This window comes from Coregonus clupeaformis, unplaced genomic scaffold, assembly GCF_020615455.1.
Source record: "Coregonus clupeaformis isolate EN_2021a unplaced genomic scaffold, ASM2061545v1 scaf0245, whole genome shotgun sequence".
Taxonomy (NCBI): domain Eukaryota; kingdom Metazoa; phylum Chordata; class Actinopteri; order Salmoniformes; family Salmonidae; genus Coregonus; species Coregonus clupeaformis.
Genome location: NW_025533700.1, coordinates 333,469 through 405,557, shown reverse-complemented (window position 1 = coordinate 405,557; position 72,089 = coordinate 333,469). Strand labels below are relative to the sequence as shown.

The 72,089-nt window shown below is 46.1% G+C and overlaps 2 protein-coding genes, 2 long non-coding RNA genes and 9 other non-coding genes across 15 annotated transcripts in view; 10 read left to right on the top strand and 3 right to left on the bottom strand.

Moving 5' to 3' along the window:
* The window catches only part of LOC121531239 (extensin-like), a 12,022-nt gene extending 2,555 nt beyond the window's left edge, over positions 1-9,467 (top strand). The window contains exon 3 of the mRNA XM_041836484.2: positions 8,621-9,467. Coding sequence (XP_041692418.2) covers positions 8,621-9,048 — 428 coding nt within the window. The 3' untranslated portion in view covers positions 9,049-9,467. The remainder of the gene's footprint in view (positions 1-8,620) is intronic.
* A 19,244-nt stretch (positions 9,468-28,711) lies between these two features.
* Positions 28,712-61,377, bottom strand: LOC121531504 (ras-related protein Rab-11A). 2 transcript variants are annotated; one of them, XM_041836749.2, is made up of 5 exons: positions 61,188-61,377; positions 41,826-42,021; positions 39,381-39,574; positions 36,888-36,968; positions 28,712-30,009 (listed from the first exon to the last, which is right to left on the bottom strand). In XM_041836749.2, exons 1-5 carry the CDS (start codon positions 61,225-61,227, stop codon positions 29,873-29,875), a joined length of 648 nt encoding a protein of 215 aa, XP_041692683.2. In that variant the 5' UTR covers positions 61,228-61,377; the 3' UTR covers positions 28,712-29,872. The 2 variants fall into 2 exon arrangements, with proteins under 2 accessions (XP_041692683.2, XP_041692681.2); XM_041836747.2 differs by lacking the exon at positions 61,188-61,377 and adding an exon at positions 43,450-43,632.
* trnaq-cug lies at positions 45,918-45,989 on the top strand. Its single transcript has one exon. It is a non-coding gene; the product is annotated as a tRNA-Gln (tRNA).
* Positions 48,258-48,329, top strand: trnaq-cug. Its single transcript has one exon. It is a non-coding gene; the product is annotated as a tRNA-Gln (tRNA).
* On the top strand, positions 49,970-50,041 carry trnaq-cug. Its single transcript has one exon. It is a non-coding gene; the product is annotated as a tRNA-Gln (tRNA).
* Positions 50,651-56,947, bottom strand: LOC123484244. 2 transcript variants are annotated; one of them, XR_006658458.1, is made up of 3 exons: positions 56,881-56,947; positions 51,672-51,732; positions 50,651-50,691 (listed from the first exon to the last, which is right to left on the bottom strand). It is a non-coding gene; the product is annotated as an uncharacterized LOC123484244 (long non-coding RNA). The 2 variants fall into 2 exon arrangements; XR_006658459.1 differs by lacking the exon at positions 56,881-56,947 and adding an exon at positions 54,809-54,828.
* Positions 51,978-52,049, top strand: trnaq-cug. Its single transcript has one exon. It is a non-coding gene; the product is annotated as a tRNA-Gln (tRNA).
* Positions 54,043-54,114, top strand: trnaq-cug. Its single transcript has one exon. It is a non-coding gene; the product is annotated as a tRNA-Gln (tRNA).
* Positions 56,173-56,244, top strand: trnaq-cug. The gene has a single exon. It is a non-coding gene; the product is annotated as a tRNA-Gln (tRNA).
* LOC123484245 lies at positions 57,831-59,590 on the bottom strand. Its single transcript, XR_006658460.1, has 3 exons — positions 59,555-59,590; positions 58,204-58,324; positions 57,831-57,887 (listed from the first exon to the last, which is right to left on the bottom strand). It is a non-coding gene; the product is annotated as an uncharacterized LOC123484245 (long non-coding RNA).
* On the top strand, positions 58,562-58,633 carry trnaq-cug. Its single transcript has one exon. It is a non-coding gene; the product is annotated as a tRNA-Gln (tRNA).
* On the top strand, positions 59,974-60,045 carry trnaq-cug. The gene has a single exon. It is a non-coding gene; the product is annotated as a tRNA-Gln (tRNA).
* Positions 61,378-63,768: 2,391 nt separating the features above from the next.
* On the top strand, positions 63,769-63,840 carry trnaq-cug. Its single transcript has one exon. It is a non-coding gene; the product is annotated as a tRNA-Gln (tRNA).
* The last annotated feature ends 8,249 nt before the right edge of the window (positions 63,841-72,089 follow it).

Here is a 72,089-nt window from a genome sequence, read left to right as displayed (position 1 = left end):
GGCTCTCTGGGGGTGTTTAGGGGCTCTCTGGGGGTGTTTAGGAGCTCTCTGGGGGTGTTTAGGGGCTATCGGGTGGGTTCTCAAGAGGCTAAGGCAGGGCTAGATTCAGAGCTGAGATAAGGAAGCATGACTGACTTTTGTGTGACTCATTCATTGACGTCAATGGGAGACTGGTACGGAAATTAAAGTTGCCTGTATGTGCTTATCTCAACTCTGAATCAGGCCCTAAACTAAAAGAATGGCACCTTGAGAGGGCCTCTTCACTCTCTCCTCTTCTCTCTCTCCTCTTCACTACACTTAATATGTTGTGAAATCTGTTATGAATGTATTGTAATGTTTTTAAAATGTATAACTGCCTTAATTTTGCTGGACCCCAGGAAGAGTATTTGCTGCCTTGGCAGGAACTAATGGGGATCCATAATAAACCCCAGGAAGAGTAGCTGCTGCCTTGGCAGGAACTAATGGGGATCCATAATAAACCCCAGGAAGAGTAGCTGCTGCCTTGGCAGGAACTAATGGGGATCCATAATAAACCCCAGGAAGAGTAGCTGCTGCCTTGGCAGGAACTAATGGGGATCCATAATAAACCCCAGGAAGAGTAGCTGCTGCCTTGGCAGGAACTAATGGGGATCCATAATAAACCCCAGGAAGAGTAGCTGCTGCCTTGGCAGGAACTAATGAGGATCCATAATAAACCCCAGGAAGAGTAGCTGCTGCCTTGGTAGGAACTAATGGGGATCCATAATAAACCCCAGGAAGAGTAGCTGCTGCCTTGGCAGGAACTAATGGGGATCCATAATAAACCCCAGGAAGAGTAGCTGCTGCCTCGGCAGGAACTAATGGGGATCCATAATAAACCCCAGGAAGAGTAGCTGCTGCCTTGGCAGGAACTAATGGGGATCCATAATAAACCCCAGGAAGAGTAGCTGCTGCCTTGGCAGGAACTAATGGGGATCCATAATAAACCCCAGGAAGAGTAGCTGCTGCCTTGGCAGGAACTAATGGGGATCCATAATAAACCCCAGGAAGAGTAGCTGCTGCCTTGGCAGGAACTAATGGGGATCCATAATAAACCCCAGGAAGAGTAGCTGCTGCCTTGGCAGGAACTAATGGGGATCCATAATAAACCCCAGGAAGAGTAGCTGCTGCCTTGGTAGGAACTAATGGGGATCCATAATAAATACCAATACTCCCTCCTCTTCACTCCCTCTATCTGCCTATTTCTCTCTTTCTCTCAGGTTAGGAAGTGCAGCTCAGTTTCCACCTTGTTTTGTGGACAGTGTGCACATAGCCTGTCTTCTCTTGAGAGCCAGGTCTGCCAACGGCGGCCTTTCTCAATAGCAAGGCTATGCTCACTGAGTCTGTACATAGTCAAAACTTTCATTACGTTCGGGTCAGTCACAGTGGTCAGGTATTCTGCCACTGTGTACTCTCTGTTTAGGGCCAAATAGCATTCTAGTCTCTCTCTCTCTTCTCTCTCTCTCTCAAATTCAAGCTGCTTTATTGGAGTGGAAAACACTGCGTCAATATTGCCAAAGCAACAACGTATACAATAAACATTCTAATACAATAACAAAGAATAATAATATAAAATGGTAATAAATAATAACAACAGTCAACAGTAGAAATATAATAAATAGAAAAGGCTAAACATGGAAAATGAAACTCTAACTAACTAATAACTAACTGTCATCCTCACCATTACATCAGTACTACAACTACCATCATCATTAAACTGATATCATTACCATCACCCCTACTACCATCATCATTACTACTACTACCACCACCATCATTAAACTGCTATCATTACCATCACCCCTACTACCATCATCATTACTACTACTACTACTACCACCACCATCATTAAACTGCTATCATTACCATCACCCCTACTACCATCATCATTACTACTACTACTACTACCACCACCATCATTAAACTGCTATCATTACCATCACCCCCTACTACCATCATCATTACTACTACTACTACCACCACCATCATTAAACTGCTATCATTACCATCACCCCTACTACCATCATCATTACTACTACTACTACCACCATCATTAAACTGCTATCATTACCATCACCGCTACTACCATCATCATTACTACTACTATCACCACCACCATCATTAAACTGCTATCATTACCATCACCCCTACTACCATCATCATTACTACTACTACTACCACCACCATCATTAAACTGCTATCATTACCATCACCCCTACTACCATCATCATTACTACTACCACCACCATCATTAAACTGATATCATTACCATCACCGCTACTACCATCATCATTACTACTACTATCACCACCACCATCATTAAACTGCTATCATTACCATCACCCCTACTACCATCATCATTACTACTACTACTACCACCACCATCATTAAACTGCTATCATTACCATCACCCCTACTACCATCATCATTACTACTACCACCACCATCATTAAACTGCTATCATTACCATCACCCCTACTACCATCATCATTACCACTACTACTACCACCACCATCATTAAACTGATATCATTACCATCACCCCTACTACCATCATCATTACTACTACCACCACCATCATTAAACTGATATCATTACCATCACCCCTACTACCATCATCATTACTACTACTACTACTACCACCACCATCATTAAACTGATATCATTACCATCACCCCTACTACCATCATCATTACTACTACTACTACTACCACCCCCATCATCAAACTGCTATCATTACCATCACCCCTACTACCATCATCATTACTACTACTACTACCACCACCATCATTAAACTGCTATCATTACCATCACCCCTACTACCATCATCATTACTACTACCACCACCATCATTAAACTGCTATCATTACCATCACCCCTACTACCATCATCATTACTACTACTACTACCACCACCATCATTAAACTGCTATCATTACCATCACCCCTACTACCATCATCATTACTACTACCACCACCATCATTAAACTGATATCATTACCATCACCCCTACTACCATCATCATTACTACTACTACTACTACCACCATCATTAAACTGCTATCATTACCATCACCCCTACTACCATCATCATTACTACTACCACCACCATCATTAAACTGATATCATTACCATCACCCCTACTACCATCATCATTACTACTACTACTACTACCACCATCATTAAACTGCTATCATTACCATCACCCCTACTACCATCATCATTACTACTACCACCACCATCATTAAACTGATATCATTACCATCACCCCTACTACCATCATCATTACTACTACTACTACTACCACCATCATTAAACTGCTATCATTACCATCACCCCTACTACCATCATCATTACTACTACCACCACCATCATTAAACTGATATCATTACCATCACCGCTACTACCATCATCATTACTACTACTACCACCACCATCATTAAACTGATATCATTACCATCACCCCTACTACCATCATCATTACTACTACTACTACCACCACCATCATTAAACTGATATCATTACCATCACCGCTACTACCATCATCATTACTACTACTACTACTACCACCATCATTAAACTGCTATCATTACCATCACCCCTACTACCATCATCATTACTACTACCACCACCATCATTAAACTGCTATCATTACCATCACCCCTACTACCATCATCATTACCACTACTACTACCACCACCATCATTAAACTGATATCATTACCATCACCCCTACTACCATCATCATTACTACTACTACCACCACCATCATTAAACTGATATCATTACCATCACCCCTACTACCATCATCATTACTACTACTACTACTACCACCACCATCATTAAACTGCTATCATTACCATCACCCCTACTACCATCATCATTACTACTACTACTACCACCCCCATCATCAAACTGCTATCATTACCATCACCCCTACTACCATCATCATTACTACTACTACTACCACCACCATCATTAAACTGCTATCATTACCATCACCCCTACTACCATCATCATTACTACTACTACTACCACCACCATCATTAAACTGCTATCATTACCATCACCCCTACTACCATCATCATTACTACTACTACTACCACCACCATCATTAAACTGCTATCATTACCATCACCCCTACTACCATCATCATTACTACTACTACTACCACCACCATCATTAAACTGCTATCATTACCATCACCCCTACTACCATCATCATTACTACTACCACCACCATCATTAAACTGATATCATTACCATCACCCCTACTACCATCATCATTACTACTACTACTACTACCACCATCATTAAACTGCTATCATTACCATCACCCTACTACCATCATCATTACTACTACCGCCACCATCATTAAACTGATATCATTACCATCACCCCTACTACCATCATCATTACTACTACTACCACCACCATCATTAAACTGATATCATTACCATCACCCCTACTACCATCATCATTACTACTACTACACCACCACCATCATTAAACTGATATCATTACCATCACCCCTACTACCATCATCATTACTACTACTACTACTACCACCATCATTAAACTGCTATCATTACCATCACCCCTACTACCATCATCATTACTACTACCACCACCATCATTAAACTGCTATCATTACCATCACCCCTACTACCATCATCATTACTACTACTACTACCACCACCATCATTAAACTGCTATCATTACCATCACCCCTACTACCATCATCATTACTACTACTACTACCACCACCATCATTAAACTGCTATCATTACCATCACCCCCTACTACCATCATCATTACTACTACCACCACCATCATTAAACTGATATCATTACCATCACCCCTACTACCATCATCATTACTACTACTACTACTACCACCATCATTAAACTGCTATATTACCATCACCCCTACTACCATCATCATTACTACTACCACCACCATCATTAAACTGATATCATTACCATCACCCCTACTACCATCATCATTACTACTACTACTACCACCATCATTAAACTGATATCATTACCATCACCCCTACTACCATCATCATTACTACTACTACTACTACCACCATCATTAAACTGCTATCATTACCATCACCCCTACTACCATCATCATTACTACTACCACCACCATCATTAAACTGCTATCATTACCATCACCCCTACTACCATCATCATTACTACTACTACTACCACCACCATCATTAAACTGCTATCATTACCATCACCCCTACTACCATCATCATTACTACTACTACTACCACCACCATCATTAAACTGCTATCATTACCATCACCCCTACTACCATCATCATTACTACTACCACCACCATCATTAAACTGATATCATTACCATCACCCCTACTACCATCATCATTACTACTACTACTACTACCACCATCATTAAACTGCTATATTACCATCACCCCTACTACCATCATCATTACTACTACCACCACCATCATTAAACTGATATCATTACCATCACCCCTACTACCATCATCATTACTACTACTACTACCACCATCATTAAACTGATATCATTACCATCACCCCTACTACCATCATCATTACTACTACCACCATCATTAAACTGATATCATTACCATCACCCCTACTACCATCATCATTACTACTACTACTACTACTACCACCATCATTAAACTGCTATCATTACCATCACCCCTACTACCATCATCATTACTACTACCACCACCATCATTAAACTGATATCATTACCATCACCCCTACTACCATCATCATTACTACTACTACCACCACCATCATTAAACTGCTATCATTACCATCACCCCTACTACCATCATCATTACTACTACTACTACCACCACCATCATTAAACTGCTATCATTACCATCACCCCTACTACCATCATCATTACTACTACTACTACCACCACCATCATTAAACTGCTATCATTACCATCACCCCTACTACCATCATCATTACTACTACTACTACCACCACCATCATTAAACTGCTATCATTACCATCACCCCTACTACCATCATCATTACTACTACTACTACCACCACCACCATTAAACTGCTATCATTACCATCACCCCTACTACCATCATCATTACTACTACTACTACCACCACCATCATTACCATCACCCCTACTACCATCATCATTACTACTACTACTACCACCACCATCATTAAACTGCTATCATTACCATCACCCCTACTACCATCATCATTACTACTACTACTACTACCACCACCATCATTAAACTGCTATCATTACCATCACCCCTACTACTATCATCATTACTACTACCACCACCATCATTAAACTGCTATCATTACCATCACCCCTACTACCATCATCATTACTACTACTACTACCACCACCACCATTAAACTGCTATCATTACCATCACCTCTACTACCATCATCATTACTACTACTACTACCACCATCATTACCATCACCCCTACTACCATCATCATTACTACTACTACCACCACCATCATTAAACTGCTATCATTACCATCACCCCTACTACCATCATCATTACTACTACTACTACCACCACCATCATTAAACTGCTATCATTACCATCACCCCTACTACTATCATCATTACTACTACTACCACCACCACCACCATTAAACTGCTATAATTACCATCACCCCTACTACCATCATCATTACTACTACTACCACCACCACCATTAAACTGCTATCATTACCATCACCCCTACTACCATCATCATTACTACTACTACTACCACCACCATCATTAAACTGCTATCATTACCATCACCCCTACTACCATCATCATTACTACTACTACTACCACCACCACCATTAAACTGCTATCATTACCATCACCCCTACTACCATCATCATTACTACTACTACTACCACCACCATCATCAAACTGCTATCATTACCATCACCCCTACTACCATCATCATTACTACTACTACTACCACCACCATCATTAAACTGCTATTATTACCATCACCCCTACTACCATCATCATTACTACTACTACCACCACCACCACCATTAAACTGCTATATTACCATCACCCCTACTACCATCATCATTACTACTACTACTACCACCACCACCATTAAACTGCTATATTACCATCACCCCTACTACCATCATCATTACTACTACTACTACCACCACCACCATTAAACTGCTATTATTACCATCACCCCTACTACCATCATCATTACTACTACTACCACCACCACCATTAAACTGCTATTATTACCATCACCCCTACTACCATCATCATTACTACTACTACTACCACCACCATCATTAAACTGATATCATTACCATCACCCCTACTACCATCATCATTACTACTACTACTACCACCACCATCATTAAACTGATATCATTACCATCACCCCTACTACCATCATCATTACTACTACTACCACCACCACCACCATTAAACTGCTATCATTACCATCACCCCTACTACCAGTACCACTACTATTTAGAATCATTATCACAACAACAACAATAATATTAATAACAATAAAACCACTAATAATAATAATACTAATAATAATAAGTAAGTTACTATTTACTATGCAGATGTTATTATTCAGTGTCCCTCAGGCTATGGCAGGCAAATACATATTTGTCTGCAAGAGGAGCCATTGCTCCTTCGCCCATTACTATTTTTAGTTTTTCCTCTGGGTTTAATAAGTTCCAATTTGGAATAAATGTAGTAATTTCTGTGAATAATGAATGTCTTTGTGAGGAATATTGATCACAGTAAAGGAGAAAGTGCATCTCTGTTTCTACCCCCCCTGTCGTGCAGTGACCACATATACGCTCCTCTTTGGGTAGCCATGTCTTTTTATGTCTGCCGGTTTCTATTGCCAATTGGTGGTCACTCAGCCTGTACTTGGTATGGATCTGTCTCTGCTTCGTATCTCTGACAGAGTAGAGATAATCAGCCAATTCATATTCTCTGTTTTAGGGCCAGATAGCAATTTACTCTGCTTTGGGATTTTGTTTCGTTTTTCCAATGTTGTAAATATGAGTCCTTTGATTGGTTCATGGTTTTGTTTATTAGAATTCTTTCTTTTGAAGCAGTGCTGGTGTCAGCTTGGTTGGTTCGGTCCAACACCAGCTGACTGAGAGGGCTCGTTTCTGGGCTCAGCTCTTGGGTTTGAAGTGCTTTAAATTGGAGACTTGAATTTGGACTTGAATTTAGATGTAGCCAAAATTGTAATGATCCTTTCTGTATTTTCATTGCCACTAGAAAGCATACAATGCTCTGCTTTTTCTTTGAGTGCATTCACTGCCATATTAAAGTTTCCCGATGCAGATATGGTCAGACCAAGGTATGAGTCATTTTTAGTGTGTTCAATTCTCTCTCTCTCTCTCTCTCTCTCTCTCTCTCTCTCTCTCTCTCTCCCCGTCTCCCCCCCCCTCTCCCCTCTCTCTCTATCCTCCCTCTCTCTCTATCCCCTCTCTCTCTCTCTCTCTCTCTCTCTCTCTCTCTCTCTCTCTCTCTCTCTCTCTCTCTCTCTCTCCTCTTTCTGTGTCCCCCTCTCTCTCTCTCTCTCTCTCTCTCACAGAGCCAACAGTAAGTATTCTACAGGGGCCAAACAGCATGGCCACCGGTTTCTCCCAGAATCCCTACAACCTTCCCCGGAGCAGCCACCTACCCAGCGGCCTCATCCCCAGCCACTACGACATCCTGCCCATGCACCACAGCCCCACACACACCACCCCCCCCCTCCCCCAGAGAGCCCCTGGTCACAGCCCCAGACACACCTCCTCACCACCCCCTCCCCCTCCCCCAGAGAGCCCCTGGTCAAAGCCCCAGACACACCTCCACACCACCCCTTCCACCTCCCCCAGAGAGCCCCAGCTCCCTGCTCTAGAGGGGAGAAAGGTCCTGGGCTCGCCACCCTTCCACCGGGCCACCAAGCCCCGGGCCACCCTTCCACCGGGCCACCAAGCCCCGGGCGCTAGCCCTGACATTGTGACAATGTTCTTCTGACAATGTTCTGACAGCGTTGGGCTAATGTTAAGCCTTCCCCTTGTCTACATGCATGATGACTACGGTCTAATATTGAGGGAGGGAGGGCTGGGTTGGACCCCAACTTTGTTGTTGTCTTTCTGTGTTTAGTCTAAACCCCCTGAGGACTGAGGACAGAGCGGGATCAACTCCCCACATTACACCCTGAGAAGGATTCAGTCATGGAGAGAGAAAGAGAGCCTTCACCTTACAGCGAGGGAAAGAGAGGGAGAACCTCCTCTTCTGCCCTGGAGACACGCCCCCTGAGAGGGAGAGAGAGGGAGAACCTCTTCTAGAGAGACTCACACGCCAGACCCCCTGAGAGGGAGACGGACCAGACCCCCTGAAAGGGAGACGGACCGGACCCCCTGAGAGGGAGACGGACCGGACCCCCTGAGAGGGAGACGGACCGGACCCCCTGAGAGGGAGACGGACCGGACCCCCTGAGAGGGAGACGGACCGGACCCCCTGAGAGGGAGACGGACCGGACCCCCTGAGAGGGAGACGGACCGGACCCCCTGAGAGGGAGACGGACCAGACCCCCCGAGAGGGAGACGGACTCACCACCAGACTGACGGTTCATCTGTTGTTTCCTCCAAGACTGTCACGGTGGACCTCTGGAACGGATCATATTACTGATTTTAAACTGGGTTTTTTAATCTGTACTATAGATCGCATCAGATGGACTAAATGGTCCAGGAGAAACCAGAAGAGACAAACCTCTCTGACCATGTTAAGCCCTCGGTATCCAGGTGTTTTGGGAGCAGTCCAGTGTCCTAATATAGTCTAGCAGGTCTAGACACCTTGACTGAGTCCCACAGGAATCACAGCTCAGCCTTGACTGAGTCCCACAGGAATCACAGCTCAGCCTTGACTGAGTCCCACAGGAATCACAGCTCAGCCTTGACTGAGTCCCACAGGAATCACAGCTCAGCCTTGACTGAGTCCCACAGGAATCACAGCTCAGCCTTGACTGAGTCCCACAGGAATCCCAGCTCAGCCTTGACTGAGTCCCACAGGAATCCCAGCTCAGGGAGACATCTACCACTCATATGTCAGACCTGAGCTGTGGAGATGCCTGCTGTACATTTAGCAGACGCTCTTATCCAGAGCGACTTACAGTTAGTGAGTCATTTAGCAGACGCTCTTATCCAGAGCCACTTACAGTTAGTGAGTCATTTAGCAGACGCTCTTATCCAGAGCCACTTACAGTTAGTGAGTCATTTAGCAGACGCTCTTATCCAGAGCCACTTACAGTTAGTGAGTCATTTAGCAGACGCTCTTATCCAGAGCCACTTACAGTTAGTGAGTCATTTAGCAGACGCTCTTATCCAGAGCCACTTACAGTTAGTGAGTCATTTAGCAGACGCTCTTATCCAGAGCCACTTACAGTTAGTGAGTCATTTAGCAGACGCTCTTATCCAGAGCCACTTACAGTTAGTGAGTCATTTAGCAGACGCTCTTATCCAGAGCCACTTACAGTTAGTGAGTCATTTAGCAGACGCTCTTATCCAGAGCCACTTACAGTTAGTGAGTCATTTAGTAGACGCTCTTATCCAGAGCCACTTACAGTTAGTGAGTCATTTAGCAGACGCTCTTATCCAGAGACACTTACAGTTAGTGAGTCATTTAGCAGACGCTCTTATCCAGAGACACTTACAGTTAGTGAGTCATTTAGCAGACGCTCTGATCCAGAGACACTTACAGTTAGTGAGTTCATACATTTTTCATACTGGTCCCCCGTGGGAATCGAACCCACAATCCTGTCGTTGCAAGCGCCATGCTCTACACGGGACTGGACTGACCCTGACAACGGTCTCTGGGTCTAAGAGAAGGACCGATCACCATCACCATCTTCTTATGGGTCTAAGAGAGATCCACTATTAGACAACCAGAGATCACCCACCCCCCCATGACGCGGTACAACCCTCCTGTACTGTTAAATCCGATCAAATTGGATCTCAAGCCCCAACTGATAAAGCATGGTTAAATAGTAAGATATTGTTATGATGTCAGGGCATAGTATCGTGTGGAACAGAGGTAGAGTTACGGGATTAAGTGGTTTGGGGCCATGAAGTCTACATTCCTTATGTCAAGGTAGATTAGTGATGTTTATGATAGCATGAGTGATGGACAGGATGTAATGACTTGGGGCAAATGGTAATAACAACAGAGAAAGGGAGTGACTATGATGGTTGCCAGATGTATGTGAAAGGAAGGATAACCAAGAGTATAAAAGCTGTGAGATTTGTGTGTATGGGGCAGTTCAACTGACGAAGGGCAAAGCCATGTCCGTTTGTTAGATGAACCCACGAGCTCGTGATCCAATAAATACTTGGTATAAAATCTCCACAGAATGTCTAAGTAAATTCTTGCATCTTGAACTTCTCAAAACCAGAAAGTCATCATAACAGATATAGGACAGTATGGTCTTCTAATCAGCGATGTAAAACAATCATCAATATGAATTATGGAGTTGCTTTACTTCTTGGTCCGTTGGTGTTTACATGTGGTGACAACTGATAAGGGATATTTTTGGCCTTTATGTTTTGTATGTATTTTGATGTATTTAATTATGTTTTGTTTACACTAGAGATAGTGAGGAATTGTGTTATTGTGACACTAGAAAAACCAAAAAAGCGAAGATGGTGAAATGAAGAAATCCCTGTTGATAACAACACATCAGGTGATCTGAGAGATTAGAGTCACGTATGTTGAAAGGGAACTCTCTCTCTGACATGGTTTCCAGTGACAGGGAAGGCGTCTCCTGAATACGGTTAAATTCCTGCCCAACTACATTGCAGACGCATGCCAGACCTTACATCACCTGGCTAGGTGTTTACGTACCAGCTAACCACATCATGATGTAGGGCACGCTCCCCTGAGCAGACGTTGCATGCATCAACCAATGGTTGCGTGCCATGCCATCGACTGTGCCGTCGGGCACAGTCGATGGAGACAGAAACTAGTAACAGGAGACAGAAACTGGTAACTTAGCCCGGTGAAACTGGTAACTTAGCCCGGGGGAAACTGGTAACTTAGGCCGGGGGAAACTGGTAACTTAGCCCGGTGAAACTGGTAACTTAGCCCAGTGAAACTGGTCAATTAGCCCGGTGAAACTGGTCAATTAGCCCAGTGAAACTGGTAACTTAGCCTGGTGAAACTGGTAACTTAGCCCGGGGGAAACTGGTAACTTAGCCGGGGGAAACTGGTAACTTACCCGGGGGAAACTGGTAACTTAGCCCAGTGAAACTGGTAACTTAGCCCGGGGGAAACTGGTAACTTAGCCCAGTGAAACTGGTAACTTAGCCCGGGGGAAACTGGTAACTTAGCCTGGTGAAACTGGTAACTTAGCCTGGTGAAACTGGTAACTTAGCCCGGGGGAAACTGGCAACTTAGCCCGGGAGAAACTGGTAACTTAGCCTGGTGAAACTGGTAACTTAGCCTGGTGAAACTGGTAACTTAGCCTGGTGAAACTGGTAACTTAGCCCGGGGGAAACTGGTAGTTAGCCGGGGGAAACTGGTAACTTAGCCCGGGGGAAACTGGTAACTTAGCCTGGTGAAACTGGTAACTTAGCCCGGGGGAAACTGGTACTTAGCTGGGGGAAACTGGTAACTTAGCCCGGGGGAAACTGGTAACTTAGCCCGGGGGAAACTGGTAACTTAGCCCGGGGGAAACTGGTAACTTAGCCCGGGGAAACTGGTACTTAGCCGGGGGAAACTGGTAACTTAGCCCGGGGGAAACTGGTAACTTAGCCTGGTGAAACTGGTAACTTAGCCCGGGGGAAACTGGTACTTAGCCGGGGGAAACTGGTAACTTAGCCCGGGAGAAACTGGTAACTTAGCCGGGGGAAACTGGTTACTTAGCCGGGGGAAACTGGTAACTTAGCCCGGGGGAAACTGGTACTTAGCCGGGGGAAACTGGTAACTTAGCCCGGGGGAAACTGGTACTTAGCCGGGGAAACTGGTAACTTAGCCGGGGGAAACTGGTAACTTAGCCCAGTGAAACTGGTAACTTAGCCCAGTGAAACTGGTAACTTAGCCCGGGGGAAACTGGTAATTTAGCCTGGTGAAACTGGTAACTTAGCCTGGTGAAACTGGCAACTTAGCCTGGTGAAACTGGTAACTTAGCCTGGTGAAACTGGTAACTTAGCCCGGGGGAAACTGGTAACTTAGCCGGGGGAAACTGGTAACTTACCCGGGGGAAACTGGTAACTTAGCCCAGTGAAACTGGTAACTTAGCCCGGGGAAACTGGTAACTTAGCCCAGTGAAACTGGTAACTTAGCCCGGGGGAAACTGGTAACTTAGCCTGGTGAAACTGGTAACTTAGCCTGGTGAAACTGGTAACTTAGCCCGGGGGAAACTGGTAACTTAGCCGGGGGAAACTGGTAACTTACCCGGGGAAACTGGTAACTTAGCCCAGTGAAACTGGTAACTTAGCCCAGTGAAACTGGTAACTTAGCCTGGTGAAAGCAGACTGAATTGTCATCATTGTTTTACTTCACGTCCAGTGAAACCACTCTAAAGGTGGCAGGCTAACACACTAGCCCTTAGTGAAACCACTCTAAAGGTGGCAGGCTAACACACTAGCCCTTAGTGAAACCACTCTAAAGGTGCCAGGCTAACACACTAGCCCTTAGTGAAACCACTCTAAAGGTGCCAGGCTAACACACTAGCCCTTAGTGAAACCACTCTAAAGGTGCCAGGCTAACACACTAGCCCTTAGTGAAACCACTCTAAAGGTGCCAGGCTAACACACTAGCCCTTAGTGAAACCACTCTAAAGGTGCCAGGCTAACACACTAGCCCTTAGTGAAACCACTCTAAAGGTGCCAGGCTAACACACTAGCCCTTAGTGAAACCACTCTAAAGGTGCCAGGCTAACACACTAGCCCTTAGTGAAACCACTCTAAAGGTGGCAGGCTAACACACTAGCCCTTAGTGAAACCACTCTAAAGGTGCCAGGCTAACACACTAGCCCTTAGTGAAACCACTCTAAAGGTGGCAGGCTAACACACTAGCCCTTAGTGAAACCACTCTTAAGGTGCCAGGCTAACACACTAGCCCTTAGTGAAACCACTCTAAAGGTGCCAGGCTAACACACTAGCCCTTAGTGAAACCACTCTAAAGGTGGCAGGCTAACACACTAGCCCTTAAACAGTGTGATGATTGCATTGGAAACCTTGTATAAAAATGAACGTGTAAACGTTTTTGAATTTTGTTTTGTGATGAAGCTACTTCACTTGAATTATCTAATTTGAAAGAACATATTATTTTATCATATGAATCACATCTCCACTTGTAGTAGAAGCAATAACATGCTGGGTAAGCATCCCAAATGGCACCCCGTTCCTGGCTAGTGAACTGGTCCTCTGGCAAACACAGAGAGGGCAGGCCACCCCATTCCTGGCTAGTGAACTGGTCCTCTGGCAAACACAGAGAGGGCAGGCCACCCCGTTCCTGGCTAGTGAACTGGTCCTCTGGCAAACACAGGGAGGGCAGGCCACCCCGTTCCTGGCTAGTGAACTGGTCCTCTGGCAAACACAGAGAGGGCAGGCCACCCCGTTCCTGGCTAGTGAACTGGTCCTCTGGCAAACACAGGGAGGGCAGGCCACCCCGTTCCTGGCTAGTGAACTGGTCCTCTGGCAAACACAGGGAGGGCAGGCCACCCCGTTCCTGGCTAGTGAACTGATCCTCTGGCAAACACAGGGAGGGCAGGCCACCCCGTTCCTGGCTAGTGAACTGGTCCTCTGGCAAACACAGGGAGGGCAGGCCACCCGTTCCTGGCTAGTGAACTGGTCCTCTGGCAAACACAGGGAGGGCAGGCCACCCCGTTCCTGGCTAGTGAACTGGTCCTCTGGCAAACACAGAGAGGGCAGGCCACCCCCGTTCCTGGCTAGTGAACTGGTCCTCTGGCAAACACAGGGAGGGCAGGCCACCCCGTTCCTGGCTAGTGAACTGGTCCTCTGGCAAACACAGGGAGGGCAGGCCACCCCGTTCCTGGCTAGTGAACTGGTCCTCTGGCAAACACAGGGAGGGCAGGCCACCCCGTTCCTGGCTAGTGAACTGGTCCTCTGGCAAACACAGAGAGGGCAGGCCACCCCGTTCCTGGCTAGTGAACTGGTCCTCTGGCAAACACAGGGAGGGCAGGCCACCCCGTTCCTGGCTAGTGAACGGATCCTCTGGCAAACACAGAGAGGGCAGGCCACCCCGTTCCTGGCTAGTGAACTGATCCTCTGGCAAACACAGGGAGGGCAGGCCACCCCGTTCCTGGCTAGTGAACTGATCCTCTGGCAAACACAGGGAGGGCAGGCCACCCCGTTCCTGGCTAGTGAACTGGTCCTCTGGCAAACACAGGGAGGGCAGGCCACCCCGTTCCTGGCTAGTGAACTGATCCTCTGGCAAACACAGAGAGGGCAGGCCACCCCGTTCCTGGCTAGTGAACTGATCCTCTGGCAAACACAGAGAGGGCAGGCCACCCCGTTCCTGGCTAGTGAACTGGTCCTCTGGCAAACACAGGAGGGCAGGCCACCCCGTTCCTGGCTAGTGAACTGGTCCTCTGGCAAACACAGAGGGGCAGGCCACCCCGTTCCTGGCTAGTGAACTGATCCTCTGGCAAACACAGAGAGGGCAGGCCACCCCGTTCCTGGCTAGTGAACTGATCCTCTGGCAAACACAGAGAGGGCAGGCCACCCCGTTCCTGGCTAGTGAACTGATCCTCTGGCAAACACAGAGAGGGCAGGCCACCCCGTTCCTGGCTAGTGAACTGATCCTCTGGCAAACACAGAGAGGGCAGGCCACCCCGTTCCTGGCTAGTGAACTGATCCTCTGGCAAACACAGGGAGGGCAGGCCACCCCGTTCCTGGCTAGTGAACTGGTCCTCTGGCAAACACAGGGAGGGCAGGCCACCCCGTTCCTGGCTAGTGAACTGGTCCTCTGGCAAACACAGGGAGGGCAGGCCACCCCGTTCCTGGCTAGTGAACTGATCCTCTGGCAAACACAGAGAGGGCAGGCCACCCCGTTCCTGGCTAGTGAACTGATCCTCTGGCAAACACAGAGAGGGCAGGCCACCCCGTTCCTGGCTAGTGAACTGGTTCTCTGGCAAACACAGGGAGGGCAGGCCACCCCGTTCCTGGCTAGTGAACTGGTCCTCTGGCAAACACAGAGAGGGCAGGCCACCCCGTTCCTGGCTAGTGAACTGATCCTCTGGCAAACACAGAGAGGGCAGGCCACCCCGTTCCTGGCTAGTGAACTGATCCTCTGGCAAACACAGAGAGGGCAGGCCACCCCGTTCCTGGCTAGTGAACTGATCCTCTGGCAAACACAGAGAGGGCAGGCCACCCCGTTCCTGGCTAGTGAACTGATCCTCTGGCAAACACAGAGAGGGCAGGCCACCCCGTTCCTGGCTAGTGAACTGATCCTCTGGCAAACACAGGGAGGGCAGGCCACCCCGTTCCTGGCTAGTGAACTGGTCCTCTGGCAAACACAGAGAGGGCAGGCCACCCCGTTCCTGGCTAGTGAACTGATCCTCTGGCAAACACAGAGAGGGCAGGCCACCCGTTCCTGGCTAGTGAACTGATCCTCTGGCAAACACAGAGAGGGCAGGCCACCCCGTTCCTGGCTAGTGAACTGATCCTCTGGCAAACACAGAGAGGGCAGGCCACCCCGTTCCTGGCTAGTGAACGGATCCTCTGGCAAACACAAGAGGGCAGGCCACCCCCGTTCCTGGCTAGTGAACTGATCCTCTGGCAAACACAGAGAGGGCAGGCCACCCCGTTCCTGGCTAGTGAACTGGTCCTCTGGCAAACACAGAGAGGGCAGGCCACCCCGTTCCTGGCTAGTGAACTGATCCTCTGGCAAACACAGAGAGGGCAGGCCACCCCGTTCCTGGCTAGTGAACGGATCCTCTGGCAAACACAGAGAGGGCAGGCCACCCCGTTCCTGGCTAGTGAACTGATCCTCTGGCAAACACAGAGAGGGCAGGCCACCCCGTTCCTGGCTAGTGAACTGATCCTCTGGCAAACACAGAGAGGGCAGGCCACCCCGTTCCTGGCTAGTGAACTGATCCTCTGGCAAACACAGAGAGGGCAGGCCACCCCGTTCCTGGCTAGTGAACTGATCCTCTGGCAAACACAGAGAGGGCAGGCCAGGCATCCTCAAAGCCTCTCAGAGTAGGATTGCTGATCTGGGATCAGATCTCCACCTGTCCATATAATATTATCCATAATGATTTAAAAGGTGAAAATGATTCTAGATCAGCACTCTTACTCTGAGAGGCTTTGTGGATATGAGCCCAGAGATCCTGTATGTGGACCAGCTAAGGAGCGACTGGAGGAGGAGATTATGGAGGACAGGGAGCTCTGGAGGAGAGGGAGCTCTGGAGGACAGGGAGCTCTGGAGGACAGGAAGCTCTGGAGGACAGGAAGCTCTGGAGGACAGGAAGCTCTGGAGGACCCACTTTTCATCATAGAAATATTCATCATAAATATAGTAGGACAGTATGTCATTATCTCCAGCCAGTGTGTTGATCAGTAATAGGACAGTATGTCATTATCTCCAGCCAGTGTTGATCAGTAGGAGGACAGTATGTCATTATCTCCAGCCAGTGTGTTGATCAGTAGTAGGACAGTATGTCATTATCTCCAGCCAGTGTGTTGATCAGTAGGAGGACAGTATGTCATTATCTCCAGCCAGTGTGTTGATGAGTAGGAGGACAGTATGTCATTATCTCCAGCCAGTATGCTGATCAGTAGTAGGACAGTATGTCATTATCTCCAGCCAGTGTGTTGATCAGTAGTAGGACAGTATGTCATTATCTCCAGCCAGTGTGTTGATCAGTAATAGGACAGTATGTCATTATCTCCAGCCAGTATGCTGATCAGTAGTAGGACAGTATGTCATTATCTCCAGCCAGTGTTGATCAGTAGGAGGACAGTATGTCATTATCTCCAGCCAGTGTGTTGATCAGTAGTAGGACAGTATGTCATTATCTCCAGCCAGTGTGTTGATCAGTAGGAGGACAGTATGTCATTATCTCCAGCCAGTGTGTTGATGAGTAGGAGGACAGTATGTCATTATCTCCAGCCAGTATGCTGATCAGTAGTAGGACAGTATGTCATTATCTCCAGCCAGTGTGTTGATCAGTAGTAGGACAGTATGTCATTATCTCCAGCCAGTGTTGATCAGTAGGAGGACAGTATGTCATTATCTCCAGCCAGTGTGTTGATCAGTAGGAGGACAGTATGTCATTATATCCAGCCAGTGTGTTGATCAGTAGGAGGACAGTATGTCATTATCTCCAGCCAGTGTGCTGATCAGTAGGAGGACAGTATGTCATTATCTCCAGCCAGTGTGTTGATCAGTAGGAGGACAGTATGTCATTATCTCCAGCCAGTGTGTTGATCAGTAGGAGGACAGTATGTCATTATCTCCAGCCAGTGTGTTGATGAGTAGGAGGACAGTATGTCATTATCTCCAGCCAGTATGCTGATCAGTAGTAGGACAGTATGTCATTATCTCCAGCCAGTGTGTTGATCAGTAGTAGGACAGTATGTCATTATCTCCAGCCAGTGTGTTGATCAGTAATAGGACAGTATGTCATTATCTCCAGCCAGTATGCTGATCAGTAGTAGGACAGTATGTCATTATCTCCAGCCAGTGTTGATCAGTAGGAGGACAGTATGTCATTATCTCCAGCCAGTGTGTTGATCAGTAGTAGGACAGTATGTCATTATCTCCAGCCAGTGTGTTGATCAGTAGGAGGACAGTATGTCATTATCTCCAGCCAGTGTGTTGATGAGTAGGAGGACAGTATGTCATTATCTCCAGCCAGTATGCTGATCAGTAGTAGGACAGTATGTCATTATCTCCAGCCAGTGTGTTGATCAGTAGTAGGACAGTATGTCATTATCTCCAGCCAGTGTTGATCAGTAGGAGGACAGTATGTCATTATCTCCAGCCAGTGTGTTGATCAGTAGGAGGACAGTATGTCATTATCTCCAGCCAGTGTGTTGATCAGTAGGAGGACAGTATGTCATTATCTCCAGCCAGTGTGCTGATCAGTAGGAGGACAGTATGTCATTATCTCCAGCCAGTGTGTTGATCAGTAGGAGGACAGTATGTCATTATCTCCAGCCAGTGTGTTGATCAGTAGTAGGACAGTATGTCATTATCTCCAGCCAGTGTGTGATCAGTAGGAGGACAGTATGTCATTATCTCCAGCCAGTGTGTTGATCAGTAGGAGGACAGTATGTCATTATCTCCAGCCAGTGTGTTGATCAGTAGGAGGACAGTATGTCATTATCTCCAGCCAGTGTGCTGATCAGTAGGAGGACAGTATGTCATTATCTCCAGCCAGTGTGTTGATCAGTAGGAGGACAGTATGTCATTATCTCCAGCCAGTGTGTTGATCAGTAGGAGGACAGTATGTCATTATCTCCAGCCAGTGTTGATCAGTAGGAGGACAGTATGTCATTATCTCCAGCCAGTGTTGATCAGTAGGAGGACAGTATGTCATTATCTCCAGCCAGTGTTGATCAGTAGGAGGACAGTATGTCATTATCTCCAGCCAGTGTGTTGATCAGTAGGAGGACAGTATGTCATTATCTCCAGCCAGTGTGTTGATCAGTAGGAGGACAGTATGTCATTATCTCCAGCTAGTGTGTTGATCAGTAGGAGGACAGTATGTCATTATCTCCAGCCAGTGTGTTGATCAGTAGGAGGACAGTATGTCATTATCTCCAGCCAGTGTGTTGATCAGTAATAGGACAGTATGTCATTATCTCCAGCCAGTGTGTTGATCAGTAGGAGGACAGTATGTCATTATCTCCAGCCAGTGTGTTGATCAGTAGGAGGACAGTATGTCATTATCTCCAGCTAGTGTGTTGATCAGTAGGAGGACAGTATGTCATTATCTCCAGCCAGTGTGTTGATCAGTAGGAGGACAGTATGTCATTATCTCCAGCCAGTGTGTTGATCAGTAATAGGACAGTATGTCATTATCTCCAGCCAGTGTGTTGATCAGTAATAGGACAGTATGTCATTATCTCCAGCCAGTGTGTTGATCAGTAGGAGGACAGTATGTCATTATCTCCAGCCAGTGTGTTGATCAGTAGGAGGACAGTATGTCATTATCTCCAGCCAGTGTGTTGATCAGTAGGAGGACAGTATGTCATTATCTCCAGCCAGTGTGTTGATCAGTAGGAGGACAGTATGTCATTATCTCCAGCCAGTGCGTTGAAGGTTGATTATATTATAATAATAATAATAATAATAATATGCCATTTAGCAGACGCTTTTATCCAAAGCGACTTACAGTCATGCGTGCATACATTTTTGTGTATGGGTGGTCCCGGGGATCGAACCCACTACCTTGGCGTTACAAGCGCCGTGCTCTACCAGCTGAGCTACAGAGGACCAGGGGTTGGAACCGAAATTATTTTCCAATCGTTTCATTCTGAACAGAACCATTATTTATTTTGTTCCGACCAGCAAAATAAAGTTTTGAACTGGTTCGAACCCCAGAAAAGTACTGGTTAATATCATTCCTTTCTGTTCCTTTTTAAACCTCTGAAATATATATATATTTTTACATTTAGCTCGACATGAAATGACTTCACCAATCATTCAGTGTGTATAGAGCAGCTTGCTATAGGACAGGCAAGCTATTGCTCAGTGAGTCGTTTACATGCATGATGGACAGACAAGGGTAGGGCTCAAGATCAAACTGAAATCTTGCGGTGTGCATCTTGTTATGACATGCATTATCTGAATTAGGTCCACAGAATAATACCTACGGAGGAGCGGCTTCTATGGAGGAACGCTGAATGTCCTTTGAACTTCAGAGTTGGTTTAACGTTGGACCAGAGCTAGCGAGCTGCAGAGCAGCACCCGAATTAAAAACACTTCTTACTTTTTTGTAGTTATAAATCCAACGTGGAACGTGCTAATACTATCCCTAACTAGCCTTGAAAAAGTTAATCCATTCTTCTCTAATTAAAATCTCTCTCCCCACCTTCTGAATCACGCTTGTAACATCAGTAGGTTACAGCTATGCTTCAGAGGGGGAGGTAGCCTATACACACACCCACTGGTGAAGATGGTCAGCAGGCAGACAGACACTGGACAACACGCTTCTGATTGACCGAGGAAGGGCTTCTGATTGACCGAGGGAGGGCTTCTGATTGACCGAGGGAGGGCTTCTGATTGACCGAGGGAGGGCTTCTGATTGACCGAGGGAGGGCTTCTGATTGACGCGTAATGTTTTTTTGTGGGACTGGAAAAAAATGCCCATGACTTAAAAGAACGCTATTAACCGGAAGAACGTTATTAACCGGTTCCCACGCTTTTAAAATAACGGTTCTGTTCCGGAACAGTAAAGATCACTTTCCTACACAGTTCTGATTCTGTTCCTTGAAAAAAAATAAATATTTTCGGTTATGTTCCATGAACCGGTTCCAATCCCTGATTATGACTGACGGTTGTTCCTCTAAAGTAGCTCTCTATCTCCATGCTGCTTGATGTTTTGGTATATCAATAAAACATGTCAAGTCTATGCTGCCATCAGATAAATCCATCTTAGACATAGCGTTCCTGAAACCATACAAGACATGCTCAGACAGAGTTCCACACACACACCTTACCTCGGTTGTAATAGTTCATTTTATTTATTTGCACTTTTCAATTGTAATTAGTGGACAGAGATAGCAGTTTAATTATAAACAAATAAAAATCACAGTACAGTGCGAATGAAATATAAAACAGTGGAGCCCAGGCATAAAGTGAAAGATTGTTGACATAATTAATCACATAACGCTAACAGTAAGGGGATATAGAAAGAGCAAAGCGAGGCTAATTGGAGATGATGACTTCTGGAACCTTATCATTGGCACTGCCAGCCTGCCAGCCTGCCAGCCTGCCAGCCTGCCAGCCACAGACTGGGGCCGTATCCCAAATGGAAACCTTTTCTCTATGTAGTGCGCTCATTTTGACCAAAGCCCTGTGGGCCCAGGTCTAAAGTAGTGCACTATATAAGGAATAGGGTGCCATTTGGGATGGAGCCAGGGATTACAACCTAAAGCAGGGCTGTGTTCAGTCGGGCACACAGTAGCAAAAACGTTTTGCAACGGAAAACAAGTGTTTCTCATTGGACCGCTGGTTCAGGTAGTCCCTCCCTATTTCAGTCAGTAATGAACACAACCCAGGTCAGTACGATACTGGGTTGCAGTCTTTCCCAGGGAAAATGGCACCCTATTCCCTATATAGTGCACTACTTTTGACCAGGGCTCAGGAATAGTGCACTTTGTAGGGAATAAGATTCCATTAGGGACGCAGCAATAGGTCACCTGTATCTTCCAGAACACCACCAGCCACGGGGTTCAATACAGCATGCTAATGTACCAGCCACGGGGTTCAATACAGCATGCTAATGTACCATTCATCATCAATGATCATTTGTTTAAAATCAGAAGTGAGCAAAAATATAATTAAAGGGATAGTTTGGGATTTTGGCAATGAATCCCTTTATCTACTTCCCCGGAGTCAGATGAACTCGTCGATACCATTTGTATGTCTCTGCGTTCAGATTGAAGGAAGTTACCAACTAGCGTTAGTGCAGTTGCTAACTAGCATTAGCAAAATGACTGGAAGTCTCTGGGAACAGCTAGCATGCTAGTTGTTCCTGTGGACTTTCAGTCATTGCACTAACGCTACTTCGCATTGGCTAACTTCCGCCATACTGGACGCAGAGACATACATTTTTTATCCATTAGTTCATCTCTGGGTCAGTAGATAAAGGGCTTCATCTGACTCTGGGCCAGTAGATAAAGGGCTTCATCTGACTCTGGGCCAGTAGATAAAGGGCTTCATCTGACTCTGGGTCAGTAGATAAAGGGCTTCATCTGACTCTGGGTCAGTAGATAAAGGGCTTCATCTGACTCTGGGTCAGTAGATAAAGGGCTTCATCTGACTCTGGGCCAGTAGATAAAGGGCTTCATCTGACTCTGGGTCAGTAGATAAAGGGCTTCATCTGACTCTGGGCCAGTAGATAAAGGGCTTCATCTGACTCTGGGCCAGTAGATAAAGGGCTTCATCTGACTCTGGGTCAGTAGATAAAGGGCTTCATCTGACTCTGGGCCAGTAGATAAAGGGCTTCATCTGACTCTGGGCCAGTAGATAAAGGGCTTCATCTGACTCTGGGCCAGTAGATAAAGGGCTTCATCTGACTCTGGGTCAGTAGATAAAGGGCTTCATCTGACTCTGGGTCAGTAGATAAAGGGCTTCATCTGACTCTGGGCCAGTAGATAAAGGGCTTCATCTGACTCTGGGCCAGTAGATAAAGGGCCTCGTTGCCAACATCCAGAACCTTTAATACATGGAAGCGGCACAGACTCATTTGTAGTGATCTCAGTTTGATAGGGGGCGTGTTTTAAGTTCAATGCAAAGAGACACACTATGTTATGTGAAGTGGACTACTAGGTTTATTAAGTTTATTTATCTCCCTCCTATCCACACCTGCAGCTGATCTAAGTCTGCAGACCGTGGTGCATTGTGGGAGTGATCTGCTTGACAAGAGTCGCTTGGAGGGAACCTGCCAACCGCCCTGATCAACTTCCAAGGCCAGGAACCAGTCCTGTCCACTAACGGTTAGTGCTATCCAATCCTTGGGACATCCCTACCCTAAAACATAACCCTTATCCTTACCCTAATCTTAACTGCTTAAAATGTCACCTTCAATGGGGTGACAGAGTTGGACGTCCCAAGGATTTCATTTAGACTTTTTCCGTCCACTAACCCAGAGAGCTAGTTGAGCCGGCCAGGCTTGAAGAGAAGGAGAGGTGGTGTCCGAAAACTCCCAACCAACATGACATTCTACCATAAAGGCACTGAAACACTACGTTTTACATTTTAGTCATTTAGCAGACGCTCTTATCCAGAGCGACTTACAGGAGCAATTAGGGTTAAGTGCCTTGCTCAAGGGCACAGACAGATTTTTCACCTAGTCGGCTCAGGGATTAGAACCAGCGACCTTTCGGTTACTGGCACAACACTCACTAAGCTTCCTGCCGCCCACTACTCACTCACTACTTGCAACATAAAGCTAACCCTTCTGTAATGCCATAGGAGCTTACAGCCATGTCTCAGGGTTAGCATCAGGGTTGGGGTCAATTCCATTTCAATTCCAGTCAATTCAGGAAGTAAACCAAATTCCATTTCCAATTCCAAATTTTCCTCATTGAATATAATTGGAATTTCAGTGTACTTCCTGAATTGAAATGGAATTGATCCCAACCCTGGCACAGAGCATGTTTAAAACAAAACAACAGCAGCAACATATGAATGAATCAGTCTTATAGGACAGTGTGTTGGGCAGTCTAGCTGTAGTCTGGTCTCTACAGACAGTGGCTATGTATGTGCCATTACTTGACTTGTTCCCATTGACACCAAGGTAGACCATGCTTAGCCTGAGTCCCAGATCTGTTTGTGCCGTCTTGCCATAACACCTATGTCCCCCAAATTCAGATCTGGACCAGGGTGTATTCATTCCGTCAAACAGGTGAAATGAATGATCAGTTAGAACAGAGAAGCAGCAGTAGTCCACACCTCGTAGGGTCAGATTTGAATACCCCGGTCTTATGTCTTTGATAATGACAGAGTTGGCAAGACCACACAAACAGAGCAGGGACTCATGACTCATAAGCAGTGACATCACTAGACTTTATACCACCATCCATCACCATGACAACAAGCTCCACCTGGCTCCCTGTTGGATAAATCCTCCAACAGGGATTCCTGAAAAACCTGGAAAATGTAGGGAAAGTTTCCAGAATTTTGCAACCCCTTCAATTATGAATAATACTTGGAGGTGGGAAGCTCAGAAGGAGCACTGATCCCTAGCCTATCATCATTAGCATTATAGCATTACTACCACTGATCCCTAGCCTATCATCATTAGCATTATAGCATTACTACCACTGATCCCTAGCCTATCATCATTAGCATTACTACCACTGATCCCTAGCCTATCATCATTAGCATTATAGCATTACTACCACTGATCCCTAGCCTATCATCATTAGCATTATAGCATTACTACCACTGATCCCTAGCCTATCATCATTAGCATTATAGCATTACTACCACTGATCCCTAGCCTATCATCATTAGCATTATAGCATTACTACCACTGATCCCTAGCCTATCATCATTAGCATTATAGCATTACTACCACTGATCCCTAGCCTATCATCATTAGCATTATAGCATTACTACCACTGATCCCTAGCCTATCATCATTAGCATTATAGCATTGCATTACTACCACTGATCCCTAGCCTATCATCATTAGCATTATAGCATTACTACCACTGATCCCTAGCCTATCATCATTAGCATTACATCATTCCTACCACTGATCCCTAGCCTATCATCATTAGCATTATAGCATTACTACCACTGATCCCTAGCCTATCATCATTAGCATTATAGCATTACTACCACTGATCCCTAGCCTATCATCATTAGCATTACATCATTCCTACCACTGATCCCTAGCCTATCATCATTAGCATTATAGCATTACTACCACTGATCCCTAGCCTATCATCATTAGCATTATAGCATTCCTACCACTGATCCCTAGCCTATCATCATTAGCATTATAGCATTCCTACCACTGATCCCTAGCCTATCATCATTAGCATTACTACCACTGATCCCTAGCCTATCATCATTAGCATTATAGCATTACTACCACTGATCCCTAGCCTATCATCATTAGCATTATAGCATTACTACCACTGATCCCTAGCCTATCATCATTAGCATTATAGCATTCCTACCACTGATCCCTAGCCTATCATCATTAGCATTATAGCATTCCTACCACTGATCCCTAGCCTATCATCATTAGCATTATAGCATTCCTACCACTGATCCCTAGCCTATCATCATTAGCATTATAGCATTCCTACCACTGATCCCTAGCCTATCATCATTAGCATTATAGCATTCCTACCAGAGAGAAGACATCATCTATACAGCAGCACCACATCACCAGGTTCCCCACCGCCACTGGCTGCTTCCCAAATGGCACCCTATTCCCTATATAGTACACTACTATTGACCAGGGCCCATATATTCCCTATATAGTACACTACTATTGACCAGGGCCCATATATTCCCTATATAGTACACTACTATTGACCAGGGCCCATATATTCCCTATATAGTGCCCTACTATTGACCAGGGCCCATATATTCCCTATATAGTACACTACTATTGACCAGGGCCCATATATTCCCTATATAGTACACTACTATTGACCAGGGCCCATATATTCCCTATATAGTGCACTACTATTGACCAGGGCCCATATATTCCCTATATAGTACACTACTATTGACCAGGGCCCATATATTCCCTATATAGTACACTACTATTGACCAGGGCCCATATATTCCCTATATAGTACACTACTATTGACCAGGGCCCATATATTCCCTATATAGTACACTACTATTGACCAGGGCCCATATATTCCCTATATAGTGCCCTACTATTGACCAGGGCCCATATATTCCCTATATAGTACACTACTATTGACCAGGGCCCATATATTCCCTATATAGTACACTACTATTGACCAGGTGAATTTACAGATGAACAAAACAAACCTCACATTTTCCTTGAAGAATTTTTACGAGTACCACTTCAGCACAGCGACACCCACACTGCTCAAATCATAGGCACGTTTTTTATCCTGATAATGTTGGTGGAAGAATGCCTCAGTAGGAATGGTAGGCTATAGACTGTTATGGGTACTGGGTACTGGGTACTGGGTACTGGGTACTGGGCTGTTCTTCAGTAGCTAACTAGAAATATGTTTAGATGTACAATCAGGGCTCTCCTGTATAGATTTTTCCTTCTCGGCCAAGTCCTCTGATTGGCTCAGCTCCAACTTCAGACGGTTGAGTCAAAAACCAGAATGTGCCAACTAGAAGCCTATGATTGCGTATTTTTGAGTAGTTTTTCCTCAAATTGCATGCATGGTAGGTACAATGCACGCAAGTTGGCAGGTCTGCATTATTATTAATAATAAAAGTAGTCAATCATATATGAATACATTTCTGTGAAGATTCGTCCAGCGTTTGTCTGATTATTAAAACCTAGCTATATAATAACAAAAGACGTCAGAAAGAAAAAGCTGGGGATCCTTAAGGAACCAACGGGCCTAGACACAGCTGTATGGTTCTGACTGGGGATCCTTAAGGAACCAACGGGCTCAGACACAGCTGTATGGTTCTGACTGGGGATCCTTAAGGAACCAACGGGCTCAGACAGCTGTATGGTTCTGACTGGGGATCCTTAAGGAACCAACGGGCTCAGACACAGCTGTATGGTTCTGACTGGGGATCCTTAAGGAACCAACGGGGCTCAGACACAGCTGTATGGTTCTGACTGGGGATCCTTAAGGAACCAACGGGCTCAGACACAGCTGTATGGTTCTGACTGGGGATCCTTAAGGAACCAACGGGCTCAGACACAGCTGTATGGTTCTGACTGGGGATCCTTAAGGAACCAACGGGCTCAGACACAGCTGTATGGTTCTGACTGGGGATCCTTAAGGAACCAACGGGCTCAGACACAGCTGTATGGTTCTGACTGGGGATCCTTAAGGAACCAACGGGCTCAGACACAGCTGTATGGTTCTGACTGGGGATCCTTAAGGAACCAACGGGCTCAGACACAGCTGTATGGTTCTGACTGGGGATCCTTAAGGAACCAACGGGCTCAGACACAGCTGTATGGTTCTGACTGGGGATCCTTAAGGAACCAACGGGCTCAGACACAGCTGTATGGTTCTGACTGGGGATCCTTAAGGAACCAACGGGCTCAGACACAGCTGTATGGTTCTGACTGGGGATCCTTAAGGAACCAACGGGCTCAGACACAGCTGTATGGTTCTGACTGGGGATCCTTAAGGAACCAACGGGCTCAGACAGCTGTATGGTTCTGACTGGGGATCCTTAAGGAACCAACGGGCTCAGACACAGCTGTATGGTTCTGACTGGGGATCCTTAAGGAACCAACGGGCTCAGACACAGCTGTATGGTTCTGACTGGGGATCCTTAAGGAACCAACGGTCAGACAGCTGTATGGTTCTGACTGGGGATCCTTAAGGAACCAACGGGCTCAGACAGCTGTTCATGATTCTGACTGGGATCCCTAGAACTCAACGGACCTAGACAACAGCTGTATGGTTCTGACTGGGGATCCTTGAAGGAACCAACGGGCTCAGACACAGCTGTATGGTTCTGACTGGGGATCCTTAAGGAACCAACGGGCTCAGACACAGCTGTATGGTTCTGACTGGGGATCCTTAAGGAACCAACGGGCTCAGACAGCTGTATGGTTCTGACTGGGGATCCTTAAGGAACCAACGGGCTCAGACACAGCTGTATGGTTCTGACTGGGGATCCTTAAGGAACCAACGGGCTCAGACACAGCTGTATGGTTCTGACTGGGGATCCTTAAGGAACCAACGGGCTCAGACAGCTGTATGGTTCTGACTGGGGATCCTTAAGGAACCAACGGGCTCAGACAGCTGTATGGTTCTGACTGGGATCCTTAAGGAACCAACGGGCCCAGACACAGCTGTATGGTTCTGACTGGGGATCCTTAAGGAACCAACGGGCTCAGACACAGCTGTATGGTTCTGACTGGGGATCCTTAAGGAACCAACGGGCTCAGACAGCTGTATGGTTCTGACTGGGGATCCTTAAGGAACCAACGGGCTCAGACACAGCTGTATGGTTCTGACTGGGGATCCTTAAGGAACCAACGGGCTCAGACACAGCTGTATGGTTCTGACTGGGGATCCTTAAGGAACCAACGGGCTCAGACACAGCTGTATGGTTCTGACTGGGGATCCTTAAGGAACCAACGGGCTCAGACACAGCTGTATGGTTCTGACTGGGGATCCTTAAGGAACCAACGGGCCTAGACACAGCTGTATGGTTCTGACTGGGGATCCTTAAGGAACCAACGGGCTCAGACACAGCTGTATGGTTCTGACTGGGGATCCTTAAGGAACCAACGGGCTCAGACAGCTGTATGGTTCTGACTGGGGATCCTTAAGGAACCAACGGGCTCAGACACAGCTGTATGGTTCTGACTGGGGATCCTTAAGGAACCAACGGGCTCAGACACAGCTGTATGGTTCTGACTGGGGATCCTTAAGGAACCAACGGGCCTAGACACAGCTGTATGGTTCTGACTGGGGATCCTTAAGGAACCAACGGGCTCAGACAGCTGTATGGTTCTGACTGGGGATCCTTAAGGAACCAACGGGCCTAGACACAGCTGTATGGTTCTGACTGGGGATCCTTAAGGAACCAACGGGCCTAGACACAGCTGTATGGTTCTGACTGGGGATCCTTAAGGAACCAACGGGCTCAGACAGCTGTATGGTCCTGACTGGGGATCCTTAAGGAACCAACGGGCTCAGACACATGCTGCACCCTAATTATCCACCCTTTTCACAAAGTGTTCCCTTGCACACTTCCCATCATACATTTAACAATGGTGGAAATAAACTCCCTTCAACCAATGATTACAATCCAATGCTTTTGAATCCATGACATGGAGTGTGAACGTGCAGACTTTGGGAGGAAGGGTGGAGAATCTGGACACAGCCTCAGCCTCTACATGGAGGCATGGCGTTTAGAGACTGGCCATGCAGCTGTGTCTCAGACAGACAGGACCAAGCAGTCTTTTAGAAGGGTGTTTGGGGTCGGGGGTCGGGGGTCAGATGCTCTGACAACACTGCATCTTTGGTTTATTCTCCGTCGGCTGCACCTGGATGTTGACCACGTTGTTGCTAGGCGACATGTCATTGTCTCGTCGGTCCGACATCTGTTTCTGAGACACGATGCGATAGATTTCTGCGGGGGGGGGGGTACAGAGGAGAGGGAGGGAGGAGACAGGGAGTGGTGGGGAGAGTGAGGGGAGGGGGAAGGGAGACAGGAATTGGTGGGGAGAGAGAGGAGAGGAGGAGGTGTGGGGAGGAGGAGAGGGAGGAGACAGGAGTGGTGGGGAGAGAGAGGGAGGGAGGGAGGGAGGAGGAGACAGGGAGTGGTGGGGAGAGAGAGGGGAGGGAGGGGAGACAGGGAGTGGTGGGGAGAGAGAGAGGAGGAGAAGGAGACAAGGAGTGGTGGGGAGAGAGAGGGGAGGGAGACAGGGAGTGGTGGGGGAGAGGGGAGGGAGGAGAGAGGAGACAGGGAGTGGTGGGGAGAGAGGAGGAGGGAGGAGACAGGGAGTGGTGGGGAGAGAGAGGGGAGGGGACGGGGAGTGGGGGGAGAGAGGGAGAGGAGGAGACAAGAGGTGAGTAGGGAGAGAGAGGGAGGGGGGGGAAGGGAGACAGGAAGTGGTGGGGAGAGGGAGGAGAGGAGGAGACAAGGAGTGGTGGGGAGAGAGGGAGGGGGAAGGGAGGGAAGGAGACAGGTCATTAACATCAACCTCACTCACATAGAAAGACCTGAGAACACTAGGCCTCTGTCTCATTTCCTCCGTCCCATCCTCTCTCCACACCGCTTTCTCACAATCCATTGGAGGAGAAGATCAGAGATGACTCCCCTCTGACTTTTGAGGAGGAGGCGAGGAGATGGGGATATACTTGAGAAAAGGCTTAGCACTCACAGCTTAAACAGGAAGCTTATCTAACACAATCACCAGATAGAATCTGATAAAACTCCCTTTAAAACATTTGTTTGACTACACTGTGTGCTTGTTAGTGCAGGCAGGACAGGCAGGACTGGCAGGACAGGACAGGATAGTGTAGAGCAGGAAAGGGCAGGACAGGACAGGGTCAGAGGAAGGAGCTGGTATACAGCAGGACAGGACAGGGTCAGAGGAAGGATCTGATATACAGCAGGACAGGACAGGATCAGAGGAAGGAGCTGGTACACAGCAGGACAGGATCAGAGGAAGGAGCTGGTATACAGCAGGACAGGATCAGAGGAAGGAGTTGGTACACAGCAGGACAGGACAGGACAGGATCAGAGGAAGGAGCTGGTATACAGCATGACAGGACAGGATCAGAGGAAGGAGCTGGTACACAGCAGGACAGGATCAGAGGAAGGAGCTGGTATACAGCAGGACAGGATCAGAGGAAGGAGCTGGTATACAGCAGGACAGGACAGGATCAGAGGAAGGAGCTGGTATACAGCAGGACAGGACAGGATCAGAGGAAGGAGCTGGTACACAGCAGGACAGGACAAGATCAGAGGAAGGAGCTGGTATACAGCAGGACAGGACAGGACAGGGTCAGAGGAAGGAGCTGGTATACAGCAGGACAGGACAGGATCAGAGGAAGGAGCTGGTATACAGCAGGACAGGACAGGGTCAGAGGAAGGAGCTGGTATACAGCAGGACAGGACAGGATCAGAGGAAGGAGCTGGTACAAGGCAGGACAGGACAGAGTCAGAGGAAGGAGCTGGTATACAGCAGGACAGGACAGGATCAGAGGAAGGAGCTGGTACAAGGCAGGACAGGACAGAGTCAGAGGAAGGAGCTGGTATACAGCAGGACAGGACAGGACTCAGAGGAAGGAGCTGGTATACAGCAGAACAGGACAGAGTCAGAGGAAGGAGCTGGTATACAGCAGGACAGGACAGGATCAGAGGAAGGAGCTGGTACACAGGCAGGACAGGACAAGATCAGAGGAAGGAGCTGGTATACAGCAGGACAGGACAGGACAGCGGTCAGAGGAAGGAGCTGGTATACAGCAGGACAGGACAGGGTCAGATGAAGGGAGATGGTATACAGCAGGACAGGACAGGGTCAGAGGAAGGAGCTGGTATACAGGCAGGACAGGACAGGATCAGAGGAAGGAGCTGGTATACAGCAGGACAGGACAGGATCAGAGGAAGGAGCTGGTACAAGGCAGGACAGGACAGGAGTCAGAGGAAGGAGCTGGTATACAGCAGGACAGGACAGGAGTCAGAGGAAGGAGCTGGTACAAGGCAGGACAGGACAGAGTCAGAGGAAGGAGCTGGTATACAGCAGGACAGGACAGGATCAGAGGAAGGAGCTGGTACAAGGCAGGACAGGACAGAGTCAGAGGAAGGAGCTGGTATACAGCAGGACAGGACAGGACAGGGTCAGAGGAAGGAGCTGGTACAAGGCAGGACAGGACAGGATCAGAGGAAGGAGCTGGTATACAGCATGACAGGACAGGGTCAGAGGAAGGAGATGGTATACGGCAGGACAGGACAGGGTCAGAGGAAGGAGCTGGTATACGGCAGGACATGACAGGGTCAGAGGAAGGAGCTGGTATACAGCAGGACAGGACAGGATCAGAGGAAGGAGCTGGTATACAGCAGGACAGGATCAGAGGAAGGAGCTGGTATACTGCAGGAAAGGACAGGATCAGAGGAAGGAGCTGGTATACAGCAGGACAGGACAGGATCAGATGAAGGAGCTGGTATACAGCAGGACAGGACAGGGCAGGATCAGAGGAAGGAGCTGGTACACAGCAGGACAGGACAGGATCAGAGCGAAGGAGCTGGTATACAGCAGGACAGGACAGGACAGGACAGGATCAGACGAAGGAGCTGGTACACAGCAGGACAGGACAGGATCAGAGGAAGGAGCTGGTACACAGCAGGACAGGACAGGAGTCAGAGGAAGGAGCTGGTATACAGCAGGACAGGACTCAGACGGAAGGAGCTGGTATACAGCAGGACAGGGTCAGAGGAAGGAGCTGGTACACAGCAGGACAGGACAGGGTCAGAGGAAGGAGCTGGTAAACAGCAGGACACAGGACAGTCAGAGGAAGGAGCTGGTATACAGCAGGACAGGACAGGACAGGGTCAGAGGAAGGAGCTGGTACACAGCAGGACAGGATCAGAGGAAGGAGCTGGTATACAGCAGGACAGGACAGGGTCAGAGGAAGGAGCTGGTACAAGGCAGGACAGGACAGGGTCAGAGGAAGGAGCTGGTACACAGCAGGACAGGATCAGAGGAAGGAGCTGGTATACAGCAGGACAGGACAGGACAGGGTCAGAGGAAGGAGCTGGTATACAGCAGGACAGGATCAGAGGAAGGAGCTGATATACAGCAGGACAGGACAGGGTCAGAGGAAGGAGCTGGTATACAGCAGGACAGGATCAGAGGAAGGAGCTGGTATACAGCAGGACAGGATCAGAGGAAGGAGCTGGTACACAGCAGGACAGGATCAGAGGAAGGAGCTGGTATACAGCAGGACAGGACAGGATCAGAGGAAGGAGCTGGTATACAGCAGGACAGGATCAGAGGAAGGAGCTGGTATTCAGCAGGACAGGGTCAGAGGAAGGAGCTGGTATACAGCAGGACAGGATCAGAGGAAGGAGCTGATATACAGCAGGACATGATCAGAGGAAGGAGCTGATATACAGCAGGACAGGACAGGGTCAGAGGAAGGAGCTGGTACACAGCAGGACAGGATCAGAGGAAGGAGCTGGTACACAGCAGGACAGGATCAGAGGAAGGAGCTGGTACACAGCAGGACAGGATCAGAGGAAGGAGCTGGTATACAGCAGGACAGGACAGGATCAGAGGAAGGAGCTGGTATACAGCAGGACAGGACAGGGTCAGGGGAAGGAGCTGGTATACAGCAGGACAGGATCAGAGGAAGGAGCTGACATACAGCAGGACAGGACAGGGTCAGAGGAAGGAGCTGGTATACAGCAGGACAGGATCAGAGGAAGGAGCTGATATACAGCAGGACAGGACAGGATCAGAGGAAGGAGCTGGTACACAGCAGGACAGGATCAGAGGAAGGAGCTGGTACACAGCAGGACAGGGTCAGAGGAAGGAGCTGGTATACAGCAGGACAGGGTCAGAGGAAGGAGCTGGTACACAGCAGGACAGGGTCAGAGGAAGGAGCTGGTACAAGGCAGGACAGGATCAGAGGAAGGAGCTGGTATACAGCAGGACAGGGTCAGAGGAAGGAGCTGATATACAGCAGGACAGGACAGGATCAGAGGAAGGAGCTGGTACACAGCAGGACAGGATCAGAGGAAGGAGCTGGTACACAGCAGGACAGGATCAGAGGAAGGAGCTGGTATACAGCAGGACAGGGTCAGAGGAAGGAGTTGGTACACAGCAGGACAGGGTCAGAGGAAGGAGCTGGTACACAGCAGGACAGGACAGGGTCAGAGGAAGGAGCTGGTACACAGCAGGACAGGATCAGAGGAAGGAGCTGGTACACAGCAGGACAGGATCAGAGGAAGGAGCTGGTATACAGCAGGACAGGGTCAGAGGAAGGAGCTGGTACACAGCAGGACAGGACAGGGTCAGAGGAAGGAGCTGGTACAAGGCAGGACAGGACAGGATCAGAGGAAGGAGCTGGTATACAGCAGGACAGGACAGGACAGGATCAGAGGAAGGAGCTGGTACACAGCAGGACAGGACAGGATCAGACGAAGGAGCTGGTATACAGCAGGACAGGACAGGACAGGATCAGACGAAGGAGCTGGTATACAGCAGGACAGGACAGGATCAGAGGAAGGAGCTGGTACACAGCAGGACAGGACAGGATCAGAGGAAGGAGCTGGTATACAGCAGGACAGGATCAGACGAAGGAGCTGGTATACAGCAGGACAGGATCAGAGGAAGGAGCTGGTACACAGCAGGACAGGACAGGATCAGAGGAAGGAGCTGGTAAACAGCAGGACAGGACAGGACAGGGTCAGAGGAAGGAGCTGGTATACAGCAGGACAGGACAGGATCAGAGGAAGGAGCTGGTACACAGCAGGACAGGATCAGAGGAAGGAGCTGGTATACAGCAGGACAGGACAGGACAGGGTCAGAGGAAGGAGCTGGTACAAGGCAGGACAGGACAGGGTCAGAGGAAGGAGCTGGTACACAGCAGGACAGGATCAGAGGAAGGAGCTGATATACAGCAGGACAGGACAGGGTCAGAGGAAGGAGCTGGTATACAGCAGGACAGGATCAGAGGAAGGAGCTGATATACAGCAGGACAGGACAGGGTCAGAGGAAGGAGCTGGTATACAGCAGGACAGGATCAGAGGAAGGAGCTGGTATACAGCAGGACAGGATCAGAGGAAGGAGCTGGTACACAGCAGGACAGGATCAGAGGAAGGAGCTGGTATACAGCAGGACAGGACAGGATCAGAGGAAGGAGCTGGTATACAGCAGGACAGGACAGGGTCAGAGGAAGGAGCTGGTATACAGCAGGACAGGATCAGAGGAAGGAGCTGGTATACAGCAGGACAGGACAGGGTCAGAGGAAGGAGCTGGTATACAGCAGGACAGGATCAGAGGAAGGAGCTGATATACAGCAGGACAGGACAGGGTCAGAGGAAGGAGCTGGTACACAGCAGGACAGGATCAGAGGAAGGAGCTGGTACACAGCAGGACAGGATCAGAGGAAGGAGCTGGTACACAGCAGGACAGGATCAGAGGAAGGAGCTGGTATACAGCAGGACAGGACAGGATCAGAGGAAGGAGCTGGTATACAGCAGGACAGGACAGGGTCAGGGGAAGGAGCTGGTATACAGCAGGACAGGACAGGGTCAGAGGAAGGAGCTGGTATACAGCAGGACAGGATCAGAGGAAGGAGCTGATATACAGCAGGACAGGACAGGATCAGAGGAAGGAGCTGGTACACAGCAGGACAGGATCAGAGGAAGGAGCTGGTACACAGCAGGACAGGGTCAGAGGAAGGAGCTGGTATACAGCAGGACAGGGTCAGAGGAAGGAGCTGGTACACAGCAGGACAGGGTCAGAGGAAGGAGCTGGTACACAGCAGGACAGGATCAGAGGAAGGAGCTGGTATACAGCAGGACAGGGTCAGAGGAAGGAGCTGATATACAGCAGGACAGGACAGGATCAGAGGAAGGAGCTGGTACACAGCAGGACAGGATCAGAGGAAGGAGCTGGTACACAGCAGGACAGGATCAGAGGAAGGAGCTGGTATACAGCAGGACAGGGTCAGAGGAAGGAGTTGGTACACAGCAGGACAGGGTCAGAGGAAGGAGCTGGTACACAGCAGGACAGGACAGGGTCAGAGGAAGGAGCTGGTACACAGCAGGACAGGATCAGAGGAAGGAGCTGGTACACAGCAGGACAGGATCAGAGGAAGGAGCTGGTATACAGCAGGACAGGGTCAGAGGAAGGAGCTGGTACACAGCAGGACAGGACAGGGTCAGAGGAAGGAGCTGGTACAAGGCAGGACAGGACAGGATCAGAGGAAGGAGCTGGTATACAGCAGGACAGGACAGGATCAGAGGAAGGAGCTGGTACACAGCAGGACAGAGCACCAGGGTCATATTCATTAGGGCACACAACAGACAACGAGCATTTCTTATTGGACAAGTTGAGGTAGCCTAGGCCCTTCCTGTTTGTCTAATGACTACAGCCCAGCATTATGAACAGATCTGGGACCAGTCTAGAGCAGAGCAGCATTAGGACCCAGCTGCAAAGCATTATGGTGGTCATATCCTGTTAGAAGAACTGGACTTCAGGAGAACCCACACATTAGACCTCATCAAGGCTAGTCATGTCTCAGCTGTGATTAGGTATTCAGGCAGATCTGGCCCTGGTCACTCCAACACACAATCACTGTTCTCTTCTCTCTCACACGCACGCACGAACGCACACAAACCCCAGAGCCATGATGCAATAAAAGTCTTTACCACCACAAGTCTATATCATGACACTGTATCAAACCTTCCAGCCTATCATACATACAAATCAATCAGAGTTATCTTCAGATACAGAAATACAATCTATTTCTATGGTAGAAAAGACCCCTCACCTGTCAGAATGGTCTGGAAGGATGTCTCCACGTTAGTAGAGTCCAGGGCTGAAGTCTCCAGGAAAGACAAGCCGTTCTTCTCTGAGGGACAGAGGGAAACAGTAAACCATGTCAATCACTACTGTGTTGAGGTCTCTACCATTAATCTTCAAGACGTCTTCCTGTTACATTAGAGATGTCTTCCTGTTACATTAGAGATATCTTCCTGTTACATTAGAGACGTCTTCCTGTTACATTAGAGATGTCTTCCTGTTACATTAGAGACGTCTTCCTGTTACATTAGAGACGTCTTCCTGCTACATTAGAGACGTCTTCCTGTTACATTAGAGACGTCTTCCTGTTACATTTGAGACATCTTCCTGTTACATTAGAGACATCTTCCTGTTACATTAGAGACGTCTTCCTGTTACATTAGAGACGTCTTCCTGTTACATTAGAGACGTCTTCCTGTTACATTAGAGATGTCTTCCTGTTACATTAGAGATGTCTTCCTGTTACATTAGAGACGTCTTCCTGCTACATTAGAGATGTCTTCCTGCTACATTAGAGATGTCTTCCTGTTACATTAGAGACGTCTTCCTGCTACATTAGAGATGTCTTCCTGCTACATTAGAGATGTCTTCCTGTTACATTAGAGATGTCTTCCTGTTACATCAGAGATGTCTTCCTGTTACATTAGAGATACAGTGCCTTGCAAAAGTATTCATCCCCCTTGGCGTTTTTCCTATTTTGTTGCATTACAACCTGTAATTTAAATGGATTTTTATTTGGATTTTATGTAATGGACATACACAAAATAGTCAAAATTGGTGAAGTGAAATGAAAAAAATAACTTGTTTCAAAATATTCTACAAAATAAATAACGGAAAAGTGGTGCGTGCATATGTATTCACCCCCTTTGCTATGAAGCCCCTAAATAAGATCTGGTGCAACCAATTACCTTCAGAAGTCACATTATTAGTTAAATAAAGTCCAATCTAAGTGTTACATAATCTGTCACATGATCTCAGTATATATACACCTGCTCTGAAAGGCCCCAGAGTTTGCAACACCACTAATCAAGGGGCACCACCAAGCAAGCGGCACCATGAAGACCAAGGAGCTCTCCAAACAGGTCAGGGACAAAGTTGTGGAGAAGTACAGATCAGGGTTGGGTTATAAAAAAATATCAGAAACTTTGAACATCCCACAGAGCACCATTAAATCCATTAATAGAAAATGGAAAGAATATGGCACCACAACAAACCTGCCAAGAGAGGGCCGCCCACCAAAACTCACAGACCAGGCAAGGAGGGCATTAATCAGAGAGGCAACAAAGAGACCAAAGATAACCCTGAAGGAGCTGCAAAGCTCCACAGCGGAGATTGGAGTATCTGTCCATAGGACCACTTTAAGCCGTACACTCCACAGAGCTGGGCTTTACGGAAGAGTGGGCAGAAAAAAGCCATTGCTTAAAGAAAAAAATAAGCGAACACATTTCGTGTTCGCCAAAAGGCATGTGGGAGGCTCCCCAAACATATGGAAGAAGGTACTCTGGTCAGATGAGACTAAAATTTAGCTTTTTGGCCATCAAGGAAAATGCTATGTCTGGCGCAAACCCAACACCTCTCATCACCCCAAGAACACCATCCAAGTATGGTGGTGGCAGCATCATGCTGTGGGGATGTTTTTCCATCGGCAGGAACTGGGAAACTGGTCAGAATTGAAGGAATGATGGATGGCGCTAAATACAGGGAAATTCTTGAGGGAAACCTGTTTCAGTCTTCCAGCGATTTGAGACTGGGACGGAGGTTCACTTTCCAGCAGGACAATGACCCTAAGCATACTGCTAAAGCAAAATTTGAGTGGTTTAAGGGGAAACATTTAAATGTCTTGGAATGGCCTAGTCAAAGCCCAGACCTCAATCCAATTGAGAATCTGTGGTATGACTTAAAGATTGCTGTACACCAGCAGAACCCATCCTACTTAAAGGAGTTGGAGCAGTTTTACCTTGAAAAATGGTAAATCCCAGTGGCTAGATGTGCCAAGCTTATAGAGACATACCCCAAGAGACTTGCAGCTGTAATTGCTGCAAAAGGTGGCTCTACAAAGTATTGACTTTGGGGGGGTGACTAGTTATGCACACTCAAGTTCTGTTTTTTTGTCTTATTTCCTGTTTGTTTCACAAAAAAATTATTTTGCATCTTCAAAGTGGTAGGCATGTTGTGTAAATCAAATGATACAAACCCCCCCCAAAAATCATTTTTAATTTAAAATGCCAAGGGGGGTGAATACTTTCGCAAGCCACTGTATCTTCCTATTTGGATAAGTAAACCATGATAACTAACAGCAACTCATGGGTAAGGAAAATAATGAAAAAGTTAACACCACTACTCCTAGATCTCTTTCTGTGTGAGTTGGTACTGCACTAAGCTGCGTCGTCGGTGGGCACAGCCCTGAGGGGGCACAGATCACTCTTATTGTCTGGCCCATGCCACCCACACCCACACTGACCTGCGAATGTCCTTGCCTCGTCGGTGGGCACAGCCCTGAGGTGGCGCAGGTCACTCTTGTTGCCGACCAGCATGATGACGATGTTGCTGTCTGCATGGTCTCTCAGCTCCTTCAGCCAACGCTCCACGTTTTCATAGGTCAGGTGCTTGGCGATGTCATAGACCAACAAGGCCCCCACCGCGCCACGGTAATACCTGAGGATGCAGAGGATGCAGAGTTAGGGGAGTTGGGATCAAAGGTGACAAACAGAGATGGTCTATATCGTGTTGTTAGAAACTAGAACTAAACCTTGTAACAGGCTTTGAAATAGCCTAAATACATTGGTCCATGCTTTCTAGAAGAACCCGTTCATTCTGATGGAAAGTTTAAAATGTCTCAAATAAGTCAGGATGTCTATCTGTGATAGGTCCAGTCTAAAACTGAAACCAACATATTAGGTCTATGAGTTGGACTGACTCTCCAACTAAATGCATTAGGCCTATGAGTTGGACTGACTCTCCAACTAAATGCATTAGGCCTATGAGTTGGACTGACTCTCCAACTAAATGCATTAGGCCTATGAGTTGGACTGACTCTCCAACTAAATGCATTAGGCCTATGAGTTGGACTGACTCTCCAACTAAATGCATTAGGCCTATGAGTTGGACTGACTCTCCAACTAAATGCATTAGGCCTATGAGTTGGACTGACTCTCCAACTAAATGCATTAGGTCTATGTGTTGGACTGACTCTCCAACTAAATGCATTAGGTCTATGAGTTGGACTGACTCTCCAACTAAATGCATTAGGTCTATGTGTTGGACTGACTCTCCAACTAAATGCATTAGGTCTATGAGTTGGACTGACTCTCCAACTAAATGCATTAGGCCTATGAGTTGGACTGACTCTCCAACTAAATGCATTAGGCCTATGAGTTGGACTGACTCTCCAACTAAATGCATTAGGCCTATGAGTTGGACTGACTCTCCAACTAAATGCATTAGGCCTATGAGTTGGACTGACTCTCCAACTAAATGCATTAGGCCTATGAGTTGGACTGGCTCACCAACTAAATGCATTAGGTCTATGTGTTGGACTGACTCTCCAACTAAATGCATTAGGCCTATGAGTTGGACTGACTCTCCAACTAAATGCATTAGGCCTATGAGTTGGACTGACTCTCCAACTAAATGCATTAGGCCTATGAGTTGGACTGACTCTCCAACTAAATGCATTAGGCCTATGAGTTGGACTGACTCTCCAACTAAATGCATTAGGCCTATGAGTTGGACTGACTCTCCAACTAAATGCATTAGGCCTATGAGTTGGACTGACTCTCCAACTAAATGCATTAGGCCTATGAGTTGGACTGACTCTCCAACTAAATGCATTAGGCCTATGAGTTGGACTGACTCTCCAACTAAATGCATTAGGTCTATGAGTTGGACTGACTCTCCAACTAAATGCATTAGGCCTATGAGTTGGACTGACTCTCCAACTAAATGCATTAGGTCTATGAGTTGGACTGACTCTCCAACTAAATGCATTAGGCCTATGAGTTGGACTGACTCTCCAACTAAATGCATTAGGCCTATGAGTTGGACTGACTCTCCAACTAAATGCATTAGGCCTATGAGTTGGACTGACTCTCCAACTAAATGCATTAGGCCTATGAGTTGGACTGACTCTCCAACTAAATGCATTAGGCCTATGAGTTGGACTGACTCTCCAACTAAATGCATTAGGCCTATGAGTTGGACTGGCTCACCAACTAAATGCATTAGGCCTATGAGTTGGACTGACTCTCCAACTAAATGCATTAGGCCTATGAGTTGGACTGACTCTCCAACTAAATGCATTAGGCCTATGAGTTGGACTGACTCTCCAACTAAATGCATTAGGCCTATGAGTTGGACTGACTCTCCAACTAAATGCATTAGGCCTATGAGTTGGACTGACTCTCCAACTAAATGCATTAGGCCTATGAGTTGGACTGGCTCACCAACTAAATGCATTAGGCCTATGAGTTGGACTGGCTCACCAACTAAATGCATTAGGTCTATGTGTTGGACTGACTCTCCAACTAAATGCATTAGGTCTATGTGTTGGACTGACTCTCCAACTAAATGCATTAGGCCTATGTGTTGGACTGACTCTCCAACTAAATGCATTAGGTCTATGTGTTGGACTGACTCTCCAACTAAATGCATTAGGCCTATGAGTTGGACTGACTCTCCAACTAAATGCATTAGGCCTATGTGTTGGACTGACTCTCCAACTAAATGCATTAGGCCTATGAGTTGGACTGACTCTCCAACTAAATGCATTAGGTCTATGTGTTGGACTATGCATGAGACTTTCATATGATATTTGAAGTTTAATATGCAACATTTCGGAAGGCAGTATTTCCATGAAAAATAGGGTGTTTCAAAGTGTTTTCCAAATGGGCCCAATCCCCAGACTCACGCTGACGTTATAGCCCGGTATCTCTCCTGACCAGCCGTGTCCCAGATCTGGGCCTTCACCGTCTTGCCGTCCACCTGGATACTGCGGGTGGCAAACTCCACGCCGATGGTGCTCTTACTCTCCAGGTTAAACTCATTCCGGGTGAACCGAGACAATAGGTTACTCTTCCCCACACCAGAGTCTCCGATCAACACCACTGGGACAGAGACAAAGAGACAGGTTAGAGTCAATTCAAAACAACGTAATGTATCCCCTGATTTCCCCTCACGTTGAAGAAGGCAGTCAGTTTACAACAAATATCCTCTAGATCTATTACAGTAGGAATATAAAACAACAGACATCGCATACATCAATACAATACACCCCCTTATTGTACAATAAAGAAATAGTATTTATCTGAATCTAAATGTGCTTTGACCGGATTACCATCATATGCTAACAACTAACAAGCAGGAGCCCATTCATTATGATGTAGAATAGGAAGCTGAATAGGAAGCTGTTGTTGGGGGGGATTTGAGACAAAATATCTAAAGCAGCGTATTATTAAACCGTTTTTTATCCACATGTGGACTTATTTTGACATGAGGTAATAACATTCATAATAATAATATGGTGGGTGCTTATACTACAAGTGTTTAATGAAAACGTGTTTTTCTCTGCATATCCCAACTCCCCCTGAGACACCAGCAGAAAGTGGGGATACAGCCAGGGTAACCATTGTACAGCACCCTGGAGAAACAGATCTTTCACCTTGTCAGCTCTGGTTTTCGGTTCCTGGCCCAACGATCTAACCTCAGAGAGCAAGTGGGTCTACAACAGACCCACGTTTGGAACATCTTTAATAATACCATCTTTAATAATACCATCGTTGAGCTATTTTGTCTCAAATTCCCCCTGTCATAATGACCAACCGTCCTGCCCACCGGCATAGCGTATTGAAATGGATTTCTATTTGACTTCTGTCTTTCCACTACCAGTTTTCTGTGCAACCCAACACAATTGAAGCAAGGCTAGTGCACCTAAATACACCCGCGTTGCTAACAGCACCTAGCTAGGAAGAAGACGTTTGATCATTTGGCATGATGATGAGCATGTTGTTGAAGCCGCTGTTAGTATGGTACATAGCTAGCTAGTAGACATGACATCACAGAGCTAGCTATAACGTTTAGGTAGCTGGAGCGACTAGCTATGGTTTCAGTAGCTAGCTAACTAAGTTAACGTTAGCTATGTGGTCATTTGGCAAAGTAGCTGGTTAACTAGATGGCTGTTACTGGTGTAAAATCTAACTACCGTTAGTTGTTTATTTCCTGACGGTAACGTTGCCGCACTCCAGCTAACTGGCCAACAAGCTAAATACAAATCATCAACGGCTGTTAGTTAGCATTATTGCGAATATCAAGACAATGACCCAATAGCTATATTTATATCCAATAATATCCAAACGCCCTCCTTTTAAGTTCGCAGGATATCAGGCTAAAGTCAGCTGGCTGCAAATGCGTAGCGTTAGCTAGCCGCTAACTAGCTTAGCTTCCTGTGCCGTAGCCAGGCGACCACTCCCAGCAAACTCGGATTACATCACATTTTATGGACAGGTAACGTTATGTCAGATTTAGTATAAATGTACCTTTAAATAAGTAATCATACTCGTCGTCTCTATTCCCCATTCTGAATTTAAAAAATTAAGGAGATGTTCGATGTCTTTGAATCCAAGTGGCACCGTCCCTTTCCTTTCTTCCTCGGTCCTATCGGTTATTCTACCTTAGTGGTGTTATCCTGCCTGGCACTGCAATGCACTGCAGCCAGAGCCTTGTCGTTTAACCTAGTGGTGTTATCCTGCCTGGCACTGCAATGCACTGCTGCCAGAGCCTTGTCGTTTAACCTTAGTGGTGTTATCCTGCCTGGCACTGCAATGCACTGCAGCCAGAGCCTTGTCGTTTAACCTTAGTGGTGTTATCCTGCCTGGCACTGCAATACACTGCTGCCAGAGCCTTGTCGTTTAACCTTAGTGGTGTTATCCTGCCTGGCACTGCAATGCACTGCAGCCAGAGCCTTGTCGCTTGAACCCTAGTGGTGTTATCCTGCCTGGCACTGCAATGCACTGCAGCCAGAGCCTTGTCGTTAACCTTAGTGGTGTTATCCTGCCTGGCACTGCAATACACTGCAGCCAGAGCCTTGTCGTTTAACCTTAGTGGTGTTATCCTGCCTGGCACTGCAATGCACTGCAGCACTTGTCGTTTAACCTAGTGGTGTTATCCTGCCTGGCACTGCAATGCACTGCAGCCAGAGCCTTGTCGTTTAACCTAGTGGTGTTATCCTGCCTGGCACTGCAATACACTGCTGCCAGAGCCTTGTCGCTTAACCTTAGTGGTGTTATCCTGCCTGGCACTGCAATGCACTGCAGCCAAGCCAGGTCTTTTTTAACCTTAGTGGTGTTATCCTGCCTGGCACTGCAATGCCAACTGGCTAACCTAGTGGTGTTATCCTGCCTGGCACTGCAATGCACTGCTGCCAGAGCCTTGTCGTTTAACCTTAGTGGTGTTATCCTGCCTGGCACTGCAATACACTGCTGCCAGAGCCTTGTCGTTTAACCTTAGTGGTGTTATCCTGCCTGTGCACTGCAGCCAGAGCCTTGTCGTTTAACCTAGGTGTTACTTGCCTAACGTGGTGTTATCCTGCCTGGCACTGCAATACACTGCAGCCAGAGCCTTGTCGTTTAACCTTAGTGGTGTTATCCTGCCTGGCACTGCAATACACTGCAGCCAGAGCCTTGTCGTTTAACCTTAGTGGTGTTATCCTGCCTGGCACTGCAATGCACTCAGCCAGAGTGTCGTTTAACCTTAGTGGTGTTATCCTGCCTGGCACTGCAATGCACTTCGCCGTTTAACCTTAGTGGTGTTATCCTCTTCTTTATGGTGTTATCCTGCCTGGTACTGCAATGCACTGCAGCCAGAGCCTTGTCGCTTAACCTAGTGGTGTTATCCTGCCTGGCACTGCAATGCACTGCTGCCAGAGCCTTGTCGTTTAACCTTAGTGGTGTTATCCTGCCTGGCACTGCAATGCACTGCAGCCAGAGCCTTGTCGTTTAACCTTAGTGGTGTTATCCTGCCTGGCACTGCAATGCACTGCTGCCAGAGCCTTGTCGTTTAACCTTAGTGGTGTTATCCTGCCTGGCACTGCAATACACTGCAGCCAGAGCCTTGTCGCTTAACCCAGTGGTGTTATCCTGCCTGGCACTGCAATGCACTTGTCGTTTAACCTTAGTGGTGTTATCCTGCCTGGCACTGCAATGCACTGCAGCCAGAGCCTTGTCGTTTAACCTTAGTGGTGTTATCCTGCCTGGCACTGCAATGCACTGCTGCCAGAGCCTTGTCGTTTAACCTTAGTGGTGTTATCCTGCCTGGCACTGCAATGCACTGCAGCCAGAGCCTTGTCGTTTAACCTTAGTGGTGTTATCCTGCCTGGCACTGCAATGCACTGCTGCCAGAGCCTTGTCGTTTAACCTTAGTGGTGTTATCCTGCCTGGCACTGCAATCCACTGCAGCCAGAGCCTTGTCGTTTAACCTTAGTGGTGTTATCCTGCCTGGCACTGCAATACACTGCAGCCAGAGCCTTGTCGTTTAACCTAGTGGTGTTATCCTGCCTGGCACTGCAATACACTGCTGCCAGAGCCTTGTCGTTTAACCTTAGTGGTGTTATCCTGCCTGGCACTGCAATGCACTGCAGCCAGAGCCTTGTCGCTTAACCTAGTGGTGTTATCCTGCCTGGCACTGCAATGCACTCTGTCGCTTTAACCTTAGTGGTGTTATCCTGCCTGGCACTGCAATACACTGCAGCCAGAGCCTTGTCGTTTAACCTTAGCAGCAGGAAAGCTAAGCTAGTTTAGCATCCAACCGCTATATATAATGGCCCACTTCCGGATCAAGCGTTTTCATTGACAACACTTCTTCTCACTTTATTTCATTAATATATCTACATTAAATGAATTTAGCGAATAAATTCATACATTGTGTCAACAGCTAGTAATGGGCGAAGAATGGTCGGAAGAATCACAGTTAGTAAGATTGGTATCGTGCCTACAACTAAGCACAGCACGGTTCTATGGTGTAATGGTTAGCACTCAGGACTCTGAATCCTGCGATCCGAGTTCAAATCTCGGTAGGACCTGAAGTTTTGAAGTTCTAAACTGTGAGTCAAAACAGTTGGGGATTACGAGGAGTAGATTAAATAAACTAAACCTAACATGTAAAGTGTTGTTTCATGAGCTGAAATAAAAGATCCAAGAAATTTTACATATGCACAAAAAGCTTGTTTCTCTCAAATGTTGTGCACAAATTAATTTAATAACCTCTTAAGGATCGTACACTTTTTTTTCTTTTTTTTTACTGGCCAACAAGCTAAATACAAATCATCAACGGCTGTTAGTTAGCATTATTGCGAATATCAAGACAATGACCCAATAGCTATATTTATATCCAATAATATCCAAACGCCCTCCTTTTTAAGTTCGCAGGATATCAGGCTAAAGTCAGCTGGCTGCAAATGCGTAGCGTTAGCTAGCCGCTAACTAGCTTAGCTTCCTGTGCCGTAGCCAGGCGACCACTCCCAGCAAACTCGGATTACATCACATTTTATGGACAGGTAACGTTATGTCAGATTTAGTATAAATGTACCTTTAAATAAGTAATCATACTCGCTGTCTCTATTCCCCATTCTGAATTTAAAAAATTAAGGAGATGTTCGATGTCTTTGAATCCAAGTGGCACCGTCCCTTTCCTTTCTTCCTCGGTCCTATCGGTTATTCTACCTTAGTGGTGTTATCCTGCCTGGCACTGCAATGCACTGCAGCCAGAGCCTTGTCGTTTAACCTAGTGGTGTTATCCTGCCTGGCACTGCAATGCACTGCAGCCAGAGCCTTGTCGTTTAACCTTAGTGGTGTTATCCTGCCTGGCACTGCAATGCACTGCTGCCAGAGCCTTGTCGTTTAACCTTAGTGGTGTTATCCTGCCTGGCACTGCAATACACTGCAGCCAGAGCCTTGTCGTTTAACCTTAGTGGTGTTATCCTGCCTGGCACTGCAATGCACTGCAGCCAGAGCCTTGTCGTTTAACCTTAGTGGTGTTATCCTGCCTGGCACTGCAATGCACTGCAGCCAACCTTGTCGTTTAACCTTAGTGGTGTTATCCTGCCTGGCACTGCAATACACTGCAGCCAGAGCCTTGTCGTTTAACCTTAGTGGTGTTATCCTGCCTGGCACTGCAATGCACTGCTGCCAGAGCCTTGTCGTTTAACCTTAGTGGTGTTATCCTGCCTGGCACTGCAATGCACTGCAGCCAGAGCCTTGTCGTTTAACCTTAGTGGTGTTATCCTGCCTGGCACTGCAATACACTGCAGCCAGAGCCTTGTCGTTTAACCTAGTGGTGTTATCCTGCCTGGCACTGCAATGCACTGCAGCCAGAGCCTGTCGTTTAACCTTAGTGGTGTTATCCTGCCTGGCACTGCAATGCACTGCAGCCAGAGCCTTGTCGTTTAACCTAGTGGTGTTATCCTGCCTGGCACTGCAATGCACTGCAGCCAGAGCCTTGTCGCTTAACCTTAGTGGTGTTATCCTGCCTGGCACTGCAATGCACTGCAGCCAGAGCCTTGTCGTTTAACCTTAGTGGTGTTATCCTGCCTGGCACTGCAATACACTGCTGCCAGAGCCTTGTCGTTTAACCTTAGTGGTGTTATCCTGCCTGGCACTGCAATACACTGCAGCCAGAGCCTTGTCGTTTAACCTTAGTGGTGTTATCCTGCCTGGCACTGCAATACACTGCAGCCAGAGCCTTGTCGTTTAACCTTAGTGGTGTTATCCTGCCTGGCACTGCAATGCACTGCTGCCAGAGCCTTGTCGTTTAACCTTAGTGGTGTTATCCTGCCTGGCACTGCAATGCACTGCAGCCAGAGCCTTGTCGTTTAACCTTAGTGGTGTTATCCTGCCTGGCACTGCAATGCACTGCAGCCAGAGCCTTGTCGTTTAACCTTAGTGGTGTTATCCTGCCTGGCACTGCAATGCACTGCAGCCCTTGTCGTTTAACCTTAGTGGTGTTATCCTGCCTGGCACTGCAATGCACTGCAGCCAGAGCCTTGTCCTTTAACCTAGTGGTGTTATCCTGCCTGGCACTGCAATACACTGCTGCCAGAGCCTTGTCGTTTAACCTTAGCAGCAGGAAAGCTAGCTAGTTTAGCATCCAACCGCTATATATAATGCCCACTTCCGGATCAAGCGTTTTCATTGACAACACTTCTTCTCACTTTATTTCATTAATATATCTACATTAAATGAATTTAGCGAATAAATTCATACATTGTGTCAACAGCTAGTAATGGGCGAAGAATGGTCGGAAGAATCACAGTTAGTAAGATTGGTATCGTGCCTACGACTAAGCACAGCACGGTTCTATGGTGTAATGGTTAGCACTCAGGACTCTGAATCCTGCGATCCGAGTTCAAATCTCGGTAGGACCTGAAGTTTTGAAGTTCTAAACTGTGAGTCAAAACAGTTGGGGATTACGAGGAGTAGATTAAATAAACTAAACAAAAAATATAAACCTAACATGTAAAGTGTTGTTTCATGAGCTGAAATAAAAGATCCAAGAAATTTTACATATGCACAAAAAAGCTTGTTTCTCTCAAATGTTGTGCACAAATTAATTTAATAACCTCTTAAGGATCGCACCTTTTTTTTCTTTTTTTTTACTGGCCAACAAGCTAAATACAAATCATCAACGGCTGTTAGTTAGCATTATTGCGAATATCAAGACAATGACCCAATAGCTATATTTATATCCAATAATATCCAAACGCCCTCCTTTTAAGTTCGCAGGATATCAGGCTAAAGTCAGCTGGCTGCAAATGCGTAGCGTTAGCTAGCCGCTAACTAGCTTAGCTTCCTGTGCCGTAGCCAGGCGACCACTCCCAGCAAACTCGGATTACATCACATTTTATGGACAGGTAACGTTATGTCAGATTTAGTATAAATGTACCTTTAAATAAGTAATCATACTCGCTGCGTCTCTATTCCCCATTCTGAATTTTAAAAAATTAAGGAGATGTTCGATGTCTTTGAATCCAAGTGGCACCGTCCCTTTCCTTTCTTCCTCGGTCCTATCGGTTATTCTACCTTAGTGGTGTTATCCTGCCTGGCACTGCAATGCACTGCAGCCAGAGCCTTGTCGTTTAACCTTAGTGGTGTTATCCTGCCTGGCACTAATGCAGCCAGAGCCTTGTCGTTTAACCTTAGTGGTGTTATCCTGCCTGGCACTGCAATACACTGCAGCCAGAGCCTTGTCGTTTAACCCAGTGGTGTTATCCTGCCTGGCACTGCAATGCACTGCAGCCAGGCCTTGTCGTTTAACCTTAGTGGTGTTATCCTGCCTGGTACTGCAATGCACGCAGCCAGAGCCTTGTCGTTTAACCTAGTGGTGTTATCCTGCCTGGCACTGCAATACACTGCTGCCAGAGCCTTGTCGTTTAACCTTAGTGGTGTTATCCTGCCTGGCACTGCAATGCACTGCAGCCAGAGCCTTGTCGTTTAACCTTAGTGGTGTTATCCTGCCTGGCACTGCAATACACTGCAGCCAGAGCCTTGTCGTTTAACCTAGTGGTGTTATCCTGCCTGGCACTGCAATACACTGCTGCCAGAGCCTTGTCGTTTAACCTTAGTGGTGTTATCCTGCCTGGCACTGCAATGCACTGCAGCCAGAGCCTTGTCGTTTAACCTAGTGGTGTTATCCTGCCTGGCACTGCAATGCACTTTCGTTAACCTTAGTGGTGTATCCGCACTGCAGCCAGAGCCTTGTCGTTTAACCCTAGTGGTGTTATCCTGCCTGGCACTGCAATACACTGCAGCCAGAGCCTTGTCGTTTAACCTTAGCAGCAGGAAAGCTAGCCTAGTTTAGCATCCAACCGCTATATATAATGGCCACTTCCGGATCAAGCGTTTTCATTGACAACACTTCTTCTCACTTTATTTCATTAATATATCTACATTAAATGAATTTAGCGAATAAATTCATACATTGTGTCAACAGCTAGTAATGGGCGAAGAATGGCGGAAGAATCACAGTTAGTAAGATTGGTATCGTGCCTACGACTAAGCACAGCACGGTTCTATGGTGTAATGGTTAGCACTCAGGACTCTGAATCCTGCGATCCGAGTTCAAATCTCGGTAGGACCTGAAGTTTTGAAGTTCTAAACTGTGAGTCAAAACAGTTGGGGATTACGAGGAGTAGATTAAATAAACTAAACAAAAATATAAACCTAACATGTAAAGTGTTGTTTCATGAGCTGAAATAAAAGATCCAAGAAATTTTACATATGCACAAAAAGCTTGTTTCTCTCAAATGTTGTGCACAAATTAATTTAATAACCTCTTAAGGATCGTACCCTTTTTTTCTTTTTTTTTACTGGCCAACAAGCTAAATACAAATCATCAACGGCTGTTAGTTAGCATTATTGCGAATATCAAGACAATGACCCAATAGCTATATTTATATCCAATAATATCCAAACGCCCTCCTTTTAAGTTCGCAGGATATCAGGCTAAAGTCAGCTGGCTGCAATGCGTAGCGTTAGCTAGCCGCTAACTAGCTTAGCTTCCTGTGCCGTAGCCAGGCGACCACTCCCAGCAAACTCGGATTACATCACATTTTATGGACAGGTAACGTTATGTCAGATTTAGTATAAATGTACCTTTAAATAAGTAATCATACTCGTCGTCTCTATTCCCCATTCTGAATTTAAAAAAATTAAGGAGATGTTCGATGTCTTTGAATCCAAGTGGCACCGTCCCTTTCCTTTCTTCCTCGGTCCTATCGGTTATTCTACCTTAGTGGTGTTATCCTGCCTGGCACTGCAATGCACTGCAGCCAGAGCCTTGTCGCTTTAACCTAGTGGTGTTATCCTGCCTGGCACTGCATGCACTCAGCCAGAGCCTTGTCGTTTAACCTTAGTGGTGTTATCCTGCCTGGCACTGCAATGCACTGCTGCCAGAGCCTTGTCGTTTAACCTAGTGGTGTTATCCTGCCTGGCACTGCAATGCACTTGTCGTTTAACCTTAGTGGTGTTATCCTGCCTGGCACTGCAATACACTGCTGCCAGAGCCTTGTCGTTGAACCTTAGTGGTGTTATCCTGCCTGGCACTGCAATGCACTTGTCGTTTAACCTTAGTGGTGTTATCCTGCCTGGCACTGCAATGCACTGCAGCCAGAGCCTTGTCGTTTAACCTTAGTGGTGTTATCCTGCCTGGCACTGCAATGCACTTGTCGTTTAACCTTAGTGGTGTTATCCTGCCTGGCACTGCAATGCACTGCTGCCAGAGCCTTGTCGTTTAACCTTAGTGGTGTTATCCTGCCTGGCACTGCAATGCACTTGTCGTTTAACCTTAGTGGTGTTATCCTGCCTGGCACTGCAATGCACTGCAGCCAGAGCCTTGTCGTTTAACCTTAGTGGTGTTATCCTGCCTGGCACTGCAATACACTGCTGCCAGAGCCTTGTCGTTGAACCTTAGTGGTGTTATCCTGCCTGGCACTGCAATACACTGCAGCCAGAGCCTTGTCGTTTAACCTAGTGGTGTTATCCTGCCTGGCACTGCAATGCACTGCTGCCAGAGCCTTGTCGTTTAACCTTAGTGGTGTTATCCTGCCTGGCACTGCAATGCACTGCAGCCAGAGCCTTGTCGTTTAACCTAGTGGTGTTATCCTGCCTGGCACTGCAATACACTGCAGCCAGAGCCTTGTCGTTTAACCTTAGTGGTGTTATCCTGCCTGGCACTGCAATACACTGCAGCCAGAGCCTTGTCGTTTAACCTTAGTGGTGTTATCCTGCCTGGCACTGCAATGCACTGCAGCCAGAGCCTTGTCGTTTAACCTTAGCAGCAGGAAAGCTAGCCAGCTAGCTAGTTTAGCATCCAACCGCTATATATAATGCCCACTTCCGGATCAAGCGTTTTCATTGACAACACTTCTTCTCACTTTATTTCATTAATATATCTACATTAAATGAATTTAGCGAATAAATTCATACATTGTGTCAACAGCTAGTAATGGGCGAAGAATGGTCGGAAGAATCACAGTTAGTAAGATTGGTATCGTGCCTACGACTAAGCACAGCACGGTTCTATGGTGTAATGGTTAGCACTCAGGACTCTGAATCCTGCGATCCGAGTTCAAATCTCGGTAGGACCTGAAGTTTTGAAGTTCTAAACTGTGAGTCAAAACAGTTGGGGATTACGAGGAGTAGATTAAATAAACTAAACAAAAATATAAACCTAACATGTAAAGTGTTGTTTCATGAGCTGAAATAAAAGATCCAAGAAATTTTACATATGCACAAAAAGCTTGTTTCTCTCAAATGTTGTGCACAAATTAATTTAATAACCTCTTAAGGATCGTACCCTTTTTTTCTTTTTTTTTACTGGCCAACAAGCTAAATACAAATCATCAACGGCTGTTAGTTAGCATTATTGCGAATATCAAGACAATGACCCAATAGCTATATTTATATCCAATAATATCCAAACGCCCTCCTTTTAAGTTCGCAGGATATCAGGCTAAAGTCAGCTGGCTACAAATGCGTAGCGTTAGCTAGCCGCTAACTAGCTTAGCTTCCTGTGCCGTAGCCAGGCGACCACTCCCAGCAAACTCGGATTACATCACATTTTATGGACAGGTAATGTCGTAGTAAATATAAAATGTTATAGCTTGGTCTGACTAAAATGTTGTGCATGACCCATTTTGTGTTAGGAGCTTGTTTTCAATCAATGCTGTTCCTATGCAAGAACAATGGACAGAGGACCATATCTTGTCAAGGACAACACCCACGCCACAGGCCACAATCACTGTTGCTCCCCACGAGTTTCCCTTGAGACATACACACACTCACACACACATTTCTCTGTGGACGCACACACACAAACTCCACTTCTTTCTACTGGTCGGGTGCCAAGGGCAGAGGACTCTGCCGTGCACCAATGGGGCTTCTGCTCTGGACAGAGCAGACCCGCCTCCTACGCCTCGGGAACCAATCAAGGGACTAGAAGAAGGACCCCTTTCATTATGTTGCATTGTATAAAGTAATGCTGAAAACTCTGTTTATCCATCCTTCTCAGCTGACACTATTAGCGTGGCATATGATTAGGTCCATGCATGTTAATTAGCAGGATCCCATGCATGTAGCTTGAGCAGTACCAGCTATCTCTGTGTTTAATAAACTGCCTTTTGCTTAAGCAAATTCCTCTCCGTCTAGCGTCGTTGGTTTTGTACTTCCTCTCCATATTATGGTTTCACCAACAGTAACGTTATGTCAGATTTAGTATAAATGTACCTTTAAATAAGTAATCATACTCGTCGTCTCTATTCCCCATTCTGAATTTAAAAAATTAAGGAGATGTTCGATGTCTTTGAATCCAAGTGGCACCGTCCCTTTCCTTTCTTCCTCGGTCCTATCGGTTATTCTACCTTAGTGGTGTTATCCTGCCTGGCACTGCAATGCACTGCAGCCAGAGCCTTGTCGTTTAACCTTAGTGGTGTTATCCTGCCTGGCACTGCAATGCACTGCAGCCAGAGCCTTGTCCTTTAACCTTAGTGGTGTTATGGTCCTCTGGTCCTCTGTAGCTCAGCTGGTAGAGCACGGCGCTTGTAACGCCAAGGTAGTGGGTTCGATCCCCGGGACCACCCATACACAAAAAAATAAATAAATGTATGCACGCATGACTGTAAGTCGCTTTGGATAAAAGCGTCTGCTAAATGGCATATTATTATTTATTATTATTATCCTGCCTGGCACTGCAATGCACTGCAGCCAGAGCCTTGTCGTTTAACCTTAGTGGTGTTATCCTGCCTGGCACTGCAATGCACTGCAGCCAGAGCCTTGTCGTTTAACCTAGTGGTGTTATCCTGCCTGGCACTGCAATACACTGCAGCCAGAGCCTTGTCGTTTAACCTTAGCAGCAGGAAAGCTAGCTAGTTTAGCATCCAACCGCTATATATAATGCCCACTTCCGGATCAAGCGTTTTCATTGATAACACTTCTTCTCACTTTATTTCATTAATATATCTACATTAAATGAATTTAGCGAATAAATTCATACATTGTGTCAACAGCTAGTAATGGGCGAAGAATGGTCGGAAGAATCACAGTTAGTAAGATTGGTATCGTGCCTACGACTAAGCACAGCACGGTTCTATGGTGTAATGGTTAGCACTCAGGACTCTGAATCCTGCGATCCGAGTTCAAATCTCGGTAGGACCTGAAGTTTTGAAGTTCTAAACTGTGAGTCAAAACAGTTGGGGATTACGAGGAGTAGATTAAATAAACCTAACATGTAAAGTGTTGTTTCATGAGCTGAAATAAAAGATCCAAGAAATTTTACATATGCACAAAAAGCTTGTTTCTCTCAAATGTTGTGCACAAATTAATTTAATAACCTCTTAAGGATCGTACCCTTTTTTTCTTTTTTTTTACTGGCCAACAAGCTAAATACAAATCATCAACGGCTGTTAGTTAGCATTATTGCGAATATCAAGACAATGACCCAATAGCTATATTTATATCCAATAATATCCAAACGCCCTCCTTTTAAGTTCGCAGGATATCAGGCTAAAGTCAGCTGGCTGCAAATGCGTAGCGTTAGCTAGCCGCTAACTAGCTTAGCTTCCTGTGCCGTAGCCAGGCGACCACTCCCAGCAAGCTCGGATTACATCACATTTTATGGACAGGTAACGTTATGTCAGATTTAGTATAAATGTACCTTTAAATAAGTAATCATACTCGTCGTCTCTATTCCCCATTCTGAATTTTAAAAAATAAGGAGATGTTCGATGTCTTTGAATCCAAGTGGCACCGTCCCTTTCCTTTCTTCCTCGGTCCTATCGGTTATTCTACCTTAGTGGTGTTATCCTGCCTGGCACTGCAATGCACTGCAGCCAGAGCCTTGTCGTTTAACCTTAGTGGTGTTATCCTGCCTGGCACTGCAATGCACTGCAGCCAGAGCCTTGTCGTTTAACCTTAGTGGTGTTATCCTGCCTGGCACTGCAATACACTGCTGCCAGAGCCTTGTCGTTTAACCTTAGTGGTGTTATCCTGCCTGGCACTGCAATGCACTGCAGCCAGAGCCTTGTCGTTTAACCTAGTGGTGTTATCCTGCCTGGCACTGCAATACACTGCAGCCAGAGCCTTGTCGTTTAACCCAGTGGTGTTATCCTGCCTGGCACTGCAATGCACTTGTCGTTTAACCTTAGTGGTGTTATCCTGCCTGGTACTGCAATGCACTGCAGCCAGAGCCTTGTCGTTTAACCTAGTGGTGTTATCCTGCCTGGCACTGCAATACACTGCTGCCAGAGCCTTGTCGTTTAACCTTAGTGGTGTTATCCTGCCTGGCACTGCAATCCACTGCAGCCAGAGCCTTGTCGTTTAACCTTAGTGGTGTTATCCTGCCTGGCACTGCAATACACTGCAGCCAGAGCCTTGTCGTTTAACCTAGTGGTGTTATCCTGCCTGGCACTGCAATACACTGCTGCCAGAGCCTTGTCGTTTGACCTTAGTGGTGTTATCCTGCCTGGCACTGCAATGCACTGCAGCCAGAGCCTTGTCGTTTAACCTAGTGGTGTTATCCTGCCTGGCACTGCAATGCACTTGTCGTTTAACCTTAGTGGTGTTATCCTGCCTGGCACTGCAATGCACTGCAGCCAGAGCCTTGTCGTTTAACCTTAGTGGTGTTATCCTGCCTGGCACTGCAATACACTGCTGCCAGAGCCTTGTCGTTGAACCTTAGTGGTGTTATCCTGCCTGGCACTGCAATGCACTGCAGCCAGAGCCTTGTCGTTTAACCTTAGTGGTGTTATCCTGCCTGGCACTGCAATGCACTGCTGCCAGAGCCTTGTCGTTTAACCTTAGTGGTGTTATCCTGCCTGGCACTGCAATACACTGCTGCCAGAGCCTTGTCGTTTAACCTTAGTGGTGTTATCCTGCCTGGCACTGCAATGCACTGCAGCCAGAGCCTTGTCGTTTAACCTAGTGGTGTTATCCTGCCTGGCACTGCAATACACTGCAGCCAGAGCCTTGTCGTTTAACCTTAGCAGCAGGAAAGCTAGCTAGTTTAGCATCCAACCGCTATATATAATGGCCACTTCCGGATCAAGCGTTTTCATTGACAACACTTCTTCTCACTTTATTTCATTAATATATCTACATTAAATGAATTTAGCGAATAAATTCATACATTGTGTCAACAGCTAGTAATGGGGGAAGAATGGGCGGAAGAATCACAGTTAGTAAGATTGGTATCGTGCCTACGACTAAGCACAGCACGGTTCTATGGTGTAATGGTTAGCACTCAGGACTCTGAATCCTGCGATCCGAGTTCAAATCTCGGTAGGACCTGAAGTTTTGAAGTTCTAAACTGTGAGTCAAAACAGTTGGGGATTACGAGGGAGTAGATTAAACCTAAACCTAACATGTAAAGTGTTGTTTCATGAGCTGAAATAAAAGATCCAAGAAATTTTACATATGCACAAAAAGCTTGTTTCTCTCAAATGTTGTGCACAAATTAATTTAATAACCTCTTAAGGATCGTACCCTTTTTTTCTTTTTTTTTACTGGCCAACAAGCTAAATACAAATCATCAACGGCTGTTAGTTAGCATTATTGCGAATATCAAGACAATGACCCAATAGCTATATTTATATCCAATAATATCCAAACGCCCTCCTTTTAAGTTCGCAGGATATCAGGCTAAAGTCAGCTGGCTGCAAATGCGTAGCGTTAGCTAGCCGCTAACTAGCTTAACTTCCTGTGCCGTAGCCAGGCGACCACTCCCAGCAAACTCGGATTACATCACATTTTATGGACAGGTAACGTTATGTCAGATTTAGTATAAATGTACCTTTAAATAAGTAATCATACTCAGTCGTCTCTATTCCCCATTCTGAATTTAAAAAATAAGGAGATGTTCGATGTCTTTGAATCCAAGTGGCACCGTCCCTTTCCTTTCTTCCTCGGTCCTATCGGTTATTCTACCTTAGTGGTGTTATCCTGCCTGGCACTGCAATACACTGCTGCCAGAGCCTTGTCGTTTAACCTTAGTGGTGTTATCCTGCCTGGCACTGCAATACACTGCAGCCAGAGCCTTGTCGTTTAACCCAGTGGTGTTATCCTGCCTGGCACTGCAATGCACTTGTCGCTTTAACCTTAGTGGTGTTATCCTGCCTGGTACTGCAATGCACTGCAGCCAGAGCCTTGTCGTTTAACCTTAGTGGTGTTATCCTGCCTGGCACTGCAATGCACTGCTGCCAGAGCCTTGTCGTTTAACCTTAGTGGTGTTATCCTGCCTGGCACTGCAATGCACTGCTGCCAGAGCCTTGTCGTTTAACCTTAGTGGTGTTATCCTGCCTGGCACTGCAATACACTGCAGCCAGAGCCTTGTCGTTTAACCCAGTGGTGTTATCCTGCCTGGCACTGCAATGCACTTGTCGTTTAACCTTAGTGGTGTTATCCTGCCTGGTACTGCAATGCACTGCAGCCAGAGCCTTGTCGTTTAACCTAGTGGTGTTATCCTGCCTGGCACTGCAATGCACTGCAGCCAGAGCCTTGTCGTTTAACCTTAGTGGTGTTATCCTGCCTGGCACTGCAATGCACTGCAGCCAGAGCCTTGTCGTTTAACCTTAGTGGTGTTATCCTGCCTGGCACTGCAATGCACTGCAGCCAGAGCCTTGTCGTTTAACCTTAGTGGTGTTATCCTGCCTGGCACTGCAATACACTGCTGCCAGAGCCTTGTCGTTTAACCTAGTGGTGTTATCCTGCCTGGCACTGCAATGCACTGCAGCCAGAGCCTTGTCGTTTAACCTTAGTGGTGTTATCCTGCCTGGCACTGCAATACACTGCAGCCAGAGCCTTGTCGTTTAACCTAGTGGTGTTATCCTGCCTGGCACTGCAATACACTGCTGCCAGAGCCTTGTCGTTTGACCTTAGTGGTGTTATCCTGCCTGGCACTGCAATACACTGCTGCCAGAGCCTTGTCGTTTAACCTAGTGGTGTTATCCTGCCTGGCACTGCAATGCACTTGTCGTTTAACCTTAGTGGTGTTATCCTGCCTGGCACTGCTGCCAGAGCCTTGTCGTTTAACCTTAGTGGTGTTATCCTGCCTGGCACTGCAATGCACTGCAGCCCAGAGCCTTGTCGTTTAACCTTAGTGGTGTTATCCTGCCTGGCACTGCAATGCACTTGTCGTTTAACCTTAGTGGTGTTATCCTGCCTGGCACTGCAATGCACTGCAGCCAGAGCCTTGTCGTTTAACCTAGTGGTGTTATCCTGCCTGGCACTGCAATGCACTTGTCGTTTAACCTTAGTGGTGTTATCCTGCCTGGCACTGCAATGCACTGCAGCCAGAGCCTTGTCGTTTAACCTAGTGGTGTTATCCTGCCTGGCACTGCAATACACTGCAGCCAGAGCCTTGTCGTTTAACCTTAGCAGCAGGAAAGCTAGCTAGTTTAGCATCCAACCGCTATATATAATGGCCACTTCCGGATCAAGCGTTTTCATTGACAACACTTCTTCTCACTTTATTTCATTAATATATCTACATTAAATGAATTTAGCGAATAAATTCATACATTGTGTCAACAGCTAGTAATGGGGGAAGAATGGGCGGAAGAATCACAGTTAGTAAGATTGGTATCGTGCCTACGACTAAGCACAGCACGGTTCTATGGTGTAATGGTTAGCACTCAGGACTCTGAATCCTGCGATCCGAGTTCAAATCTCGGTAGGACCTGAAGTTTTGAAGTTCTAAACTGTGAGTCAAAACAGTTGGGGATTACGAGGAGTAGATTAAATAAACCTAACATGTAAAGTGTTGTTTCATGAGCTGAAATAAAAGATCCAAGAAATTTTACATATGCACAAAAAGCTTGTTTCTCTCAAATGTTGTGCACAAATTAATTTAATAACCTCTTAAGGATCGTACCCTTTTTTTTTTTTTTTTTACTGGCCAACAAGCTAAATACAAATCATCAACGGCTGTTAGTTAGCATTATTGCGAATATCAAGACAATGACCCAATAGCTATATTTATATCCAATAATATCCAAACGCCCTCCTTTTAAGTTCGCAGGATATCAGGCTAAAGTCAGCTGGCTGCAAATGCGTAGCGTTAGCTAGCCGCTAACTAGCTTAGCTTCCTGTGCCGTAGCCAGGCGACCACTCCCAGCAAACTCGGATTACATCACATTTTATGGACAGGTAACGTTATGTCAGATTTAGTATAAATGTACCTTTAAATAAGTAATCATACTCGTCGTCTCTATTCCCCATTCTGAATTTAAAAAAATAAGGAGATGTTCGATGTCTTTGAATCCAAGTGGCACCGTCCCTTTCCTTTCTTCCTCGGTCCTATCGGTTATTCTACCTTAGTGGTGTTATCCTGCCTGGCACTGCAATGCACTGCAGCCAGAGCCTTGTCGTTTAACCTAGTGGTGTTATCCTGCCTGGCACTGCAATGCACTGCTGCCAGAGCCTTGTCGTTTAACCTAGTGGTGTTATCCTGCCTGGCACTGCAAATGCATTGTCGTTTAACCTTAGTGGTGTTATCCTGCCTGGCACTGCAATGCACTGCTGCCAGAGCCTTGTCGTTTAACCTAGTGGTGTTATCCTGCCTGGCACTGCAATGCACTCAGCCAGAGCCTTGTCGTTTAACCTTAGTGGTGTTATCCTGCCTGGCACTGCAATGCACTGCAGCCAGAGCCTTGTCGTTTAACCTAGTGGTGTTATCCTGCCTGGCACTGCAATACACTGCAGCCAGAGCCTTGTCGTTTAACCTTAGTGGTGTTATCCTGCCTGGCACTGCAATACACTGCAGCCAGAGCCTTGTCGTTTAACCTTAGCAGCAGGAAAGCTAGCTAGTTTAGCATCCAACCGCTATATATAATGGCCACTTCCGGATCAAGCGTTTTCATTGACAACACTTCTTCTCACTTTATTTCATTAATATATCTACATTAAATGAATTTAGCGAATAAATTCATACATTGTGTCAACAGCTAGTAATGGGGGAAGAATGGGCGGAAGAATCACAGTTAGTAAGATTGGTATCGTGCCTACGACTAAGCACAGCACGGTTCTATGGTGTAATGGTTAGCACTCAGGACTCTGAATCCTGCGATCCGAGTTCAAATCTCGGTAGGACCTGAAGTTTTGAAGTTCTAAACTGTGAGTCAAAACAGTTGGGGATTACGAGGAGTAGATTAAATAAACTAAACAAAAATATAAACCTAACATGTAAAGTGTTGTTTCATGAGCTGAAATAAAAGATCCAAGAAATTTTACATATGCACAAAAAGCTTGTTTCTCTCAAATGTTGTGCACAAATTAGTTTAATAACCTCTTAAGGATCGTACCCTTTTTTTCTTTTTTTTTTTTTACTGGCCAACAAGCTAAATACAAATCATCAACGGCTGTTAGTTAGCATTATTGCGAATATCAAGACAATGACCCAATAGCTATATTTATATCCAATAATATCCAAACGCCCTCCTTTTAAGTTCGCAGGATATCAGGCTAAAGTCAGCTGGCTACAAATGCGTAGCGTTAGCTAGCCGCTAACTAGCTTAGCTTCCTGTGCCGTAGCCAGGCGACCACTCCCAGCAAGCTCGGATTACATCACATTTTATGGACAGGTAATGTCGTAGTAAATATAAAATGTTATAGCTTGGTCTGACTAAAATGTTGTGCATGACCCATTTTGTGTTAGGAGCTTGTTTTCAATCAATGCTGTTCCTATGCAAGAACAATGGACAGAGGACCATATCTTGTCAAGGACAACACCCACGCCACAGGCCACAATCACTGTTGCTCCCCACGAGTTTCCCTTGAGACATACACACACTCACACACACATTTCTCTGTGGACGCACACACACAAACTCCACTTCTTTCTACTGGTCGGGTGCCAAGGGCAGAGGACTCTGCCGTGCACCAATGGGGCTTCTGCTCTGGACAGAGCAGACCCGCCTCCTACGCCTCGGGAACCAATCAAGGGACTAGAAGAAGGACCCCTTTCATTATGTTGCATTGTATAAAGTAATGCTGAAAACTCTGTTTATCCATCCTTCTCAGCTGACACTATTAGCGTGGCATATGATTAGGTCCATGCATGTTAATTAGCAGGATCCCATGCATGTAGCTTGAGCAGTACCAGCTATCTCTGTGTTTAATAAACTGCCTTTTGCTTAAGCAAATTCCTCTCCGTCTAGCGTCGTTGGTTTTGTACTTCCTCTCCATATTATGGTTTCACCAACAGTAACGTTATGTCAGATTTAGTATAAATGTACCTTTAAATAAGTAATCATACTCGTCGTCTCTATTCCCCATTCTGAATTAAAAAAATTAAGGAGATGTTCGATGTCTTTGAATCCAAGTGGCACCGTCCCTTTCCTTTCTTCCTCGGTCCTATCGGTTATTCTACCTTAGTGGTGTTATCCTGCCTGGCACTGCAATGCACTGCAGCCAGAGCCTTGTCGTTTAACCTAGTGGTGTTATCCTGCCTGGCACTGCAATGCACTGCAGCCAGAGCCTTGTCGTTTAACCTTAGTGGTGTTATCCTGCCTGGCACTGCAATGCACTGCAGCCAGAGCCTTGTCCTTTAACCTTAGTGGTGTTATGGTCCTCTGTCCTCTGTAGCTCAGCTGGTAGAGCACGCCTTTACGCCAAGGTAGTGGGTTCGATCCCCGGACCACCCATACACAAAAATATGTATGCACGCATGACTGTAAGTCGCTTTGGATAAAAGCGTCTGCTAAATGGCATATTATCTGCCTGGCACTGCAATGCACTGCAGCCAGAGCCTTGTCGTTTAACCTTAGTGGTGTTATCCTGCCTGGCACTGCAATACACTGCTGCCAGAGCCTTGTCGTTTAACCTTAGTGGTGTTATCCTGCCTGGCACTGCAATGCACTGCAGCCAGAGCCTTGTCGTTTAACCTAGTGGTGTTATCCTGCCTGGCACTGCAATACACTGCAGCCAGAGCCTTGTCGTTTAACCTTAGTGGTGTTATCCTGCCTGGCACTGCAATGCACTGCAGCCAGAGCCTTGTCGTTTAACCTTAGTGGTTAGAGGACTGGCCACCCCTCATAGCCTGGTTCCTCTCTAGGTTTCTTCCTAGGCTTTCGCCTTTCTAGGGAGTTTTTCCTAGCCACCGTGCTTCTACACCTGCATTACTAGCTGTTTGGGGTTTTAGGCTGGGTTTCTGTACAGCACTTCGAGATATTAGCTGATGTAAGAAGGGCTATATAAAATAAAATTGATTGAAATTGATTGAGTGGTGTTATCCTGCCTGGCACTGCAATGCACTGCAGCCAGAGCCTTGTCGTTTAACCTAGTGGTGTTATCCTGCCTGGCACTGCAATGCACTTGTCGTTTAACCTTAGTGGTGTTATCCTGCCTGGCACTGCAATACACTGCTGCCAGAGCCTTGTCGTTTAACCTTAGTGGTGTTATCCTGCCTGGCACTGCAATGCACTGCAGCCAGAGCCTTGTCGTTTAACCTTAGTGGTGTTATCCTGCCTGGCACTGCAATGCACTGCAGCCAGAGCCTTGTCGTTTAACCTTAGTGGTGTTATCCTGCCTGGCACTGCAATACACTGCAGCCAGAGCCTTGTCGTTTAACCTTAGTGGTGTTATCCTGCCTGGCACTGCAATGCACTTGTCGTTTAACCTTAGTGGTGTTATCCTGCCTGGCACTGCAATGCACTGCAGCCAGAGCCTTGTCGTTTAACCTTAGTGGTGTTATCCTGCCTGGCACTGCAATACACTGCAGCCAGAGCCTTGTCGTTTAACCTTAGTGGTGTTATCCTGCCTGGCACTGCAATGCACTGCAGCCAGAGCCTTGTCGTTTAACCTTAGTGGTGTTATCCTGCCTGGCACTGCAATACACTGCAGCCAGAGCCTTGTCGTTTAACCTTAGTGGTGTTATCCTGCCTGGCACTGCAATACACTGCAGCCAGAGCCTTGTCGTTTAACCTTAGTGGTGTTATCCTGCCTGGCACTGCAATGCACTGCTGCCAGAGCCTTGTCGTTTAACCTTAGTGGTGTTATCCTGCCTGGCACTGCAATGCACTGCAGCCAGAGCCTTGTCGTTTAACCTTAGTGGTGTTATCCTGCCTGGCACTGCAATGCACTGCTGCCAGAGCCTTGTCGTTTAACCTTAGTGGTGTTATCCTGCCTGGCACTGCAATGCACTGCAGCCAGAGCCTTGTCGTTTAACCTTAGTGGTGTTATCCTGCCTGGCACTGCAATACACTGCAGCCAGAGCCTTGTCGTTTAACCTTAGTGGTGTTATCCTGCCTGGCACTGCAATACACTGCTGCCAGAGCCTTGTCGTTTGACCTTAGTGGTGTTATCCTGCCTGGCACTGCAATCCACGCACCAGCCTTGTCGTTTAACCTTAGTGGTGTTATCCTGCCTGGCACTGCAATGCACTGCTGCCAGAGCCTTGTCGTTTGACCTTAGTGGTGTTATCCTGCCTGGCACTGCAATCCACTGCTGCCAGAGCCTTGTCGTTTAACCTTAGTGGTGTTATCCTGCCTGGCACTGCAATCCACTGCAGCCAGAGCCTTGTCGTTTAACCTTAGTGGTGTTATCCTGCCTGGCACTGCAGCCAGAGCCTTGTCGTTTAACCTTAGCAGCAGGAAAGCTAGCTGGTTTAGCATCCAACCGCTATATATAATGGCCACTTCCGGATCAAGCGTTTTCATTGACAACACTTCTTCTCACTTTATTTCATTAATATATCTACATTAAATGAATTTAGCGAATAAATTCATACATTGTGTCAACAGCTAGTAATGGGGGAAGAATGGTCGGAAGAATCACTGTTAGTAAGATTGGTATCGTGCCTACGACTAAGCACAGCACGGTTCTATGGTGTAATGGTTAGCACTCAGGACTCTGAATCCTGCGATCCGAGTTCAAATCTCGGTAGGACCTGAAGTTTTGAAGTTCTAAACTGTGAGTCAAAACAGTTGGGGATTACGAGGAGTAGATTAAATAAACCTAACATGTAAAGTGTTGTTTCATGAGCTGAAATAAAAGATCCAAGAAATTTTACATATGCACAAAAAGCTTGTTTCTCTCAAATGTTGTGCACAAATTAGTTTAATAACCTCTTAAGGATCGTACCCTTTTTTTTTTTTTTTTATTTATTTAAAATGACATACCCTAACTGCCTGTAGCTCAGGACCTGAAGCAAGAATATGCATATTCTTGGTACCATTTGAAAGGAAACACTTTGAAGTTTGTGGAAATGTGAAATTAATGTAGGAGAATATAACACATTATATCTGGTAAAAGATAATACAAACAAAAAAACGTGCGTTATCTATTTCTTATTGTTTTGCATCATCTTTGAAATGCCAGAGAAAGGCCAGACGGTGATGTAGGAATCTAGTCATTTAGATTTGGTCAATGTATACATTTTCAAGGACATAACTATAGAGAACATACAAGGACATAACTATAGAGAACAGACAAGGACATAACTATAGAGAACAGACAAGGACATAACTATAGAGAACAGACAAGGACATAACTATAGAGAACAGACAAGGACATAACTATAGAGAACATACAAGGACATAACTATAGAGAACATACAAGGACATAACTATAGAGAACAGACAAGGACATAACTATAGAGAACATACAAGGACATAACTATAGAGAACATACAAAAATGCTACGGTAATAAAACAATTACGTTTACACACTCCCAGAACCCAGTTTCTACATTTGAATATACAGTTGAAGTCGGAAGTTTACATACACTTAGGTTGGAGTCATTAAAACTCGTTTTTCAACCACTCCACACATTTCTTTTTAACAAACTATCGTTTTGGCAAGTCGGTTAGGACATCTACTTTGTGCATGACACAAGTAATTTTTCCAACAATTGTTTACAGACAGATTATTTCACTTATAATTTCACTGTATCACAATTCCAGTGGGTCAGAAGTTTACATACACTAAGTTGACTGTGCCTTTAAACAGCTTGGAAAATTCCAGAAAATGATGTCATGGCTTTAGAAGCTTCTGATAGGCTAATTGACATCATTTGAGTCAATTAGAAGTGTACCTGTGGATGTATTTCAAGGCCTACCTTCAAACTCAGTGCCTCTTTGCTTGACATCATGGGAAAATCAAAAGAAATCAGCCAAGACCTTCGAAAAAGAATTGTAGACCTCCACAAGTCTGGTTAATCCGTGGGAGCAATTTCCAAATGCCTGAAGGTACCACGTTCATCTGTACAAACAATAGTACGCAAGTATAAACACCATGGGACCACGCAGCTGTCATACTGCTCAGCTAGGAGACGCGTTCTGTCTCCTAGAGATGAACGTACTTTTGTGCGAAAAGTGCAAATCAATCCCAGAACAACAGCAAAGGACCTTGTGAAGATAATGGAGGAAACAGGTACAAAAGTATATCGACATAACCTGAAAGGCCGCTCAGCAAGGAAGATGCCACTGCTCCAAAACGGTCATAAAAAAGCCAGACTACGGTTTGCAACTGCACATGGGGACAAAGACCGTACTTTTTGGAGAAATGTCCTCTGGTCTGATGAAACAAAAATTTAACTGTTTGGCCATAATGACCATCGTTATGTTTGGAGGAAAAAAGGGGGTTGCTTGCAAGCCGAAGAACACCATCCCAACCGTGAAGCAGGGGGGTGGCAGCATCATGCTGTGGGGGTGCTTTGCTGCAGGAGGGACTGGTGCACTTCACAAAATAGATGGCATCATGAGGAAGGAAAATTCTGTGGATATATTGAAGCAACATCTCAAGACATCAGTCAGGAAGTTAAAGCTTTGGTCGCAAATATATTTTTAAAAACCTTTATTTAACTAGGCAAGTCAGTTAAGAACAAATTCTTATTTACAATGACGGCCTACACCGGCCAAACCCGGACGACGCTGGGCCAATTGTGCGCCGCCCTATGGGACTCCCAATCACGGCCGGTTGTGATGCAGCCTGGAATCGAACCAGGGGGTCTGTAGTGACGCCTCAAGCACTGAAATGCAGTGCCTTAGACCGCTGCGCCACTCGGTGAATGAATTTAATGTTCATTTCTCTGCCATAAGCCTCCTCCAACATCGTTTTAGAGAATTTGGCAGTATGTCCAACCGGCCTCACAACCACAGAACACATGTATGGCGTTGTGTGGGCGAGTGGTTTGCTGATGTCAACGTTGTGAACAGAGTGCCCCATGGTGGCAGTGGGGTTATGGTATGGGCTGGCATAAGCTATGAACAATGAACACAATTGCATTTTATCGTTGGCAATTTCAATGCAGAGAGATACCGTGATGAGATCCTGAGGCCCATTGTGGTGCCATTCATCCGCCGCCATCACCTCATGTTTCTGCATGATGATGTACGGCCCCATGTCGCAAGGATCTGTACACAGTTCCTGGAAGCTGAAAATGTCCCAGTTCTTCCATGGCCTGCATACTCACCAGACATGTCACCCATTGAGCATGTTTGGGATGCTCTGGATCGACGTGTACGACAGCGTGTTCCAGTTCCTGCCAATATCCAACATTCCACAAGCCACAATCAACAGCCTGATCAAATGGCTGCTACTGGCTGTTTATTATCTAGGCATTTTGGATTTCTATTTATTAGAGATCCCCATTAGCTGCTGCAAAGGCTAAATGTTTCTCAAAGCACTTCATGATGACAGACATGAGTGCTACGGGGCGATATTCATTCAGTTCAGTTACCTTTGCGTTCACCATTGTTCCTGTACCCAAGATTGCAAAGGTAACTGAACTAAATGACTATCCCCGTAGCACTCACTTCTGTCATCATGAAGTGCTTTGAGAGACTAGTCAAGGATCATATCACCTCAACCTTACACTGCCCTATCCCATCTGGACAGGAGGAATACCTATGTAAGAATGCTGTTCTTGACTATAGCTCAGCATTCAACACTATAGTACCCTCCAAGCTCATCATTAAGCTTGAGGCCCTGGGTCTGAACCCCACCCTGTGCAATTGGGTCCTGGACTTCCTGACGGGCCGCCCCCAGGTGGTGAAGGTAGGAAACAACATCTCCACTTCGCTGATCCTCAACACTGGGGCCCCACAAGGGTGCGTGCTCAGCCCCCTCCTGTACTCCCTATTCACCCATGACTGCGTGGCCATGCATGCCTCCAACACAATCATCAAGTTTGCAGACGACACAACAGTAGTAGGCTTGATTACCAACAACGATGAGACCGCCTACAGGGAGGAGGTGAGGGCTCTGGGAGTGTGGTGCCAGGAAAATAACATCTCACTCAACGTCAACAAAACAAAGGAGATGATCGTGGACTTCAGGAAACAGCAGAGGGAGCACCCCCCTATCCACATCGACGGGACCGCAGTGGAGAAGGTGGAAAGTTTTAAGTTCCTCGGCGTACACATCACTGACAAACTGAAATGGTCCACCCACACAGACAGTGTGGTGAAGAAGGCGCAACAGAGCCTCTTCAACTTCAGGAGGCTGAAGGAATTTGGCTTATCACCTAAAACCCTCACAAACTTTTACAGATGCACAATTGAGAGCATCAGAGGGTGGTGCGGTCTGCCCAACGCATCACCGGGGGCAAACTACCTGCCCTCCAGGACACATACAGCACCCGATGTCACAGGAAGGCCAAAAAGATCATCAAGGACATCAACCACCCGAGCCACTGCCTGTTCACCCCGCTATCATCCAGAAGGCGAGGTCAGTACAGGTGCATCAAAGCTGGGACCGAGAGACTGAAAAACAGCTTCTATCTCAAGGCCATCAGACTGTTAAATAGCCATCACTAGCACATTAGAGGCTGCTGCCTATATACATAGATTAGAAATCACTGGCCACTTTAAGAAATGGAACTCTAGTCACTTTAATAATGCCACTTTAATCATGTTTACATATCTTGCATTACCCATCTCATATGTATATACTGTATTCTATACTATCTTAATAATGTTTACATATCTTGCATTACCCATCTCATATGTATATACTGTATTCTATACTATCTATTGCATCTTAGCCTATGCTGCTCTGATAATGACATTGCTCATCCATATATTTACATATTCTTATTCCATTCCTTTACTTAGATTTGTGTGTATTAAGTTTTTGTTGTGTTTCTGTTAGATATTACTTGCTAGATATTGCTGCACTGTCGGAACTAGAAGCACAAGTATTTCGCTACACTCACAATAACATCTGCTAACCATGTGTATGTGACCAATACATTTGATTTGATTTGAGAGAATGCCAAGGGTGTGCAAAGCTGTCATCAAGGCAAAGGGTGGCTATTTGAAAAATCTCAAATATATTTTGATTTGTTTAACAGTTTTTTGGTTACTACATGATTCCATGTGTTATTTCATAGTTTTGATGTCTTCACTATTACTCTACAATGTAGAAAATAGTAAAAATAAAGAAATACCCTGGAATGAGTAGGTGTGTCCAAACTTTTGACTTGTACTGTATATATGTATTTTTTACTTTAGTTTATTTAGTAAATATTTTCTCTATTTCTTAGAACTGCATTGTTGGTTAAGGGCTTGTAACTAAGCATTTCACGATAGGTCTACTCCTGTTGTATTCGGTGCATGTGACAAATAAAATCTTTGTAATTGTTGCATGTTGCGTTTCTGACTGTAAAAACACCAGGAAATCAGCTCCAGGTGATTTTTATTTAAGACATCTGTTCCCAAGTATTCCCACGCATAATAGAGAGACACGTGATCGTATACACATTTGTGCAAGGTTTGAAATGATTATGTTTTAGTCAAACCTTATATCTGTTTGAGCTCCTTGTGGTCAATTTGCAGTCTACAAATTATTCGTAATTATGTTCCGGCACCGACCATCGGCTCAAGAAAAAAATCGACATGGTTCAAACTAGAATTGTGAAATCATGGATGGTTTGTCCTTGCATCCATAGCGTTGAGAGTGGTTACATTTCTTCAGCCCCGTCCCTCATGTTTTCACAGAAACAGGCACGGGGAAGTCCCTTTGTTATTGTTCAACTGCTGATTGAGAGGCACTGAGACAAGAAAATAAATGCATGATAATCCTTGTAGGACCAAAGGCGTCCGTGCGCGTTCGTGTGATTTGTGAGCGGTCACGTGAATGGTGCTCACGCCAACTGTATTTATTTCGTTGATATTATTTTGACCGACCCGAGACACGTTATTCTCATAAACAACAGGAGAAGGGAAAATAATACAACCGAAATGCCTGATGAATTGTCATGAATTTTAGGTTTATTTTGATAGTATAGCAGTGTCTAATTCAGTGACCGTTTGACAACAATCGTGTTGTGATCCTGGGATGTGAGTAGAGGATCATCATCATTTCATTGGATGAACATGCCATGTTTTTGACCATTATAACATTTTGCTTTTCAAAGATGATCTCTCCTGAAGGCTATATTGTAGTCTGAAATTATGTGTTCTCTGTGATTGACCTAATTAATTGATTATGTCTAAGCATCGATCAACAGTGATGTTGTTTAAATGAAATGCATCCTCCTTTTATTTTAAATTGGGCTGGACACAATCAGATTATCATCTTCATTGATCCTCAAGCCTTTAGTGTTTGACTGTCAATTATCATGGCATCTTCATTGATCCTCAAGCCTTTAGTGTTTGACTGTCAATTATCATGGCATCTTCATTGATCCTCAAGCCTTTAGTGTTTGACTGTCACTGGAGGGTAAAACCCAGCTGTGATACTGGACACACCCATCAATGAATAAACTCCTAATGGAACTAAAGTCAGGCTGTGGCACCGCTATGAGGATGCAGTGTTATGCCTTATATACAGTACTCTGTTACTTACTGGTAGGTGATACATTGTAGCCTATCAGAGCAGAGATACACAGTGCCTTCAGAAAAGTATTCATACCCCTTGACTTATTCCACATTTTGTTATGTTACAGCCTGAATTCAAAATGGATGAAGTCAAAAAAAATCTCACCCATCTACACAAAAGACCCATAATGACAAAGTGAAAACATGTTTTAAGAAATGTTTGCAAATTTATTAACAATGAATTACAGAAATATCTAATTTACATAAGTATTCACACCCCTGAGTCAATACATGTTAGAATCACCTTTGGCAGCGATTACAGCTGTGAGTCTTTCTGGGTAAGTCTCTAAGAGCTTTGCACACCTGGATTGTGCAGTATTTGCACATTATTCTTTTTAAAAAATGTCAAGTTCTGTCAAGTTGGTTGTTGATCATTGCTAGACAGCCTTTTTCAAGTCTTACCATAGATTTCCAAGCCAATTTAAGTCAACACTGTAACCAGGCCTCTCAGGAACATTCAATGTCGTCTTGGTAAGCAGCTCCAGTGTATATTTGGCCTTATGTTTTAGGTTATTGTCCTGCTGAATGGTGAATTCCTCTCCCAGTGTCTGGTGGAAAGCAGACTTAACCAGGTTTTCCTCTAGGACTTTACCTGTGCTCAGCTCTATTACATTTATTTTTATCCTAAAAAACTCCCTAGTCCTTGCCGATGACAAGCATACCCATAACATGATGCAGCCACCACCATGCTTGAAAATATGAAGAGTGGTACTCAGTAATGTGTTGTATTGGATTTGTCCCAAACTTAACGCTTTGTATTCTGGAAATAGTTATTTTCTTTGCCACATTTTTTGCAGTTCTACTTTAGTGCCTTATTGCAAACAGGATGCATGTATTGGAATATTTTCTTTCTGTACAGGCTTCTTTCTTTTCACTCTGACATTTAGGTTAGTATTGTGGGGTAACTACAATGTTGTTGGTCCATCCTCAGTGTCACGATCGTTTATAGACGGGACGGACCAAGGCGCAGCGTGATATGCATACATGTTTATTTATACTGAATAAACACCACAACAAAACAACAAATGAAACGAAACGTGAAGTCCAAGGTAGACAAACAACATACCTCACACGGAACAAGATCCCACAACTAACTAGTGCCAAAAGGCTGCCTAAGTATGGTCCCCAATCAGAGACAACGAGCGACAGCTGCCTCTGATTGGGAACCACACCCGGCCAACATAGAAATACACATACTAGATACTACACCATAGAACAAACACAACACGGAATATACACACCCTGACTCAACAAATAAACGTCCCCTGAGTCAGGGCGTGACACTCAGATTTCTCATATAATAGCCATTAAACTCTGTAACTGTTTTAAAATCACCATTGGCCTCATGCTGAAATCCCTGAGTGGTTTCCTTCTTCTCCGGCAACTGAGTTAGGAAGGACGCCTGTATCTTTGTAGTGACTAGGTGTATTGATACACCATCCAAAGTGTAATTAATAACTTCACCATGCTCAAAGGGATATTCAATGTCTGGATTTATTAATCTACCAATGGGTGCCCTTCTTTGCGAGGCACTGGAAAATCTCCCAGGTCTTTGCGGTTGAATCTGTGCTTGAAATTCACTGCTCGACTGAGGGACATTACAGATAATTGTATGTGTGGGATACAGAGATGAGGTATTCAAAAATCATGCAACTTATTATGCTACTTGTTAAGCAAATTTTTACTCCTGAACTTATTTAGGCTTGCCATAACAAAGGAGTTGAATACTTTTCAGTTATTACATTTTTATTAATTTGTCAAAATCTCTAGAAGCATAATTCCACTTGGACATTATGGGATATTGTGTGTAGGTCAGTGACACAAAATCTCAATGTAATCCATTTTAAATTCAGGCTGTAACAAAATGTGAAAACAGTCAAGGAGAGTGACTTCTTTTATTGCTTGCAATATAGGCTACATCTTTAACTTATTAGACATAAATCTTCAATTTACAATTACATTTTTGTCATTTAGCAGACACTCTTATCCAGAGCAACGGCATACGTTTTCATACTGGTCCCCATCTCGTACTGGGACTGGGAATCAAACTAACAACGCACCATGCTCTACCAACTGAGCCAATTACTATGGAGATAAATATGTAGCCTAGTAACTGCTTATAAGGCTACATATTGGTTTTTGATAGAGGCTAGGATACTTGAAAGGTAAGCTGTGACTTTTCTTTCTCTAGGCTTGTTCCATTACCAGGAGGCTTCCTCCTTTATTTAGAACAATAATGTACAGTGCATTTGGAATGTATTCAGATCCCTTGACTTTTTCCACATTTTGTTACGTTTACAGCCTTATTCTAAAATG

Coding starts and splice junctions, on each gene's coding strand:
- LOC121531504 (XM_041836749.2), bottom strand. CDS start 61,227: ATGGGGAATAGAGACGACGAGTATGATTACTTATTTAAAG. Junction 42,022..61,187: donor GTATGATTACTTATTTAAAG/GTACATTTATAC, acceptor TCTCTGTCCCAG/TGGTGTTGATCGGAGACTCT. Junction 39,575..41,825: donor TACCGGGCTATAACGTCAGC/GTGAGTCTGGGG, acceptor CTGCATCCTCAG/GTATTACCGTGGCGCGGTGG.